General features: G+C 37.9%; 1 protein-coding gene across 1 annotated transcript; it reads right to left on the bottom strand.

Annotated features, from left to right (window-relative positions):
- Window positions 1-15,780: 15,780 nt before the first annotated feature.
- On the bottom strand, window positions 15,781-70,850 carry LOC311295275 (NACHT, LRR and PYD domains-containing protein 3-like). The gene is made up of 8 exons (XM_084416572.1): window positions 70,729-70,850; window positions 69,441-70,155; window positions 57,871-59,913; window positions 54,199-54,369; window positions 48,298-48,471; window positions 17,466-17,512; window positions 17,152-17,390; window positions 15,781-16,548 (listed from the first exon to the last, which is right to left on the bottom strand). The coding sequence occupies exons 2-8, from the start codon at window positions 70,097-70,099 to the stop codon at window positions 16,132-16,134; spliced, it is 3,750 nt and encodes a 1,249-aa protein (XP_084272698.1). The 5' UTR covers window positions 70,100-70,155; window positions 70,729-70,850; the 3' UTR covers window positions 15,781-16,131.
- Between the last annotated feature and the right edge of the window lie 1,239 nt (window positions 70,851-72,089).

The following is a 72,089-nucleotide window of genomic DNA, read 5'->3' as shown; positions in this document are numbered from 1 at the left end:
TTACGGATGTTAAGTGTCTAAACTAATGACTTTTGATATAACACTTAAATAGTAATAGCAAATAATTACAAAACTCTAAATTATCCATGATCCACAGGAATACTCCAGACAGTCTTTTAAAATATACAACTTATATACATAAACACGCAATACAGCCAAATTGCTCCACGTCATTTATTTTTGTGGAAAGCCAGTGCAGGCCTGAGCGGCGGTCATATTTTGTAAAAAGTATACTAGTTGGTAATAAATATATGCTTAGTTTTAAGAAATATGCTAAATACAAGTATACTTTTAGTGAAGTTTTAGTGTATTTACAGAAAACATACTTTGATGTCTGTGTGTCTAAATAGAAAAAAAAAATGTCAAAGTTTTTGTATCAGAACAACTTTTAATAAATCCTATGGCTTACATTGAAAATCCTAAAAATATTATGCTGTAGAAGGACAGTGTTGCTGTAATCAATAAAGTAATCCTAACTCAGAAACTAGGCTCTAAATGAGTTCAGTGATTCAGGTTAAAAAGTTATTATGTTAAAACACAACCAACACCATCAGATCACCTTTTCTCTTTGTTCATCTGGCTGCTATAATTAAGTTACAGCAGCCAAATTTTAAAGTTGAAAATGTAAGAGTCAAGAGCCCAACTAAAGCAAACACTAATCACCATAATGGTGACTTAAGCCCTATTCGCATGGGATAATTACTACCTGGTGACCTCTAGTCATTTGTAATAATTGTGGAGGTTGTCTGTGATCTTAATCCCGTGTGAATCGGCCATGTCTGCAATTTGTAAGGTAAAAATTCCCCCGCAAATGACCTACCATGTTTCGCAGAACACCGAGGTCCTGTGATAATATTAGTCCCGCAACTAATCGGCATCTCTGTGATTTGGCAACGTCGGATATAATTTTTTAAAGGTTTTTGTTTCCTGTTCACTTTTTTATCCATCTTCCGTGAAGAATTGGAGTGTTTTGATAGTATTTTGGGTGCTGGGTCTGGGTTGTATGTCACCACGTAGGCTCTCTATTGGCCGGGCTGGTCATGTGTGTGACGTACAACACAGAAGCGCTGCGTTGTTACACTACGTGAATTCATTCAGGCCCACACAGACGTAAATAAATAGTTGAATAAAGTCATTATTTTTGTTGTTTTTTTGCGCATTAAAAGTATTTTTCGTCACTTGATAAACTTATGGTTGAGCCACCGTAGTCACTTGGACTATTTTCATGATGTCTTTACTAACTTTCTGTGTTTGCAAGTTTCGATCCCATTGAAGCCTATGAAGGAGTGAGACAGCTCTCAGATTTAATCAAAAATATCTTAATTTGTGTTCCGAAGATGAATGAAAGTCTTACGGGGTTGGAACAACATGAAGGATGAGTGATTACAGACAGAATTTTTGGGTGAGCTAACCCTTTAAATACCCAGACCAGAACAAAAGGCTTGTACAAATATATTTTTTTTAGAGTTGTTTTGGGTCTATTCATGTACCCCAGGGGTAACACCTGGTTTAGGGGGAGAGGAGAGAGTTATCAGATATCTTGAAGAGACATCACCCAAGAAGGAGAACAGAATTCCCCCTAAGTTTTCAATCTTTCTCATAATACCAATGACCGCAATGAAATTAATACCATTTTACCAATCGCACTGAGACATTTACAATAATACCAAACATGAAAGGGAATAAACAATAGATTAACAATATTTATCATTTGTGGTATATAGACATTCTCAGTGAACATTTAGTGACTTGAATCAGGGGGAAAGGAAGGGTTAATCAAATACACGTTTCAACTCATCAGCTCATTAGTAGAGACTCCAAGACCAGAAATATATGTGTCAGATAATGCAGTAGACATTGAACATTTGTAGTGTTGTTGGTGTGCCTCCAGGAGCAGGGTTGGGAAAAGCTGATCTAGATTAACAAGTCTTGTAAAAATGTTGTTAATTGTTTTCATTTGTGATGATGCCTAAAGCATTACCTAATGTTAACATGAGCCTTATTGTAAAGTGTAAAGTTATCATTAAACAATATTTACTTACCCAACGAGAACAGAAAAACTATTAGCCAGTGTAGGTTCATGTTCAATAGTGGAAAAGATCCTGTGTCTGAGATCCTTCTGCTGTAGGATATTGGTCATATTTATACATGGTGAGTGAGCAACACAATCTCACTCCCAACCAGTGGCGGAGCCTCGATATTTTCATTTTTTCCTCATGTCACAAGACTTTGCATTAAGCAGTTTTCTTCAACAATTTTGTTTGTTTTGTTTTTTCCACCAGATTTTTGTAGTGAGGAGAAAGTTGGGATTTATAAAGGCAAAATGTTCTTATATGTATGCCAACTGAAGAGCATATGAACTTTTTGAGATCATATAAACGTGTAATTAAATAATCCAAAATTATTTATTAAAATATAAAGATAAATAGACAATCACAATATGCATTAATATTATTATATGCACAACATTTTAAAACTTTAAGTTAATTGCGTCATTATTCATTAATTATATTAAGGATATCCTTGTGTTTGTGGCCATTCTGTAGTTGAAACTTATGCGCTTGTTCACAATGCTTTAGAATTTAGGATGAACTGTGATTTATTAAGTGGGATGCATTGTGCAAAATGTTTTGATTAAATTCAGTATATATAGCCTACGTCTGCCATATGTTGCCACCCCTCATAAATTCCTGCCCCCCTCTCGACACCCCATAAATATTTTTCTAGATCCGCCCCTGATTGGGGGACGTACTCAGCCAGACGCAAAGGGGGACGGAGCGTGGCATATGAAAGCAGAGGTTTGAGGAGAAAATGCTGGTATCGTCACATTTTAAAAAATTCGGTACAGAACTCGGTACTTTTGACAACACTATTTGAAACAATGTTAGCAGGATTGTGTAATATTTGCTAGTTTGCTATTTGCTGTAGTAATTTTCTACTGATAAGGTGTATGGTGAGAATCTTTTGAGATAAAAAATTTAAAACACACCATGAACATACTAGAAGAGGTCTGCCGTATGAACTTAACAACAATATCTTTCATACACAAGAGCTCAAGCAAGTTTTAATCATGCATGATTGTTAGAGGAGGCTGACAGCATAAAGGCTTCTCTCATTACTAAACTGACCAACCAGAAAGGATATTAAAATTATGCAACATCTTGTTCTCAACATAGACAAAACAAAGGAACTCTTTCTGGACTTTAGGAAGAGAGCTTCCCCCCTACAGCCTCTAACCATCAAGAGGATTGATGTGTATGTGTATCTATGTATATATGTGTATATACATGGTGTGCGTGTGTGTATGTATATATATGTGTACATATATATATGTGAGTATGTGTACGTATATGTATGTATGTAGGCTATGTGTGGGTGTATGCATATATATTACTTTTTATACATTATTTTTATTTAGAACCTGACTTTGAGAAACGCATAAGAATTCTAATGTACCTGTACTGAAACATACCTGTGCAAATGGCAATAAACTTTGAACTTGAACTTGATTGTGATTTTTTTAAATACAGAAAGTTTTGTGTGATGGGTAGGTTTTGGGGTCGGGTTAGTGTAATGTGAGAGATATACAGTTTGTACAGTATAAAAATCGTTATGTCTATAAAGTCCCCATAAATCATGTAAACGTGTGTGTGTGTGTGTGTGTGATAAAGCCAGGTAATAAGTCATGCAGACACATGATTTCCAACAAAAAATAGTTTTTATTGTGACCAACCAATCAAAAAATGTCACTAATAAAGAATACAAACTTAATCCAATAATAATGTAACAAATAATAGCTAGACTTAAAATGAACTTCAACCTTCACCTCAGTGCAAAAACCTGAACAGAACAAAAACTGACCCCCTAACTGAGACTTTAACAAGACATTTTATACTTACAATTTATCTAAAGTAAATATAATAACATCCCAAACTGAATTATAATACAAAACAACAAATGTTGATAATATAGATAAAAACAAATCAAAATCGATTTTTTTTTTCCTTTCAACAAACAGTATATTATATGAATCGACCATTTATAGACACAACATTGTCAAAATTAACTCATTTTGTTACATTTTGCCTATGAAAATAGTTTCAAACAAAGCAGAATAGTCGTTCTTGAATGATTCAGCGTTTTTGAACAAATTGGGCGAGTCAATGATTGAATGACCCATTCATAAAGTCAGTGGACTCATGATCTTTCATGTTTGTGTTTTGCCCATGAATTCTTGTGTATTGAACTCTATATAAACTGTATATTAACTCTAAATAAAAGTTAGTATTGTGTGATATCTCAAGTATAAGGTATCACTAAGGAATCCAAAGCTTTCCAAGCACAGACAGAAACACAATAATGGTGATTATGTAAAGAACCAAGAAGGTCTTATCTATGATTCTTGCCACTCTGGTCAGGGACAGACATGTCTTCTGTTGTTGGTTTTGTTGAGTTGCAGCCCAGCACTCGGTGAGGATCTGCTTCAGGGTATAAGACTGCTCTTCATTCTCATATATAACTGAGTCTGGAGGGTTCTGCTGGTCTTTTACACCACCTGTGAGAGGAAAACAGCTAACACTGTTATGTGTGGTCTATAATCTCAGTTATATGTATGATTTTTCTATGGAGAAATTAATTTCAAATGGCTTTAGGTTTGTTTAATACACATTTACATGGTTTTACATGTGCTATTTTCATCCATCCATCCATTATCCAAACCGCTTGTCCTCTTTTAGGGGCACATGGATGCTTGAACACATTCACTTTTTTATTTTTTTTTATTTACTCAAAGATTAAATTTATTTGTTTTTTTTTTTGCATATTTACCTAAATGACAAAGCAAACCAATCTTGACCTTAATTTGTGAAGTAAAATAATAAAATACAGGAAAATGTTCCTCATAATCAGATGCTGTGTCGACTCTTACCATCTTGGCCACTAACAGTAGATGTTGTTTCCACTGAACTCTTCTTAGCTCCTTTAGCTTTCAGATAATTCACAAGGATGGTCTCCAAAATGCTGATGCCAATGAGACAGAAAACCGCACTGCAGTAAATCCCTGTGAAAAACAGCAAACTATGACCATTATAGAGATTCATACACTGATTCTTGATGTCTGTGTGTGTCAAAGTAGTACTCCATATGAAAACCTTATCTTTAAAAACATTAAATGGATTATCACAACCCTGTTGGATCTCATGCTGTAGAATCATGTAGCTACTATTATGTATATTTTACAGTGAGATTTAAAGCTACAATATGTAATGTTTTTTGCCGCTAGGGGTCGCTAACCTCTTACAATAACAGGCATAGGTTGATGACGCATAAGCGGAATTATGGAACTTGTCGTCATGCCGATGGATCTAATAATGTTTATGGATGAGTGAATACATTCATGTTTTTTAACATGACTGTGGTGTGAAGCAGGGCGCGATTGCTAATGAGAGACAGATATCAGCGGCACACGCGAGTCCTGCGGATATAAAGGAATAAGGACATTTCATTCTACCGAACTACAATCAAGTGCTGAATTACTACTCACACAGGTCAGTTAATTAGACGAATGAAACTTGTGAGGTAACGCAGCGCTGTTTCACTTGCTCTACACTATCACACTAAACTGCATTTGAGTGTGTTTAAAGTTATAATGTTATTCTATGTGCTAGTTTGTTGGCTGTATGAGACTAGCAGTAAGTTATATCAACATTAGAATAACATACTGATCATATTCTAACATTTCATGTTGAGCTATAACATTGATTAGCTTTATGTACATTTGCTCACCTGTCTAATAAATTACATGCAAGTCAGAGCTTTTCTGTTAAAAGAACACGTTTACTACCCGGTCTAAGTAAGCTGGAGTTCAGCGATCTTCATTTGAGATTTTCTACTTAAATTAAAGTGTCATTCAGTCTGTCTGTGTTCTGCCACGAGCTGCTTGCGCTGTCTGTGCGACTAAATCTGCAATCAAAATGCAGGCTGATGTGGCTCCAGCAGTGTTTTTAATGTTGATCATATTATACAAGCAAAAATGCAATGTTTCCTGAATATCCACACGATTTCAAATGTGACATTGATTTTATACAACAGTTCAACAAACAGAAGGGTAACATTAAGTGATGTACTACATTTAAAACAGTATTGTCAGTAGGTTTATTGCTCTATTTTGCAACGAAAGCCATAGCAGAACTGCAGCACACAGTGGTGATTCGTGAACGAATCTGTGGCTTTGAACGAATCGTGAGATTCAATGACCCGTTCATAAATACAGCAACTTGCTTCGTTACTGAATGAATAATGACTCCATGACTCGCTCATAAAGACAGTGACTTATCGCCAACTACTGGCGATTTTAAATTTCCGTCAACTTTTCGTCAACTGAAACTAGACTAAAACTATGAAAGACAAAATGACTAAAATGTGACTAAGACCAATAAGCATTTTCGTCTGAAGATGAAGACTAAGACAATAAAAAATGGCTGCCAAAATGAACATTCCATTGAAAATGAAATGGTTCCAAATCACACCCTATACCCTCATTCACTATTCCCTATATTAGTTGACTAATACAGTCCACTTAACAGAGGGAATGAAACACTGATGAACACATGATAAGCAGGATCACTGAAGGACAAGAACAGAAAAAAGAGAAGAGATGAGCAAAAACATAAGAACTACAAATGACTTTTAGCCACACTGAGTGTGAAACCAGTTTACAACCCAGTTTAACATTATTTATTTATTGTGTGTTTTGCACTAACACAGTTAAAGAAGCCAGACAAAAAACTAAACTAAAAAGTCAAGGGTCAAGAACTCAACTAAAGCAAACACCGATCTCCATAATGGTCATCAAACCAAACATTTTCAATAAAACATCAACATCTAAACCTCTGTTAATTCTCAATAAGAGCTTCTGTAGACATATGACAGAAATAAAGTCATACTGGGTAATAATGTGTAATGGCTGGAAATCAGTTGTAGTTCTTGTGTTTCTGCTTGTCTCTTCTCTTTTTCTGTTCCTGTAGTTCCTCTTTCCTTCAGTGATTCTGCTTGTTAACAGCAGGTGTTCATCACAAATGTTCAACAATCACTTACATATTCCCTTAATTATCTCACTGCAACACTGTCTCAATTAGGGCTGGGCAATATATCGCACGATATTGTTATGCGCATCTCATCAGTAAAGCTGGTTCCTTGATTAGTAGTAAATTGCCATCACCTGCTTTCAGATGGAGCGGCATTTACTACAAAGAGCCTTAGTTAACTGACAAGCTGAGCCATATCGCATTAATATCGCGGACGTATCGCCAGCGATAATTAATGCGATATGGCTCAGCTTGTCAGTTAACTACGGCTCTTTGTACACAGCAAAAACTCCAGTGTTAAATTAACACTCCTGGGAGTGTATGAGTCCACCCTCAAGAGTGTTTAAGTTAATGAGATAATTAAGTGATTAATTTAGTGATGATTGAGCATTATTGAAGACACCTGATGTTAACAAGTAGAATCACTGAAGGAGAAAATCTCAAATTGTAAGCCACCGTTATAGCGATCAATGTTTGCTTTAGTTGGGCTCTTGACCCTTATATTATTAACTTTAGATTTTGTTTGGCTGCTGTATCTGAGTTATAACTGCCAGATGAACAAAGAATAAAGTAATCTGATGGTGTTGGTTATATTATGACATTCATCATTTGAACTTGATCACTGAACTCATTAAGATCCTTCTTTCTGACTTCGATTTACTTTGTTGGTTACAGCATAACTGAGATTCTGCATAAATGCCCGGAATTTTTGATATAATATAAAGGATTTCTTAAAGAGTTGTTTTAAAAAAATCCTTTTTTAGGCACACACAGAGGTCAAGATTCAGTCTATGCATCTCAACAATGGTGACGAGCAGAATATTCAATTAGGAAAAGTAAATTACATAGACAATTCAGATCATAATTTATTCATACCGCAATGCATGATGGGAGCCATTAATGAGTTGTGATTGGTGGCAGCCACTGCAACATGCTTTATTACTGTCACCATTGTTGAGATTCACAGGCTGATTATTGATGTCTGTGTTTTAAATGAATTGTTTTAAATTTATTTGAAAGTCTTTTGATCAGAACAATGTTTATTAAATATTTTGGATTATAAGTAAGTACTGATAATCATTGGCTGAAGAATCACAAAGCTGCTACTAACAAGTTAAACCAAACTATCTCAATTAGTTTCATTTTTCAGATCACAGCATGATTATGTCAAAACATAACCAACACTTGATGACACTTTTCTTTGCTCTTTTGACTGTTATAAATCAATAACAGCAGACAAACAAAATTTAAAGTGAAGGGATAAGGGTCAAGCACCCAACTAAAGCAAACACTGATCACCATAATGGTAACTTACAATTTGAGATTTTCTCCTTCAGTGATTCTGCTTGTTAACATCAGGAGTCTTCAATAATGCTCAATAATCACTTAATTAATCACACTCTTGAGTGTGGACCCATATACACTCCCAGGAGTGTTAATTTAACACCGCTCCATCTGAAAGCAGGTGATGGCGATTTACTACTAATCAAGGAACCGGCTTTACTGACGAGATGCGCCTAACAATATCGTGCGATATATCGCCCAGCCCTACTTCCAAGCTTTATAATGGGAGTCAATGGATATATTTTTTTGGAAGTCCATCAAAGCGCATCCATCCATGATAAAAATGCTTGAAACAGCTCTGGGGGGTTAATAAAGGTCTTCTGAAGTGAAGCGATGCGTTTGTGTAAGAAAAATATACATATTTAAAACTTTATCGACTAAAATAACTAGCTTCCGGCAGACGGTCGTACGCAAGTCGACTTACACCAAAAGAGTAACACTTGAGGCGATGTATGACGTAGGAGTAGCGTAAGCTTTGACGCCTCTCGCGGTTCAAACAAACAGGGCTGGATAACCGCGTTTGTCATTGTGTTGTGCGTCAAGTTCAAGGGTTACTCACCGATCAGAGGGAGTTGTTCAGCCGTAGAGGGCAGTGTGTTACTAAGAATCAGCAGCATCACAGAAATAGACAGCAGTAAAGTCACTTTAAAGCTCAACTTGTCTTCTCCATGTGTGTCAATGAAGAAGGAGGCCACATCCAGCACAAGGAAGAAAAATACAGGTACTATGATGTTTATGACATACAGTAGAGGTCTCCTTTTTAAATTGATCTGTCATAGAGAGAGAGAGAGGGAGAGAGAGAGAGAGAGTAACATTAGCATCAAAATGAACATTGGGAACACAGAGAATGCATACATTAAATAGGGGTGGGCCAGTCAACGATTTGATCTCACAGTGATCTCACCATGTGGTCACAACGTCAGCAATGTGAGTTTACAGTGAGCTAAAAGTGTAACCTCACAGCGCACTCAGTGTTCTCATACTATGGCCACAACATGAGCTCACCCCGGCTAGAAATGTTATTGTTCTATGAATGTTCTGAGGAGCATTATGTTATGTTCTTGTAATGTTTTCTGTAGTTAATTTTATTTTTGTTACCAGGATGTTCTCCTAAAAGGTAGGATAACACTCTCTATAAACATTTGAAACATGCTTAGTGATAACATTGATAGAACATTATCCCATAACAATTTTAGTGGGAAGTTTCCCAGCAGACACAGGACTGAACCTCTTAAAAGAGGTTTAGATGTCGAAGTTTGTTTGAAAGTAATAGTTTGGTTTGGTCACCATTGTGGAGGTCAGTGTTTGCTCTTTGGCCTTGACTGTTTGATGTTAGTTTTCTCTGGCTACTGTAAGTGTTTGTTATAGTAAGAGAAAATGTGATCAAATATGTTGACTACATATTAATAATAAAGGTTTAATCATGATGTAAGCAGACTGATTTCATCCAGGGACTAGTCTCTGTATCAATTTTACATGATCATATCAATCCACGGTTTCTACAGCATGATATCCTGCAGCATTTAATCAGAAAGGCTGGAGTATTTCATATAACAAACAAAAACTGTGCACAATAAGTTTTAATTCCCTTTATCGAGACAAACACAAACCTCAAGAATCAGTGTGTGAATCTCAATAACACTAGCCGCGTTTTCATTATCCTACAAATTGCGCAAATTGAAATTGCGAATTGAAAATACGCCCAATGGATACACGTCAATTTCAAAAACTCCCATTTATCGCAAAAAAGTTTTTACGCTCGCATGAGGTGCTTTTTCAGGCAATTCGAAAAATAAATATTTCGCAAAACTGTAATGGAAACAGTTTTTGCGCATTTACAGTCACCTGATGGAGATGACGCGGTGTGTTTGGACAGAATACGAGACAGAGTTCTTTATTAAACTCATAAAAGACAAAATAATTACTGGAATAACGGATTCTAAACCTCAAATAAATGCCACAATCAAGACCTCAAAGCAGATCTGAGGGAGAAACACCCAGAAACACCTCATATGTGCCGCTCACAAGTATAATAAGGGTCGTTCCTCACCATTAATGCTTGGATAACACACATTCGTCTCCTTCCATTAATAATAATGGCCAGTGCAGTGGCTGGGATATAGTACACAAACCTACCAATGTCCGTCGCCATGATTTTTGGAATGATTTTACAGATCGTGCGAGAAAAAAATTAAGTTTTAGTCGCATAACATCAGTTAATGGAAACTCTGTAATTTCGCAATAGTTTTTTGTCGACATTTATAAAAAAAAAACGCAAAAGTTTTGCGCAAATCTGTACTGGACACGGGCCTAGTGACATGCTTCATACCGCAATGCTGATTCTTGATTTAAATGTGTCTTAGAGAAGAAGTAGTAATCAATTAAATGAAATTAATAACACATGTAAAGGTAAAGAAGAGATTTTTAAAGCTTATCAGAGACCTATATGATGATTATATCATTATCTTCATGATCAAGTAGCATTTATACTTGTAGCAAATATCATTTACACTTACTGTACTTGCGATTACTAACAGTAACAGCAGCCAGAGAAAAATGAGCATTAAAACATTAAGGGCCCTATCTTGCACCCAGCGCAATTGACTTTGTACACCGACGCATGTATCATTCCTATTTTGCACCCGCGCACAGCGGACTTTTCCCTCCACAGACGCACATCGGTAAACTAGGAAATACACTTGCGCTCCCGGGGGTGGTTCAGCGCAAAGAGGAGGCGTGTTCCGGCGCAAACGTTCCCTCATGCTATTTTGCAGGTTTAAAAAACAATTCCGCCACTGACCAGAAAAAACCTAGTCTAAAGTCAGTGGCGCGTTATTCAGATGCTATTTTAAGGGCGCATGCTTGGCCATAATCAATGTAGCGTGTGCACAACGCGCATACACTTTGATTCTCTCATCTACACAGAAGCAGCAGTTTTAATTTTTGCAAATCATACATTATTACGATAGATAGATAGATAGATAGATAGATAGATAGATAGATAGATAGATAGATAGATAGATAGTATATTATAAAATCATAAATCTAGCTTACACATTTACCCAAAAATGTGTAAAAAAATGGGTTTCTCCATCCTAGGGTTGGGCGGTATTACGGTAATATCGGATACCGCGGGATCTTAAAATAGCACCGGTATCAGTTTCAATACCGTCATTACCGGCACTTATATAGCCTATAATATATATAATTTATTTATTGCCTAAAAAATGCTTATGTGTGGTTGCAGTTTGGCAATATTTCTGGTTCCAACCGAATGAGAAGGGAGAGGCGGTAAATTAAATACTGACGAGGCAATTTGTAAACTGTGCAATAAAAAGGTGACCGCGAGAGATGTAAACACCTCTAACCTAATGTCGCATCTCCGAAACAACCCCCACTCACTGCTGCCAGGATGCATTTTGTTCTCGAGTTCATTAAATAAGCGCATTAAGTTTCGTATTTGTTAAAATATTATAATGTTATTTTTTCCATCTTTGTTGATTATGAAAAGTGAACGGCACAAATAAGATGGGATGCATCGGGAGTCAGACGATTTGACCACTTCAATAAATTTCGTTTTGTAAAAGGCCTTTTTAAAACGAATTTTGTTTTGTATAAATTGTTTCTTAATTTTAATAAATTTTTCATCAACCAATTTCCTGGATAATCATGACATGATGGGCATGCCGCGGTCACTTGCATTGAAATCTCATAAATTAACCGAAACTCAGTGTACGCTATGCCTCACAGACATGACAACTATATATAAATAAAGCTTGACATTTCTTTAAACGAAACAATTAAAAACGAAAGAAATAGGCTACTCACTGATTAGGCTAAGTAATCCATGATGTGCATTTCTCTCTAGGCGCGTTTATACGGAGATGCGATCGTCAATTTCATTAAACGAAACAATTCAAAACGAAAAGAAATATAGTCTGATTAATCAATGGTGTGCATTTCTCTCTATAGCGTTCACTACGGAGATGCCGATCGTCAATTTCATTAAACGAAACAATTCAAAACGAAAAGAAATATAGTCTGATTAATCAATGGTGTGCATTTCTCTCTATAGCGTTCACTACAGAGATGGCGATCGTCAATTTCTTTAAACGAAACAATTCAAAACGAAAAGAAAAAGGCCACTCTCTGATTGTGTAATGATGTGCATTTCTCTCTATAAGCGCGTTCACTACAGAGATGGCGATCGTCAACTTCCATCTTTGCAGAAAAGTTTTATTAATAAAAATCAATGGACACGCGTCACCGGATTACAAAGGCACTTCTTGCTTGTTGCACGCACACATATATTATGTTGAATAATGCGGGCTCGGGCTCATAATAACAGTTAATGCCGTCGGCCGGACTCAGACACAACGTGCACGGGTTGGGCTTGATTTTTTTGTTGTTGTTTTTTTTTTGCCGATCTGGCATTCAGTTTCTGAACGGTGTAGGCACAAGCCAACAGTTTGGTGACGCCGTCTGAGCCCATTATGTCATAATTTTTAATTAGTCACGGTAATACCGTATACCCCGGTAAAATAGGGAGGAGGTTTGACGGTATCAAAATTCAAATACCGCCCAAGCCTACTCCATCCCCACTGTCACTTCTCTGTGTTTTACAGCCCTGACGAGAACGTCGGTCTCCTCGGCTGTGAACCGCTCCTGGCAAATCCGCCGTTATAATAGCAATCCGCCATAGAACAAGCGCGCCTGCTCTTAAAGGGAATGTAAGATGTCGCTCTGATTGGTTTATTTCACGTTACGCCCAAACCACACCTATGAATAATGAAGCTACTTCAGACCAACCCCTTTTAGATTTGCGTCGGGCGCAAGAGTCATTTATCCCGCCGGTATAATAGCAACAGCGCCCGAGATCCGCCCACAAAGTTACTTGCATTTCGCGCTTGATACTTGCGCTTCAGACTGTTAAAATAGGGCCCCAAGAGTCAAATTGCCCAACTAAACCAAACACTGATCACCATAATGGTAACACAAAATCACACTATTATTTTCAATAAATCGTCAACATCTAAACTTCTGTTAATCTTAATAAGGATTTTTTTTTACACATATGACTAAAGTAAATCTGGTATGTAATAAGTGAAGCTGGTAATGCTTTTTGAGCCTGACGTCAAACAAATGTTTGGACATCAACACAATTTTCATTTTCAACCAAAAATTTATGTCTGAGCGATGTTGGAGTCCATGTTCAATAACATTTCTAGCTGGGGTGACCTCACATTATGGCCATAATATGAGCAAACGGTGAGTGCACTGTGATCTCTCATTGTGATCATATGGAGAGATCACAGTGAGATCAAAGTGTTGACTGGGATGGCATTTTGGCGCATATTTTTCAATTGTTTTTAACAACAAAATATTTGTTTGTTTACTGTTTGTATACTTCAGTTTGTAAACGGTTTATCATTTTATTTGCACTCCATACCCTGTGCTCTGTACCTGATATATCAGCTGATCGAATTCAATCTCCTTAAAGAGTGTAGCTTTAGAGTAACTTATACTGACGAGCTCCCACTCTCCCTGGGCCTGAAAGAGCTCCTGTGACGAATCGGTGATCCAAGATTGATTAGTTAATGTTTTAATTGCAATCTCCTGGATCTATTTCACAAGAACTGACCACAGAAACATCAGTAGATGAGTCATCAGAAGCGTCCTCCGAACTATTACCTTCCCCATCTTTTATTGACTCTTGGCTGTTCTTTAATTGTTTCTTTAATTTTGACCCCCCTTCCTTTTGTCTGGATTTCCTTTTCACTACAGGGATTTTAAATACTAATTCTTCCTCCTCCATCATTATACTTTCCTCATCTATTATAGCTTCTATCACATCTTTTATCATTTCACCATCCAGTACCTTTGGATCAATCTCATTTCCCTTTTCCTTACCCTCAGTACTTTTTCCTTTATCAGTGTTTGCACTTTCACCAGACACTTGTGCACCTAAGGTTGGCTCTGCTTCTTTTTCAGCCTGAATCACATTTTGTTTATTTACATCCCTTTGACACAACACTTCATCGTCTCAGTTGTGGCAAAAACCACATAGTCAAATCCCTCTACTTTAAACTTCAGCACTATATTTAATTCTTCTGCATCCCCCTTTAGAATCATGAAAAGTTGTCTACGAAAAGACACGACATGTTTCAAAAGAGGGGATTTGCACCCCAGTGGAATCTTTCTTACTGCCGAAACTATTTGCCCGTGTCTTGCCAACTCACGTTCTAAAATCTCGTCACTAATAAACGGCGGTGCGTTTGAAATCACAACTCTTTTAGCCGGATTAACAAGCGGGAAAATTCCAATATGTTCGTCTTTAATTGCAATCCCTTGTTCAACAACTTGATTAACTTTGTCAACTGACTCCAAAAACAATACAACTGCACTGTTCATTCTTGACGCCGATTTAATGCAACTATGCCCAACAATCTCTCCAACTGCGAGGCTACATTCCTCAACGGAGCATTCCACCCCGACCGGTATCTTAATGCCATGCCGGCGCGTCAACTGACTGAACGTCATTTTCGTCTAAACGCCACACCGGCCAGAAATGGAAACACAAATCCGGCCGCTGTAAACTTCCACCACCCCACTAACTGTGCTTTCCTAAAATTACCAACTATAAACTATATAAACATCAAAATAAGAAAAGATAGAGCGAAAGATCGCAAACACTCTCAGACACGCGCTCACTCAATCACCCGCACCAGTCGCGCATGCGCACAGAGAGAGAGAGAGAGAGAGAGAGAGAGAGAGAGGGAGGGAGAGAGGGAGGGAGAGAGGGAGGGAGGGAGAGAGAGATTCATCATATATTCATGTTGTTTCAATCCTGATGTAATAACTGTCGTAAAAAAATAAAAATAATGAGCATTTATTTAAAATTTTTCTGATTTAAAATTATAATTGCAATATTTTTAACATAATTCAGATGTAGTCTCACATATAAAGGTGTTTAAGGACTATATGTACTATATTCTTTTTACATAAACCACATTACAGTTTTTAAACTTGTAGAAAATAATATAAAAGTTTTCTAAAACGATAGGAAACACACGAATACTGCGTACATTTATAAACACTTGATACATGTTTTGTTTTTACAGGTTTTGTTGGTAACACTATTTTACAGTGACTATTTTACTCGTTTACTTTCCTGTTCAACAGTTCTTCTGTATTAGATTCAGTCCAAACTCTCTTTTGATGAAGATTCATAAAGTGATTCAGTCAAAACTGGACATTAAAAAGCAAACGTGTAAAAACAGTGAAACTCAGGGTGACAAACGTTTATCATGAATGAAAATAACAGTCAAAGATCAACAACTGAAGAAACATGTTCAGACTGAAACAGGAACAAGCGTTTATTGACCATAAACTACAATAACATGATTAAACTGTAATAAAACATGTGAATTAACAGTGAAATACTGGAGGTGACAGTAGATTAATGTTCATTTTACAGTTATCTCTATGATTATATAGATGATGTGTTATTCATTTCACATTATTGATTATAATAATCCTGTGAGATCCAGCAGTTTTAATCAGATCATCTGAAGGATTTTAATAACACATTGTGCACAAATAAAGTGTGTGAATATCAATAACGGTGATAATGCAGTAACACACAATCAGTTACACAACTGGAAACATGTCAGTTTAGTGTGTGTGTGTGTGTGTGTGTCAGTCAGAGTGTTTGTTGTTTAATGTGACACAGAGACACTGAAGAGTTAACACCATAAAGTCCAAATCCAGCACAGAGGGGTTCAGTGAATGTGTGTGTGAATGTGTGTAAGTGTGTGAGTGTGTGTGTGTCAGAGACGCTGTAGAAGGACAGAGTGCCGGCCGACACGTCTACAAACACTCCTACTCTCTTACAGGATCCTGAACCAGCAGAAACAGCAGTGGAGTTATTATTGTGCCAGACAGAGAGTGTGTGATTATAGTGTCTCAGACTCCAGGACTTCTGATTACATCCAAACACACAGTCAGGACTCCCTCCTTTCCTCTTGATTCCTTTATATGACACTGAGATATCAGGAGCTTCTCCACTGCATTCAGCCTCCCAGTAACAGCGTCCAGTCAGACTCTCTCCACACAGAACCTGATGATTAAACCCATCAAATCTCTCTGGATGATCAGGATACGACTGACTCTCAGACACACTCATCTCACATTATTGATTATAATAATCCGAGATCCAGCAGTTTTAATCAGATCATCTGAAGGATTTTAATAACAATAAATAAAGTGTGTGAATATCAATAACGGTAATAATACAGTAACACACATAATCAGTTACACAACTGGAGAAATGGCAATTTAGTGTGTGTGTGTGTGTGTGTGTGTGTGTGTGTGTGTGTGTGTGTGTGTGTGTGTGTGTGTGTGTCAGTCAGGGTGTTTGTTGTTTAATGTGACACAGAGACACTGAAGAGTTAACACTATAATAATAAAATCCAAATCCAGCACAGAGTGGTTCAGTGAATGTGTGTGTGAATGTGTGTAAGTGTGTGAGTGTGTGTGTGTCAGAGACGCTGTAGAAGGACAGAGTGCCGGCCGACACGTCCACAAACACTCCTGCTCTCTTACAGGATCCTGGATCAGCAGAAACATCAGTGGAGTTATTATTGTGCCAGACAGAGAATCTGTGATTATAGCGGCTCAGACTCCAGGACTTCTCATTCCATCCAAACCAACAGTCACTCACTCCTTTCCTCTCGATTCCTTTATATGACACTGATATTTCAGCATCTCCAGTCCATTCAGCCTCCCAGTAACAGCGTCCAGTCAGACTCTCTCCACACAGAACCTGAGGAGGATAATCAAATCTCTCTGGATGATCAGGATACGACTGACTCTCAGACACAAGCGTCACCTTTCTGTTCTCCTCAGACAGAGCGAGACGAGTGTGTGCTGTGTTTGGATCCAGTGTGAGATCAACGGCATCTGAACACAAGAACACACACATTACAACAGCAACATTTACAACAACACACACTAAAACTGTGTTTGAGGACTTACATCTGTGTAGTCTTGATGTCATCATGAACTCTCCTCCGTGATCCACACTAGAAACACACACACACACACACACACACACACACACACACACACACACACACACACACACACACACACACACACACACACACACACACACACACACACACACACACAACAAATATAAAATAACCTTAAATAATGAATAATTAAAACACACACTCTCTCTCTCACACACACACACTCTCTCTTTCTCTCACACTCTCTCTCTCTCCCTCACACACACACTCTCTCTTTCTCTCTCACAGACACGCACACTCTCACACTCACTCTCTCTGACACACTCACTCTCACTCACTCTCTCTCTCTCTCTCTCACACACACGCACACTCTCACACTCACTCTCTCTCTCTCTCTCTCTCTCTCACACACACACACACACACACACACACTCTCTCTCTCTCTCATACACACACACACACTCTCTCTCTCTCTCTCACACACACACACACACACACACACACACTCACTCACTCTCTCTCTCTTTCTCAGACACACACACTCTCTCTTTCTCTCTCTCACACACATACACACTCACTCACTCAGACACACACACACACACACACACACACACACACACACTCTCTCTCTCTCTCACTCACACACACACACACTCTCTCTCTCACTCACTCTCTCTGACACACACTCTCTCTCTCTCTCTCTCTCTCTCTCTCTCACACACACACACACACTCACTCTCTCTCACAGACAGACACACTCTCTCACTCTCTCTCACACACACACACTCTCTCTCTCACACACACACACACACACACACACACACACACACACACACACACACACACACACACACACACACACACACACACACACACACACACACACACACACACACACACACACACACACACACACACGCACACGTCTATATTACTAACAGGGGACTATCGCTCTACACTGGCCAAGAGGGGACTAGTGTTTCTGGTCATTTTGAAGAAACAAAAATGACATACAAAATTTTCTTTTAAGCTCCTTTTTCATAATATAACTTCAAATATGCATTTTTTTATTTTTAAAAAAACATGCCAAGTGGGGACCTGAAACTCTGAACGATCTCTACCTATACAAGTGGGGACTCTGCAATGGAGCTGTGTGTGTGTGATCAGTGAAGTGAACTGGCAGTGAAGTCTACCTTCATTATGTAACTATATATATATATATATATATATATATATATATATATATATATATATATATATATATATATATATATATATATATATACATAACCCATCAGTTATCAAAAAAATAAAAAAATGATTTTTTTTAGGAAAGACCATTTAAATCTACAACGGGGTAAAAAATACAGACGGCCCGACGGCAACATTTCAAAAGCAGAGGCGAGAATATCCTCTTATCATTCATAATATTAATTTTCTTATTTAACGCTCTCTCTTCAGAGATACTTTCTAAGCTTGATTATGCAGTCCCTAACAATTTACTTGTTACTACTTTTCTTAATAATTTCTTCTGTACCTCAGTAGCAGTTCCATACCAACAAATACAACAAGAATATCATAACACTTTCAATGAAAGCACTATAAAACATCAGAAGCTTTATGTTGTGGACATTACAGCAAAGTTATTGCTTTATTTGGCCTATTAATTAAAACTTAATTTCTACTCTAATAAAATCAATAGACATGTCATTTTTTTCTATTTCCTTTGTTTCTAGGATGTTGATGTACAGAGATATTAAGTGTTTGAAATATTGCTCAATTTAAATGCAACCAAACATGTGTCGCTCGTTACCATCCAACAGTGGACCTTTCTTGAAGATCAAATTCAAAACTTTTAAGTTGACTTGCTGCATCTGGTCATTTTGAAGAAACAAAAATGAAATACACAATTTTCTTTTAAGGTCTTTTTTCATAATATAACTTCAAATACGCAAAAAAAAAAAAAAAACTTAAACATGCCAAGATGGAATCTCAACTCTGAACGATCTCTACCTATACAAGTGGGGACTTTCTGAACGATCTCTACCTATACAAGTGGGGACTTTCTGAACGATCTCTACCTATACAAGTGGGGACTTTCTGAACGATCTCTACCTATACAAGTGGGGACTTTCTGAACGATCTCTACCTATACAAGTGGGGACTTTCTGAACGATCTCTACCTATACAAGTGGGGACTTTCTGAACGATCTCTACCTATACAAGTGGGGACTTTCTGAACGATCTCTACCTATACAAGTGGGGACTCACAATAGCCTGCAATGGAACTGTGTGTGTATGTATGTGTGTGAACAGTTAAGTCTGTCTTTATTTTGTAACTATAATTTATTGCTACAATGGGGTAAAAAATACAGACGGCCCGGCTGTAATAAGGATCCACTGAAGGCAAGTGTAAATGAGAACCCAAGTGCAGTTTATTACAAACAAAAGCAAAGATAAAACAAAAACATGGCGTGACATGACATGAAAAAAAAAACCCTTTAAAAACCAGAACATGAACAAAGACTTACAAACAGTGGTCTACAGGAAACAATACTTTACAAAGACACATGGAAAACATGAGGGCTAAATACAAAGACTAATGACAAGACAAGGGACACCTGTGAACAGTGATCACACAATTAACCAATGACAAGACACATGGCAGGATCACATGACAAACAGGGAATCACATGACAGACATGGAAACATGACATGACACAAAAACATGACAAGAACAAACCCAAAATCGTGACACCGGCAGCAACAGTTCAAAATCAGAGGCGAGAATATCCTCTTATCATTCATAATATTATTTTTCTTATTTAACGCTCTCTCTTCAGAGATACTTTCTAAGCTTGGTTATGCAGTCCCTAACAATTTACTTGTCATTGTTATGTGCCATTGCACACACACACACAAGAGGGGATCTGCAACTCAATGTTATAATTATAATGTAATTATTATTATATTATTAAGATATTGCAACTGATAGTATTGGCTGCATATTAATTAAAACATAATTTCTACTGTAATAAATTCAGTAGACATGTCCGTTTTTTTTTTGTTTCCTTTGTTTCTAGGATGTTGATGTACAGAGATATTAAGTGTTTGAAATATTGCTCAATTTAAATGCAACCAAACATGTGTCGCTCGTTACCATCCAACAGTGGACCTTTCTTGAAGATCAAATTCAAAACTTTTAAGTTGACTTGCTGCATCTGGTCATTTTGAAGAAACAAAAATGAAATACACAATTTTCTTGTAAGGTCTTTTTTCATAATATAACTTCTAATATGCAAAAAAAAATTTTTTTAAACATGCCAAGATAGAATCTCAACTCTGAACGATCTCTACCTATACAAGTGGGGACTTTCTGAACGATCTCTACCTATACAAGTGGGGACTCACAATAGCCTGCAATGGAGCTGTGTGTGTGTGTGTGAACAGTGAAGTGAACTGGCAGTGAAGTCTGTCTTCATTATGTAACTATATATATATATATATATATATATATATAGTATATGATATATTATGCCTTTTATCATTCATAATATTATTTCTCTTATTTAAAGCTTATTTTCTCTCTTCATAGATACTTTCTATGCTTGGTTATGCAGTCCCTTTAGGGTTTATGGGATTAATCAAACAGAAATAGCTCTTTAAGGTAATAATTTCAGGTGACTTATATTTAGTGTAGTGTAAAGCATACTTTATACAGTGAATAATGATTTTATTAATCAAAATGAACTTCGCGTCCCCAGTTGGATGGTAAAGAACGATACGTGTTTGGCTGCTTTGTACATTTCTTGCCATCACAAACACACTGTAAAGATTTTGGAGGTCAATCTCAAAATGTTATGTAGACTTGCTGCACTGAAGATTTTTAGTTGGTTCAGTTGAAATATATGAAGTAGGGATGTTCATTTAACATTTTGTTTTCTGACTGACAGCTGATGCTTGTTAACCAGTCAGATCAGTTAACTGACATGATTTGAAGGTTAGATTAGAATTAAATGGAATTAGAATAGATAATAGTCTGTGACCGATTCAAATACCTCAAACATGTAGATTTACATGTGCAAATAGCAGCATAAACAACAGAACATGAGGATTCACACACCGTCACATCAAGCACCCGCAGTGCTTCTGTGAACACAGAAAACCAGAATAAAACTGTATATATAACTGTATAATAAATAGGCCAACTTAAATGAACAATTAACAAAACTAAAGTGCAATAAATAATAAACGCTTTAGGGTCTGTTTACACAACATCATTTTCAACTGAAAACTGAAAACGTTTTGGCCGTTCATTTCAACGAAAATGCCATTTTGGGGGCCTGACAATGCAAGCTTTTGAAAACGAGTTTTAAAGTGCAAGGTTTTGAAAATTATGCCTTTACCATCTGCATGTAAACAACATAAACGGGAATTTGTGAAATTGGTACGTCATTCCAACCCGGTCACACTAAATGCTTCTCTATAGCACACAATGGGCCCTATCTCGCACCCAGCGCAATTGACTTTGTACAGCGACGCATGTATCATTCCTATTTTGCACCCGCGTAAAGCGGACTTTTCCCTCCACAGACGCACGTCGGTTAACTAAGAAATACACTTGCGCTCCCCGGGGCGGTTCAGCGCAAAGAGGAGGCGTGTTCCGGTGCAAACGTTCCCTCATGCTATTTTACAGGTTTAGAAAACAATTGCGCCACTGACCGAAAAAAAACAGTTTAAAGTCAGTGGCGCGTTGCGCATGTTATTCATATGCTATTTTAAGGGCACATGCTTGGCCATAATCAATGTAGCGTGTGCACAACATACACTTTTATTCTCTCATCTACACAGAAGCAGCAGTTCTCATTTTTGCAAATCATACATTATTACGATAGATAGATAGATAGATAGATAGATAGATAGATAGATAGATAGATAGATAGTTTATTATAAAAGCATACATCTAGCTTACACATTTACCCAAATTATCATACGCCTGTTTAATGTTTAACCGAAGTTAATTTGGGTGTGTTTCTCCATCCCCAACGTCCCTGACGAGAGCGTTGCTCTCCTTGGCTGTGAACCGCTCCTCGCGTGCGCCTGGCAAATCCGCCGTTATAATAGGACTCCGCTATAGAACAAGCGCGCCTGCTCTTAAAGGGAATGTGAGATGACGCTCTGATTGGTTTATTTCACGTTACGCCCAAACCACACCTATGAATAATGAAGCTACTTCAGACCAACCCCTTTTAGATTTATCCCACCGGGAAAATAGCAACAGCGCCGAGATCCGCCCACAAAGTTACTTGCGCTTTGCGCTTTGACACTTGCGTTTCAGATCGTTAAAATAGGGCCCATTGTGTTTATTGTGCAATTTATACGCGGAAATGAGTTTTTACGTGTATGTGATACGCATGGGTGGGTTTAGGGTAGGTTTAGTAGTGGTGTGTAATATGTAATATGTATTATATGTTTGGTTAGGATTAGTGCTGTAGGGTGTGTGTACACGCAATAAAGTGCGTATCATATGCATGTAAAAAACTAATTTTCGCATAAAACATTGCACGATAAACTATGCGTGCTATAGAGATGCATGTTCATGAGATCAGGCTGGTCATGCACAAGTATATAACATGTTCACATGTGTACTTATCATCAGGTGTTCACATGGTCATGAGTATTACGTGTTTGCCGTTTTTTTTTTGTTTTTTTTTACAAAGTGAACTACTGGCCTGGCTTGCATAATACAGCCCTTTTAGTGTTTATAGGGTTTGTTTGTAAACAATGTTATAGTTGTATTTAACAATATTTTACATTTTGCACGCAGTTGTGTAGTGTATTACTTTAGTTTGAAAATTACTTGCATTATGTTTTTAACTGTTAAATTCTCATTAATTTCTCTTTCATTATGCTTAGATGAGGTTAAATCTTGGCTTGCTCAAAACTTTTTGTCTTTAAATGAAGACAAAACTGAGGTGATCGTTTTTGGCCGGGGGTGAATAGAGCATAAATATTGCTTTAAGGTAACAATTGCAGGTCACCACACAAGTTAAACTGTACATGATCTAGACTCTAGATAAATATAATGCGACCGCAGCAGTAAGTCAGGGTAATGCTTATATTTATTCCTTTGGTTTCAATTTTGAACATGTTGCCGTTCTTTTTAAAAAGGTACACATTTTAATACAATTATAAAATGATATAACATGATTTGATACTGTATATTAGCAGCAATTACGGTACACATTTTTCACTTTAGCAACAAAGTGGAGACCCTCTTTTCTGCAATCTTATGGGTTGTGGTCTCTCAGACATTGGCAGTAATAAAAATAAAATAAATACATTGTTTCCCTTTGGACTTAAATTACACTTGATACTGGGCATCATTACATTTTTCCCCTGACTGAAAGGGGATGCTTGTAACCCGATCATAATCTGTTATCCGACAAGATTAGAATGTTATATTCTAATTAAATTAAATTAGAATGTATGTGTTTCTCAATACTTATCACTTCTTCCAAAGCTCTTCACTCCCATTGTCTTAACCAACTTTCAGCTTCACTGCAGTTAATTTCACATTTAAACACATTGAAACTACCAGAACACATCATTCATGTCTCAAATTAAGTCATTCTTTCAGAACTGTGAAGGTTTCAGCCAACAAACATAAATTAAATATACAAAACAAAACACACACAAACAACAGGCAGCAATATGCACTATTTTCTGCTGTTCAGAATTCAATGCAGTTTATGTTACATGGTTCATGTTTACATTAATGTACAAAATTATTTCCTTTTGTATAGATGGTGATGAAATTGAAAGACTAAGACCTGTGTATGTGTTTAGTTACATCTTCATTTTTCAGATTTTTTTCAAAAAAGAATATTCAGAATATATATCAATGTGGTATACGGTAGAAATATTGCACATTTCAGTCTAGCTTAGGTTTTTAAATTAAATAACACAGTCTTGGAAAAATATGTAAGCATGTGCAAATAAGCCTGATGTGGCGTTTAGACGAAAATGACGTTCAGTCAGTTGACGCGCCGGCATGGCATTAAGATACCGGTCGGGGTGGAATGCTCCGTTGAGGAATGTAGCCTCGCAGTTGGAGAGATTGTTGGGCATAGTTGCATTAAATCGGCGTCGAGAATGAACAGTGCAGTTGTATTGTTTTTGGAGTCAGTTGACAAAGTTAATCAAGTTGTTGAACAAGGGATTGCAATTAAAGACGAACATATTGGAATTTTCCCGCTTGTTAATCCGGCTAAAAGAGTTGTGATTTCAAACGCACCGCCGTTTATTAGTGACGAGATTTTAGAACGTGAGTTGGCAAGACACGGGCAAATAGTTTCGGCAGTAAGAAAGATTCCACTGGGGTGCAAATCCCCTCTTTTGAAACATGTCGTGTCTTTTCGTAGACAACTTTTCATGATTCTAAAGGGGGATGCAGAAGAATTAAATATAGTGCTGAAGTTTAAAGTAGAGGGATTTGACTATGTGGTTTTTGCCACAACTGAGACGATGAAGTGTTGTGTCAAAGGGATGTAAATAAACAAAATGTGATTCAGGCTGAAAAAGAAGCAGAGCCAACCTTAGGTGCACAAGTGTCTGGTGAAAGTGCAAACACTGATAAAGGAAAAAGTACTGAGGGTAAGGAAAAGGGAAATGAGATTGATCCAAAGGTACTGGATGGTGAAATGATAAAAGATGTGATAGAAGCTATAATAGATGAGGAAAGTATAATGATGGAGGAGGAAGAATTAGTATTTAAAATCCCTGTAGTGAAAAGGAAATCCAGACAAAAGGAAGGGGGGTCAAAATTAAAGAAACAATTAAAGAACAGCCAAGAGTCAATAAAAGATGGGGAAGGTAATAGTTCGGAGGACGCTTCTGATGACTCATCTACTGATGTTTCTGTGGTCAGTTCTTGTGAAATAGATCCTTCACTGCAAAAATTGACTGTCTAAATATAAGAAATAAATGCATGATTTAAGAAGATACAGACTTAAAACAAGTTAAATTATCTGCCAGTGCAGTAAGATAATTACACTTGGTAAGATTTCTTGAAATAAGAAAGAATATCTAGGCTTCAGAAAAGTGTAAAATCTCTTGAAAGAAGTAGTATAATACTTATTTTAAGCAGTGCATTTAGTCAAAAATATATTATACCATATAATTATACCATGGGCTGTTTAAATACTCGATTCTGATTGGCTGGAAGGTGTGCAGTAAAACCGTTTAATGCACAGGTAGTTCCAGTCAGTTTGATTACAGTTCGAAATTAATCCGCTACATTGGTAACCATAGTAACACAGATACACTTGCAAGCAGAGTGAGAGACGCATATGGAAACGTTTAGGTAGGCTAAATGGATGATTTTTGAATATCGTTTAATTTGTATCAGTGTTGCCTGTCATTCATAAATAATTGTAATAAATCCATTAAAGAATCATTAAGTTAGCTATATGCTTAAGCAACGAGGGGACTGTAGCTGCTAGACTTTAAAGAAGAGATCGAGCACACAGGTAACTCGCGCACGCATCTCTCTCTCTCTCTCTGTTCCTTCTCCTTCAGTTCTCTGTCTCTCTCTTTTAATAATGAATTTAAATAAATGTGAATTCATTCAAATAAAAGCAATCCGATGGCTCTACTTTATTTAAAGCGGACGGAGTGCAAGAACTGACGAGCCTTAACTTAAGAAATAACCGTCATTTTGACACGTCTGTTAAAAATTACTTCGTAGAGGCAACCACCCTCCGCTTCGCGTCGGGTGGTTCTTCGCCTCTACGTCGTGCATTAAAATCCTTTAATGCATGGCTAGCCGTGGATTATCCCTTACTGAATCGATTCAGCCCACCGGCCAGTGGCGGCGCTGTGGGCAACATTCTAGTGAGAGCGTTCAGCGTAGTACAAGACGCGCTTTACCAAAACAGCAAGATGACGGACAGCAGCTGCACCACCAACGTTAAAAGCCGACGTTTGGGCTCATTTTGGATTCCACTGTAAGCCGGGAACAAATGAAGAGGTGGATAAAACCAAAGTGGTCTGTAAGCATTGCCACACCGTTCTTAAATATTGTAACAACACAACTAACTTGCGCAACCACCTAGCTCGACACCATGCAGATCTACTGCAACAAAAACAATCCAGCGTGGCTAAGCCGGATGAGTCTAAACAGACACAACTCGACAAAGCCTTTCACTGCAAATGTCCTTCAGGCTCCGTTCGTGCACAGAAGATAACGGGATCCGTGGCCGTCTACATCTGTAAAGACTTACGCCCATATAGTGTTGTTGAAAACGTGGGCTTTAAATACATGGTCAACACACTTGAGCCACGGTACGCCATTCCTACGCGTAAACACATCACAGAAGTGGCCATGCCAAAGCTTTACATGGAGGTTAAGACAGAGGTTTTGGAGTCCTTAATGTCGGCGGAAAAAGTGGCGCTTACCTGCGATGGCTGGACCTCCAGAGCGACCGACCCGTACGTAACCATCACGTCTCATTTTATTTCAACTGATTGGGTCCTTGTGTCAAACATCCTGCAGACCGGAGCGCTCTTTGAAAGCCACACAGGGAACAATTTTGCTAAATAGCTCACCGAGGCAATGAATGAATGGGGCTTGAATGACAAAGTGTCAGCAATTGTAACCAGGGTTCCCACACCTTGGTTAACTTCAAATTCAAGGACCTTTCAAGGACTTTTCAGGTCCAATACCCTCAAATTCAAGGACTTAACGTGGGGACAAAGGGCTCGCAAAATTTCTAAATCGCTGGTGGCCCTTCGGGCAGGCACTCTTCAGATTTTGGTAGCCAAATATCAACAATTGGATATAAAATAATCAAATTAGAATCATCAATACAAACATGCATCTGGTACTAACTGAACTGAAATGTGTGTGACCAGTGTGAACATGAATCAGTGTGTGTCAGTGGCTCAGCCCCCAATGAGGGCATGATCAAAAAAATAATAAAAAAGTAACACTTTAGTTTAGGGTCTAATTCCCACTATTAACTAGTTTCATTAACAAGCAGATGGCAGGGTTTTATAATCACTGAGGTCCCGAATGTGAGGTAGGCTAGTCAGGAGGGTTCGGGAGCACCTCTGAGAAAAATGTTTATTTCTCTGATCTACATGTGTGCATTTTAAGATGTTTTGAAGGCCAAAAACATTGGTTCACAACAGCTTTAAAACGATGTCACGCAGCTGATTATTTTTCTCTCCTCATCAGCATCACACTCTTTTTCTCTTTGTTTTTCTCTTGCTCTGTCTCTTCCCCTCCTAAAGCTGAGCTCTGACTGATATAGGCTTTTCATTTTTGCCTGTCAGTGAAGAAAGTAAACATAGGGTCGACCGGTCAACTAATAGGTTGATTTATGAATCATTTTCTCAGAAGAGTTCACTTACTGAAAGCTGCTAGGAGAGCTAGGTAGCCTAACTAAGTTTATTAAATTCATTCACAATATGTACACATTCATTATTAATCTTGTGCCTAACATGATGAAAACGGCTTTGTTAATGTTCCTTGTCCCCTCACAATGACAGTAAACTTATTACATTACATGAGTCACGTTACATAGGCCTATTTTCAGTTCAAAATGGCGAAATTCGAAAAAAGTATATTCGTTTGCCTGATTATTTTTGTCATTCGTTTCACATTTATGACCTAAAAAAAAAAACTGTAAAATGTGAAATGTTTAGTTTAGCTACTTACATCTTATCTCGCACTCGATAAACTGAAGCGTCAGTCGCTCTGCTCAAATTCACGCTCAGCAGCTTCTGTGAACATAAGTCCCGCCTACTTTGATTTGATTGGTCATCTCAAATATTCTGACATTGACAAGCAGTGACAGACCAATGAGGCTTAGATGAACACACACACACAAACCCAAACCCTGTCCTCTGTTTCTGACGTGCGCTCCGCTCTGCTCGGCGCCACTGCGGATTAAAGATGAAGAATGCGCTGAATCTGATTATATAACCAGACTGAAGCGAACACTATTTCAGAAAACACAACAGCCCTGGGACGTCTGGCTAGCGATTTTGCGAGCCCTGGGACACATTTGTTGTGTCCAACAACAAATGTTGAGGTACCATCGTAGATTCTTGCGCGTGTGAACGTCATGGCAATGTACAACACAAAGTACCTCATTCAGGAAACACTTAACGTAACACGTAAATGCGCATAACTAACGTAAATCAAGCAAGCTAGTATGCACAGGCTAAGAAAGTTTTGGCGAAATAACACATTAGCGGACCGTAGTGAATGTGGAATTTTTTCCAGAAAACTTCTTGCACAAAATAAATTCAAGCACTTTGAAGGACCCGTCTCTATGTATGTTTAATTTCAAAAACTTTCCAGGGCCTTTTTTTTTTGCAGATTCACAAACTTTCAAGGATTTCAAGGACCCGTGGGAACCCTGTGTAACAGATAACGCAGCTAGCATGCTACGAGCAGTTGGACTGACAGAGACATTGCACATTGGCTGTTTTGCACATGTCCTAAACTTGGCATCACAGGCGGCTCTCAAGATGCCTGCAGTATCAAGGCTTCTAGGCAGACTGAGGCGGATCTCCGCATTTTCCCACCGGAGCACCATAGCCAGCCACGAACTAAAAAAAAAACAGAAACTGCTGGACCTGCCACAGCACAAGTTAGTGACCGATGTACCAACGCGTTGGAATAGTGCATTTGAAATGGTGGAAAGATGTCTAGAACAGCAAGCTGCTATCTCTGCTGCACTACTTGCCCCTGAGATACGAAAACAAGAGAAAGATCTGAGCTCCCTTACAGAGGCAGACATAACAGCAGCAGAGGCTGTTGCACTGGCTCTGAAGCCAATGAAGAAAGCCACCTTAGTCATATCTCAAGAAGGAACCCCAACTCTCTCTGTCATCGCCCCTCTGAGAGCAAGACTTCTGGAAGAGATGCATCCGGCCCCGACTGATCCAGTGATGGTGAAGGAGATGAAATCTGCTGTGCATCAGGATCTCCAGAAAAGGTATTTATTATCATTATGACACTTTATTCTAAGACAGTTGTTTTGCATTATACTAATTTCATAATGATAATTTTTATATTTTGTTGTAATAGAAATGTATTATATTTATTTTAAGGTACACAGGCATAAAGGAACAACTCTACTTGGCTTCTGCCCTGGACCCACGCTTTAAGGCCCTGCCTTTATCGACTGATGATGAGCGTGAGGAAGTCTTCACCCAACTCACTGATAACACTAAGACAATGGCAACTGGAAAAAGCTCAGTAAGTACTGTATAGTGTGAATAAAAACATTATGTATTTTTATTATTAATGATACACTGCAGTTATGAATTTAAACCTAACTATATTGTTATATACACTATTTCGAAAAGGGTGATAATTATTTACAATACAATTCCTTTGCTTTCTCAACAGAGTGGACCAATAAATGCAGAGGCCAATGAAGCAGAACCAGCTGAGGACTCTGGACCCCCATCCAAGAAGAAAAGAGACTCTTGTGCATTGGCAGATCTCCTTGGGCAGACATATACTCCAGAAGCAGACTCCATAAAAACAAGAGATGATGCAGTAGATGAGGTGATGAAGTACAAAGAGGTAAAACCAGTACCACTCAGCACTAATCCACTCAGCTGGTGGAAGGAACATGAGGTGGAATTCCCTCTTTTGTCATGCCAAGCTAAGCGATACCTCTGTATTCCTGTAGTCGTGTACCAGCTGAGAGAGTCTTCTCAACAGCTGGTGACATTGTCACAGCCCAGAGAAGTGCACTGACGCCTGAGCATGTAGACCAGCTGCTTTTCTTGAACAAAAACCTGCATGTGCACTAGTTTGATAACAAATGCTTCAGAGTTAACATGTTATTGTACTAAAATGTTATGAGTTATATGATGGAAATGTCTGTAATGTCCTACATATAGGCACAGTAAATAAGCCAAAGGTTCTCTGATCAGCTGTTCAGTGTTATTTATTGTGTTGGCAAAATAGCACTTTGTAATGTTATAATATCTATGGTTGCACTTTTTTTATGAGTATGCACATTTTGTGCTTCTGTTTACATTTCTTTTATAACTTGAATGTATAGGAAGAAAGAAATATACTTTCTACTACTTACAGTTACATGCACTTTAGAGGTGTTAATAAAACACACACACACACACACACACACACACACACACACACACACACACACACACACACACACACACACACACACACACACACACACACTCTCTCTCTCTCTCTCTCTCTTCAGAAGCTTGAGTTCTGCGAGTGAACATCATCTCAGAGACACAGAATCACACACACACACACACACACACACACACACACACACACACACACACACACACACACACACACACGCACACACACACACACACGCACACACACACATACACACACACACACACAAACACACACACACACACACATCCGGACAGTATAGAGAGTGAATCTTACTTGACAACAACTGGTCCTATATCAATATTTTATAAAATATAAATATAAAATAATAACCTTAAATAATGTATAATTACAACACGTAAAGTTTTAAATGTACTCCTTACACACGAGAAGTGTGTTCAACATGGACGCTCAAGTGTTTGCCATGGTAACGAACAACACCTGCTTGTAAAGGCGAATGAATATATCCTGTATCTGAGACTAATACTGATACTTTAAATCACTAAATATTGAGAATGACTGAGAATGTTGATGATGCAAAAGACGAGCGCGCTCACGCTGTGAGATATGAATATGAAAGGCTGCGGCATCTCAGTAAAATAATAAAGCTCTTCTTCTCTCTCTCTTCATTAAAGCTCCACTGAAGGGTTGCCAGATATATATACAGTACAGGCAAAAAAATTGAAAAATTACTATTTTGTAATGGTTTTGAAAGAAGTTTCTTCTGCTCATCAAGCCTGCATTTATTTGATCAAAAATACAGAAGAAAAATGTAATATTGTGATATATTATTACAATTTAAAATAATTGTTTTTCAATTTATTATACTTTAAATTATCATTTATTTCTGTGATCAAAGCTGAATTTGCAGCATCATTACTCCAGTCTATCACATGATCCTTTAGAAATCACTCTAATATGATGATATTGATGAGCAGTCCTTAAAAAAAAAAAAAAATACATGGAGTAGTGTGGCATAATTTTTGAGAGATTACTCGGAACGCGTTTTAGTTAAGATCCTGGTTTCAATGCCCTTAATGTATATAGGCTAGGCTACTGCTTTAAAAAAATGTCACAACGCGTTTTGAGATTGTTTTGAATTAAACATTGAAGTTTAAAATGTAGTGTTTTGGCACACCAGGCCGAGTGGCGTTACGCATTGTTCAAAAATCAGGTTTTATTCTGGCATGTTGAATTGGCGTTAGATTTTTTTTTTAGATTTATTAGATTTAGATTTTAGATTTCGTTAGATTTATTTTTCTCATAACAGCTAAAATAACTAATATATGCCTTGTCTTAATATGACCTACTTAATATAGGCAATAGGCATATAATAGCCTATATAATAAATTAGCAAAACTTGGCCACTAAATATTTAATTTTCAATTATTTTAATTATCACAATTAAAGTTTTAATTTTATTAAATTGAACAAGCGCAACAATCAGCATTTAATCAAATATTCTAAAAGATGTATTATTAATAATAATGTTATTTCAACATAATATTTCGTTTTTTCGACATAATGTGTGCGTGCAACAAGCAAGATGTGTATTTGTAAATCCGGTGATGCGTGCATTGATTTTTATCAATAAACTAGTGTTTTTCTGACAGTGTCGACTGCAAAGATGAAGTTGACGATCGCCATATTTGTAGTGAACGCACCTAAAGAGAAATGCACATAAAGACATAATCAGAGAGTAGCCTTTTTCTTTTCGTTTTGAATTATTTCGTTTGAAGACATTTCAAGCTTTGTGTATTTGATGTATTTATCATGTCTGTGTGAGGCATACGCTGAGTTTCGTTAAGTTAGGAGGATGAGATGCGCTCCAGCTGACGTGCAATGCAAGTGACCGCGCGGGCGCCTCCATGATTAGTGTCTGTTATATTTGCTTCTCTTACTTATTTAAATCCAGGCAATTGGTTGATGAAAAATTGATTAAAACGAAATTCACTTTAAAGAAAGGTTTTCTACTAAACAAAACTTAATGAAGTGGTCAAAATCATGTCTGACCCACTCCATATCCATCTCTCGATATAATGCATCCTATCTTACTCGTGCTGTTCACTTTTCATATTCAACATAGATGGAATAAAATAACATTATAATATTTTAACAAATATGATACTAAATGAGATTATTTAATGGCTACAACAGTATAGTAGGCCTATAGACTTTTTTTTTTAGAATAGATTTTTGCTGTGCACTTGCATATTAGTGTCAGCTGGGAAGGAAATATAGAGACCAGACCTCTTGGAACTTTAATTGAATACATAGCGTTGGTAAAGCATACTGAAATTACATCCCTACAAATTTATTAGGCCCTACTGAAAATAAATGTATCGAATTTAAGCAAAGTAGCCTAAATGTTAAGACTGTAAGCCCTTTGCTTTTTTACGTAGCCTATAAAGGACTCTTATAGCCGACTTTGTGTTAATTTAATTTGTAGAGGATTTTTTTAACTCAAACATTAACACTGAAATAAATGAAACTAAATTATTGTCAATTTTTTTGGCACACCACGACGAGTGGCGCTATGCATTGTTCTAAAGCCAGGTTTTATTCTGGCATGTTGAATTAGTGTTCGACAAACGCGGCGGCGCGTTCATTTGAATGAAGAGCGTTTGAGCGAACACACACTGGAACGTTAGGCCATGTCGCAACGAGTGAATAGTGGTCGAGTGGTTGAACTTACGTTACGATCATTTAGATGACACGGGTTCGAATCCCGAACTAACTTGGACTACTGATATTTTTATATTAGCCTATTAATGCATTTTATAGTCTATTGTTGATGCAGAGAGATTTGTCTAGTTCTAAAACATTGTTTTTTGCTTATAGCCTATTTACAAAATAAAATCACCATGCATTTCCATTTTACACTAAGGAACAAATATTATACAATGACTTTACTTCTGTAGCCTATAATAATTCCAATCGTAATTTCAAAAGCAGTTCTGTAAAAAAAAAAAAAATAAATAAATAAAATAAAATATATATATATATATATATATATATATATAATAATAATAATAATAATAATAATAATAATAATAATAATATATATATATATATATATATGTATATATATATATATATATATATATATATATATATGACGTTTAAACGACAAACAATAAAATCAGAACCAGTATTCTGTTGCGTTCATGGTTCCAGTGGCAGTAATGCATCCACGGCTTTTCAAAATGTCACAAAGCGTTTTGAGATTGTTTTGAATGAAATATTGAAGTTTATAATTAAGTGTTTTGGCACACCGTGGCAAACTCTTTGTTTTGTTTTGCAAACTCAGCTAGCCTGTGGGGGGTTTGGAGAAGGCAATAGTTGCTTTATCGTGGGGGTGCAGGACAGAGGTGTTAATGTTCCGTCTTTCATATGGAGAGTGTCGGAGCCAGCCTGATGAGCAGGCAAAGGCTAAATTCTTTTAAGGATTAATCTCAAAATCTCCAAAAGTCCATAGCCTATGTACAGTAGGCCCTATATCTTATTAAATTATATATTGTAGTTTTATTGATTGTATTTAAAGGTTTTCCACACACAATTTCAATTTAGCAGATACAGAGCTCTTTAATTCGCGACCCACCTCGTTTTATTGTAAGGTGAATTCAGCAAGGCATGTTGTATCTTTGAAGGAACAAAAGCTATTTGTTACAGTTTTTTCTTTCGTGATTTGTGTGGATGACACACAGCGACATGTACAGTATTATCAGCTGTATGGTGTTTTTTACGCTGAAATGCTTAATTTCGAGAAAGACTTGCCGCGCGCAGTGAGGGAGACCAAACTTACTAAAAAAATATCCAGCGCGAGAGAGGCAAAGAAAAACGCCTGTTCTTAATTTATGTTGCTTTGAACTTTTTTCGTTTTGTACCGTTTTCATTTTTTTATTTAGCTGCAATTTCTTTGACAATAGAAATTTAAAATGTTGCAAGAATAAGATTCTGTGTTTCTTATTTTGCATCACAAAGGGAATAAACTCTATCGATGCAACCCTGTTTAAATAAATAAACTGTCCCGACACTTCATTCATACCTTGAAATGTGCGATGGGTTTTCAAACTTAATTAATTTTCTTTTTCTTTTACATTTTCATTGTTTATTTTTTAATTGAAAGTAATACTGTATTGAAAGTATTTTTCTGATTTGTTCGATCTGTTTTGAAAAATGTCTTCCGTTGCTATGGCCGGGTATCACTGTCAGTCATCTCAATCTCGTGAATGATTCACACACAAAAAAAAAAATAATTTAGCAGATTAAAGACGAGCTTCATCATCTTAATTTTCTGGTGCAATCGGCTGACAGTCTTCCTTCAACAGATGTGTCATCTTTGCAGCGGCTCAACTGGAATGTAGCAAATTTATGTTGTAATGTACAATTGATAACTAAACAAGACGATTGACTTTAATAAACAGATGCATATTTAAGCATCAAGAACGGAAAAACATAAACACTGTCGGCTACACTGAGATTCGACCTAAGATCGTTTGAAGCTCCGAGAGGCTATTGTTAGTGCATTGACCACAGAGCTATCGTCTGAATAGCCTTGGTCTACTACTGTTTGTTCGGGATTTGAACCGATTTGAATTCGGCCACGAATTTGTTTTGTTTTATTTTGTTTTAAATGTATTTTTACATATTTTGCTTTCGTTAATGTTAACCAATTCTGTTGTAGCATAATAGGCCTATATTTTTTCCCTAAAAGTTTGTTTTATTCTCTGCTTTGTTTGTTTATATTTTTACATATTCAATGAGTCTCATTTTTGTTCAAATAATGAAAAAAGTTTTCAAAAGATCTTGCGCCATGTTTCTTTTAAAAAAAATGTTTTTTTTTTAAAATAAACAGATAGGAAACTTACCTTTTAAAATGCCGCAGTTGCTGCTGTTTTGCCCTGTCACTTGCGCCACCCGGTATAGCCTAGTCATTTCGCGAACGACTTTGAAATTCGACTGGTTTATTTTTGCTGCGGCAGTAGCCTAATAGGCATTGTGGTTGATTATTTATTAAATAATTCAATTGATAATCATAACAACATGTAAGCCTATTTAATTCTGAATATAACAAAGAATGCTTAAACCGACTAACATCGGTTAGTAACTGCAAGTCCTGAAAATGTTTTAATTTTACGTAAGTAAATGACAAGTAACCTATTGACATAGCCTTTCTAAATTATAGAAAAACTGGGCACACAATTTTAACGTGTCTACTTTGTTTAAATTTAATGAATTTGAATTCGTTTAACCACAATATTTATCTTGAATTTATCTGTGACCTCAGCTCAGATTACTGCCGCGGCAGATTACGTCATAAAGAGAATAAACGGACACTTTTCAAAGTCTGTGATTACAGCGCCACTCAGCGGTAAAAGGCAGCAAATACACATCCCAATTTTGCCGCCGCGGGAACGGCGGCGGTAAAAGTCTCATTCTGGTTGTCCACCATCTGTATATTATCAATTTGCATGAAATAAGACTTTGTTCAAAAGTAAATAATAATAATTAAGCAATTGTGTTTTGCCTATGATAACATCGAAATAAAATAAAATAAGTAAGTGTGGACTAGTTGTGCTTTGCTTCATTTTGTCACTTTGCAAACTGCATGCAAAAAGAACAAACAAAATTGACAAAAAAAAAGGAATAATCTTAATCACTATTTTTTCAAAGCGACCGTTATTTAGAACATATCACTTTATTGTTTCCATGGTGACGCATCATTGCTAGTCACGCGACACACCGCAACCACAATACAGCTGAATTACTGATGATCTGCTTTTGTTTCCTTTTCCCTTTTTTTTTATTCAAAATATTCACAAATGTGTTAGCTATAGCATGACATACCTGATATTCCGATAGTCAAATATGTGCAAGTGGATGTGTTTTGTTGTTTAAACACCTTTACAACAATCGCGTTAGTTTGAGCTATAGCGTTATATGCAGTGGTGGAAAGAGTACTGAAAAAATATACTCAAGTAAAAGTACCATTACATTCCAAAAAATGTAGTGTGAGTGGAGTAAAAAGTACCTGTCCAAAAAACTACTTGAGTATGAGTAAAAAAGTAGCTTATTTAAAAGTACTCATGAGCAGTGAGTAGTGAGTACTGAGCTACGGATTCTACCCCCTTATAAGAAATACTGTGCGCTACAATTTATAAATTAAAAAAAACATTGTACATAGTGTAATTCACATTATATTTAGTTTTTTGTTCAAAAGATTGAAGAATATCTATCATCCATCTTTTAAAAATGCATCAAATCAGTACACTCATCACCATTTAAATCATATTGTTAAAAAAAAAAAAAAGCATTTAAAATTAGGCGAAAGGCCACTGAGCCTGAGCATGCTTGCTGCACATATAATATCAATGTTCATAACTGTGCAAAGAATTCAAAAATCTTTAGAAACTCATAGGCTATGATAGATCAGCATCACACACCATGAGATGGGTTAAATAGAGAGATTAAAAAATACCCAATTTTTCTCTCCAAAATGGTACAAATTTTTGTTTTTGATAAATGAGAATCACTAATATTATCAGATTACCTCACCTAATGCACTAAAAAAGGCTAAGATAGTAGGCTAACACTAATTACACTGTAATTCCATGTTATTAAATATGTTACAATCTAAACGTAAATGCACATTGTTCTAGAAGGGTGACATCATCCCTTACATTTTACACGGCTACATTTACTCACATTGTAATGCTGATAATCAGCCTGGGTGCCAGCCCGAACCCCGCCCACAACATTTTATGGTCGGGAAGTTCGGTCTGGACTCGATCCGCTGAGGAGTAATTATGCTTGGCTCCCAGAAGGCCGAGCCAATCAAATTGCCAGGGCGGGCTTTAATCGATGATGGACAGGTATCTGCGGTTACGTAATCATCCACGTCACCAATGAGCGCTTGGGTTGAATTCGTTTACAACAAAGATGACTGCAGCTGGAGAATTGAGATTTCACGAGTTCACACTTACAAATAAGTCAGATAGAAAAAATGCGTATATGACGCTGTCCGAGGAGAGGGCTTCAAGCCAAGACAAGAGTGAGGATTCGGGGTGGTGGAGGGATGCTGAAAAACTGTCAAGGAGTGTTAGGTAAGTTGACAGAGTGAATATGCTTCCTCATGCTGATATAGGGTAACGTTACACATGGTATTGTTTGATGACAAGTTGATATTGGATTGATTATTTGTATAAATATACTTTGTTTATGAAACATCATGTGTAGATTCCACCATCGCGTCTGTTATAGAAAATATCCACAGCGCATTCATTTTAAAAGAGGAACAGAGAGCCGTGACATTTTGTTGGTTGAAAATATGAATGAAGAATATGCGTCATTTACTCCGTTGCTCTGATTGGTTGTAGGTCTATCCAATTAAGTGCAGAGTTTTTTTTCCTGGTTCGGTTGAGAAACGCCCCATAATCACAGTCCTATGGAGCAGTATCAGACTCACATTCTGACTAGAATATGAGTGTGACGAAGACAGGCTAGCTGATAATATAATTTGTAAGGAAAATAGTGCACTAAATAGGGAAGTTATATCCGGGAAACTTTTTCAAAAGAAACAAACACACACACACACACACACACACACACAAATGCATGTCTCTTTGTAGTCTCACCGAAGCTGTTTTATCAGCAGCATCCACACACACACACACAAAAAAAAGTTGAACATGAAAAATGTTCTTGCGCAAGTGCACTTGCCAAATGAAGACGGATTGTATGAAATGGATCAATCAAAAAAATTTTGTTTATTAAGGAGCTGTAGTCACGCACTGACGGAAATGCAGCAGTTAACGCCATGGTTCATAAGGTGCACTGATACTGAATCTGGCGGCATGGCGAGCGTGAGATGCGTGTCTCTCTATGTGATAGATTGTGAAGTAAATGGGAGCGGGAATTCACCGCATTATGAACTCGTCATGCAATATCCCCAACCTCACACCAAATGTCAGGCCCTGTAGACAGGCCAGTCTATATAAATATCATAGTAAGCAGAAATGTGAAATGTACCTTAGCATATTAGAGGAAGACGCTGATATCTGGATTGAATTGATGCTTGAAGAATACACTTCCACAGCAGTCACGAGTAACAGCAGGAATAGGCGGTTAATAGGCGGTTACGAGACCGATTACTCGATCCAATCACGTTGATGGATAAAAATAAAATTAAAACAAGCATGTAATGAGAATTTAAACACTATACAACTTTATACACTTTATATATTTTCTTATTTTTTTTAAAATGTAATGTATACATTTAATATACCTTGCATTATTCTGCCCTGACATAAAATGACTAAATAAATAAATAAGACGTTTCTCTATTCTGGCTGCCTTAATCCATTTATCTATTTTTATTTTATATTGAAAAAATCGTGGGAATTCAATAGTGGATTTGTTCTTTCACTATTGACAACCCCAAACAAGTTTTGAATGAATGAATGAATGAATGAATGAATAAATGAATAAATGAATAAATGAATAAATGAATAAATGAATAAATAAATAAATAAATAAATAAATGAATGAATGAATGAATGAATGAATGAATGAATGAATGCAGTATCTGGCTGTATGTTGTTAAAGTCATGCTCCGGATGTTCGGGGCCTTTTTTGACCCCATATATGATCCATAATGCCCCACTAGACCATAAGACCGATAACTTGTCATGAAAATCATAGAAATTATGAAGCAACACTATACTACAAGCACAATGTTAAATGTGCGCACACACACACACACACACACACACACACACACACACACACACACACACACACACACACACACACACACACACACACACACCACCATCCCCCAACATCTGCAATATGGAGCATCTGCTGGACATTGTACACAAGGAAAGCTTCTCCACAGTTCTCTGCACTGTAGCACAAAGAGTCTCAAGAGATCCCTCGCATATTGCCAGTGTTTCCTTGTTAGGCTGGGTTGGACCAGAATGCACATTGCTGTGGAGAAACAGTTGTCGTGCTGCTCTTGTTTAAGAACTTAAAAAACAAAAAACATTTTTACTAATACAAATATATAATTGTTTTGTTTACTTCTCATGTATACATTAATGCTGTGCTTTGGGAGATTTGAAGTACTTTTGTAGCCTATCTATTTACTGCATAACTCCTCAGCTACACCATGAGCATGCATATGAAATATTATATTTAAAAAAAAACAAAAAAAAACCATTCATTAATAATGATCCAAATTAAATATGAGTTGTTTTTGGATATTGATCTGTTTATTAGATGCATAATTCTGCCATCTGGTCAGAATTTGTTTTGCAGATAATATAGTTTTAGCCAGAAAGTGTAATTGCCATATACTTCCAGCAGAGGCCCTATAGAGATCCATTCATTTTTCTTTTTGTGACTAACTGCTCTTTTAACAGCTTTTGTTATGAATATATTTAATCATTTTAAAATACATTAAATCAGTATTTTTGTCAAAGTTTAGATTTTTTTGTTTTTGTTTGAGGTCTTTTGAAGTGTCTTCTTATTGCAATTAGGCATGACGATATTTTAATTGCGGATGGATTGGGGGGGGGGGGGGGGGGGGGGGGTGTATAGAAAAAAACAACAACTTGACAACTAAACAGAATTTTACACAATTTTCCCGATTTCAATTCTTGGGATTTGATTTCAATCTTGATTCAATATTGACTCTTTGGATAAATATTAGGTAGGCTACAGTAGATGGATTTCTCAAGAAAAAATATATCTCACATAATGCTGTAAACATACAGAGAGAGAGCCCTGTTAGCTGGTATTATTAAAGGTTAAAAATGAACATTTATAGGCTATATAATATCATATAATTTGGTTTTCATTATAATAACAATTATGACACAAGTAAAAATATAATACACATATGTAATATAGTGCACATATTTAGCAAAATACTCCTCTCTATAGCTATTTTGTCTAGTCAACTAACGTGCTGGTCAGTTAATGGCTTTCCGGAGGTAAATGTAACGTTCTGTGCCATAACTGTTCACCTGCAGTTTTATTGACCTCTTTCCATGGCTGAAAAACTCTGATTGATCGATATAATGTATGAGGCATATTTCGGTAAGTTGAATCTTTAAATAAAAAGTAACAGATGATCGGTTTACTTGAACTGAGGCGCTATAGCGATCTGTCACGTCACATTTACAAGTGCCAAAACAGTATTTATTGTCTTAATTTCGTAATAAAATGTACAGAACCTGAGAAACTAACCTGCTCTGTCTAGTCTGTCGGTGTCAGTGTCTTTGCTCCGTGATTTTTTGCTGCGTGAGAAAATGAATGTGTGGCGCGAGAGCGTTTGAAAAGTGTAAATTGCTTGAGTCTCACGCTGAATGCATAGAGTTGACAGCCCTGCTTTTAGAAGGGGGATAAATCGACGGCAGCGTTCCTCTTTCCGACATGCTTCTTCTCCATGTGAGGATTGTTTACATTAGACTAGTGCGCGCACTGCGCCGCATGCACAGTGCTTCATGTGGGGATTGTTTACCTCAGAGTGCACACGTGTTTCGCGCAGCATATACGCAGTGTTTGTTTAAGCGGTTGATGGAAAATAAGCTAATGCGCGTTCTATAAATATAAATTCTGATCTATTATTTTTCACGGTATTTTGAAGTGCTCGCGATAACAATATCGTGCATATTCATTACCGCGATTTATCGCATTACCGAATACCGGCACATGTCTAATTGCAATAATGCCACATACATTTGCAATAATGCCACATAAGTTGCCACTAAAAGAAATACTTGATTGCAATTACTTATGGATTTTCTGAATCTCTGTGGGCTTTAAGAGATTTCAGCCCTGTTGCTCAGAGGTCTTTAAAGGTCCCCTATTATGCAAAATTCACTTTTGCATGCTGTTTGGACATAAATGTGTGTTGGCAGTGTGTGTACACAACCACCCAATAGTGATAAAAATCCACTCACTCCTTTTTTATTAATCCCCATAAATCATCAGCAGTGTCTCCCAACGACCTGTTTTCAGAATGCTGTTTTAGTGACGTCACTAAGCACAGGCCCCGCCCACGAGTGTTGACAGACACAGCCGTTTCAATATAGACCCGCCCTGATCGAGTTCACAGCGAGTTGGACACATCCGCCATTGCTGCACTGACGAGAATGTCTCCCAAGCGTTGTAGGTGTTGTGTGGCTGGATGTATTAATCCACATAGCTCTCTCTATTTACTCCCGAAATCTAAGGCAGCCGCTGAAGACGAGGTGGAATTATTTTGTTTTTAAAGAAAATGCTCCCTCAACTCTACCGAAATTCGTTTATGTACTTGCGCACTTCTTATAACTTACTGTGTTTACTCAGTTCTTACGGTGATTTTCTGGAGTAAAACTGACGCTTCATCTTTTGTGTTATGTACAATAAACTTTATTAAACTCATCAGTATATGTTTGATCATCATTCGGACCTGGTCCGAAACAGCAGACTTGTAGGCTATTAATAATGGATACATACAAGCAAATGACAAATACGTTATAACCGTAATTAAACTACTAAACTATACCTGTTCCATCTCTATACAGCACTCTGACTTTGTAGGCATTATTGTCCGACTCCGGGTCGAAATGAACACCGTTACTGAGTGTTTCTGATATAATCATCATTCCGTGAGATGAAATTGTCCTGAGAGACTGTGCGCGAGCTCATGAAGCTCCGCCCCCTGGGCCGTGCAGCAGCAGCTTATTTGCATTTAAAGGGCACACACTAAAACAGCCCGTTTTTCTGAGCCCCAAAAAATGACAATTTAAACATACTGTAAAAAATGATCTGTTGGGTATTTTGAGCTAAAACTTCACATACACACTCTGGGGACATCAGAGACTTATTTTACGTCTTGTGAAAAGGGGCATAATAGGGGACCTTTAAGAAGAGGAAGGTCTCTTTTAAGTCTCTGTTGTGTGATCAAACATCCTCTGGTGTTATCATTGTGGTTTTCCTTGTATGAATGAATCACGATGTCTCGTACTTTTTTTTTTTTTTTCACTCTTCAGTGTATGAACCTGGACACAATTCATCTTCACACTCCGGCTCTAAAATGCAGATCTTCTCTCATCGCCTCTGCAGATTTCCCCCTCTTAATGGTCCTGCTTTAAAACTATTTACCTAGTTATTTCTTTTTTTTAATGCTGTAACAAAACTATGTGTTGTTCCACTTGATCATTTCTAAATACAACTTTTAAAGCCTGTTTTGTAATTGTATTGTCAGTCATTGTATTTAGTCTTGAACAGAAGATTACAACTCAAAAATGTGTAATGGTAAAAACTAGTGTCTTATCTGACTGCCATGCACTTGTAATGACACATCAAGGATGTTAAGAGGCTAAAAGCAGGTTTAAAACATGCCCCATTGAAGTCAACAGGGTGCAAATTTTAAAAAGAGGATAACACGGTGTAGGCAACACCGATTTTTGTCGTTGTTCTCTGTATTGACAGCACTCCAAATGTACAAAAAAATGAGCTCAATGTTAAAATTGACCAGAGTTCTCCTTTAAGTTACCGGCCATTCAGAACTTCTACAGTGTTATCGCTAGTGTTGTCAAAGTACCGGTACTTCGGTACCAAGTCGGTGCTGAAAATGTGACGATACCAGCATTTCTGTAGTACCGGGTATATTCGGTACCCACTAATAGGAGCTGCTTTAAGTCGCTTCCGTGTTTTTATTTAAACGCGGCTCCAGACTAACTTTTTTACTTGGAGCACTGTCTGTAGCTGATATATACCACGATATAGTGTCTGTGTATATTAAACTGAAAAAAGACTATTTAAATATTAACCCTGCATGGTCTGCTTGTCTCTGTGTAAATGAATGGTGCAGACGCGCGGTTTCATTTACCTTACACACACACACACATACACACACAGAAGCACGAGTGACGCTCTCTGCTGCCTCACGATATGATGACATGATGAAATTCATCTCCAGAGCCACTCTGAGAGTCACTTCATGAGCATTTTACCGTTTAATTTGAGAAAAAACTATCGTAATATCTCACACACACACAGAAACTCAAAGCGGCAACCCGTCAAAATAAAAGTTCGGTTTAACTTGAAGAAATTGACAGAAATAATTATATTAGGCTACTGTCCAGTAGATTTAGCTACGTCTCCATGGGATTTTTTTTTATAAGCAATATTTACGTTTAAACAGCATGTAGCCTTTAATGCTTATGTATTACTTACTTATGATTACCGTCATAAATAAAGTAATTGAATTGAATTTCATATTTTTTTCAAATAGTTAAATAAAATAGAAAATTAGTTCCAACAGATTTTGCTGTGGTACCGAAATTGGTACCGGGAACCGTAAAATTTTAATGGTATCGGTGCCACTCGACCTGTCAGTCAACTCGTCACTGTTATATGCGCCTGCCACTCGACCAGTCACCGTTATATGCGCCTGCCATTCAACCCGTCACCGTTATATGCGACTGCCACTCGACCAGTCACCATTACAGTCACCGTTATATGCGCCTGCCACTCATGCCCGTAATTGAGCGCGTCTAGTGGCTCTTACTAAGCGTCGCGCCAGCCACAAGATCTCTCACAGTTTAGATCAACCAGACACTCCTATTGATGCACATGTGCAAACAGACAGTAAAATACTGCTCTTATTTGCCATCTTATCTTACATTTTATTCGCTCTTTTTGACTCCGATTGACACGCTGAAGCGAAAAGCAGACGAAGAGTCTTCACTACATCGATTTGTTTGTTTTATAGGCTATTTTATTTCATTTTATTTACAGAATATTGCAGAATATCAATTTAAGGATGAGGTCTTTGAATTTGCATCAGCGAGAACTGCAAAACAAACAAAAAAACTTGTTCAGGCAAAGAACAAAATTTTATTTTAAAGGAGTCATAACCTGCAAATTTCACTTTTCCACGAGAATCGATGTATGTTATGATTGCATAATGCAGGGGTGCAAACACATGTATGGTCAAAAAAGAGAGAGGTAATCGAAGCCCTCGTCCCGCGGCAAATATCCAGATACTACATTGCCACCATCCCCAACCCACCCCTATAGGCACATAGAGTCAAATGAAATTTAGAAAAACTATCTTGCACTTCTTCTTCTTGCTTTACTGCTACTTCATGAAAACAATTTCACCTGATGATTTGAATAGCTCTTTTTGTAAAGAATTAATAATTCTAGGATGATTGGGGTAATTGTGTAGGGTAGGCCTAGTGCATCTGCATAGAAACTAATAAACAAAATACAAATATAAATACAATAAAACACAAATACACGAGAAATAAAGCAGTACTTTATGTTTTTCAGGTAAATTAACTGTATTAAGTATTAATACAGTTTATCTTTTGACAAAACGTGATTAAGCTCTTTCTCTTTTGTTGTTTGATTAACTTTGGTGACACAAACAGCTGCAGGTATATTGGGTGCTGTCCCTTTAAGACGAATGCACGTATCTAATACCGGTAATGACACGCATCCGTTTTATTTTGACTGCGTTTACGGGGAAACTCGTTGAGACGGACACTGGCTTATTTTTTCGTGCACATGTCTGTTCAAACACAAATAGATAAGAAAGAAAAGGGAATTCGGTGTTCACGAACTTCACGTGCTGTCTGCGACTGAGTGGCTCTGTGCGCCGACAGACCATCTACATTTGGATGTTAAACATAATATATATAGCCTGATACAGCAAAGACAACGTCGGCAGTATTGACGGCAAAATAGGCTACAGAATATTTCGTTCTGTAGGCCTACTGACAGGGGCAATATTTGAAAATAGATAATTAGGCCTATTTTTTAAATTACAATTATATATGCATTTGTCAAAACCGAGAGACTTTCAAGCATCAAAATGTAATTCATTAATATGTATTTGCGCCTTCTATTTTGTCTGAAAACTTCCAACACTCTTGCGTGTCGCGTGAAAAATAGGCGTCGGTTGCGGTTCTATTTCTAGCACGCGGTTTCGGCGCGGCTCGAGAAGTGTGTGTGTCACGCAGGCATTGTGCTCTAACACAAGCTCTAACCAGTTAACATGAGAGCCGACATAACGGACACGCCACGCAGAGAGAAATGTGATGCAGTGGCAGATCCAGAGTGAGACAGAAACACTAGTGGTTCACGCTTGCGCACATACTGCTGGTTTGGCGCGCAGTGTTCTGATTCGCTTATTTCCTATTTACTTGTTGGTGGACGCAATCCAGAATTACTGTTGGTTAAATTATAATCAGACCCCCCTCCCCCCCCCCCCCCCTCCCCCCTTAAAAAAAAACTCTTCGGATCTGCACGATTCACACAAGTCACCCAAACTGACGTGAAAAAAGCGGGAGGCGCCGAAAAGCGCGCTGTTTGCACCCCTGATAATGATTATACACTGGCCGGGAAGCCGATATTTAAAAGTGAAGCATTTGTTTACCTCGGGGTTTGTAAAATAGCCCACGTGCACGCGCACTAAAAAACGAGATTTTGATTTCAGCCCCGTCTTGACGTCAAGATGGGGCAGGATATACCATGTATGGACACCGCAGCAGGAAGCCCGCCCTTCCCCTCTCCCCCTCATATTCAGTTCAGTCGCGAAAGATGGTCACTGAGTTGCTCAGTGGTTGAAACTGCCAGAAACAACATGCAAATGTGTTTTCTATACCAAAAACGGAGCAAACTATCAGGGACCAGTGGATAAAATTCATTTTTAATGACGCTGTCCCAGCAACACTTTCAATTGGCTTATTGTTCGGTGTCTGCGCTAAACATTTTACGCCGGAATCATTCACAAATTTGGGCCAATATCAGGCGAAGTTGGCCACGAAGCTCCGTTTGAAAAAAGGTGCCATTCCACCCATCCGGGACTTGCCTGAAATTGAAACGGTAAGACTGTTTTTATTGCTCTACTGTGTGTAACAAACAGCAGCTAACTACTAATGCGGCTATTGTATGTAACGTTAGCTTCGAGGTAAACACGGGGAATGGACTCTACAAATGCTAGCCATATCTTTCCACTTTGTTTTACACTACAGTAGTGACGGTACAGGAGTCCATGCTCAGTGTCTAAAACTGTTTGCTAAATGCAATTATGAAAACAATACCCCAAAACATTATTAGCCAAAGGTAAACCTATTTGGGAGAAATTAGCAACAAATGTTTTAGCTCGTTAGTCAAAATGATTGTCTTTACCATTCAGAGACATCTTGATGTAGACGTCCTTCCATCGACTCCACATCTTCCCTTTCCAGCTCTGGTTCAGAGTCTGGCTCAAACATATACGGTTGAATTCCGTAGGTCGCGGCCAGGTCGGGTTCATTGACAACTTGCGCCATGATGTCAGTTTGTAATGATGCTGATGAAGTTACCTGCGGTGTCAACCCCCCTCCTTCCTGCCACCAATCAACGCGCCCCTCATTTGCATTATTAAAATGACCGTACACGACAGCCAAAACATCGCATCAGATCTCGCGAGATAATAATGCCTTCAGAAATAAAGGTTTTAGGAGCTCTGTTTTTATTTTTTTTTCACTTTTATTTTTTAGAAGGGCATGAAAGACTATAATACAGCAGTAGGTATCCAAATTAAGACTAGGTTATGACTCCTTTAATAATTCAAATAAATAGAAATTAGTGCATGGGTTTTTACCAATCGGTGACTCTACCAGTGGCCGTTAACAAATCAACACCGGTACGGCAAATCCAACACAAATGGACTCATTTACTGAATTTAGAGCGTGAAATTGACAGCATTTTAATGATTAATCTAAAATGTTAAAATAAAAGAGAGGACACGGCAACGTTTTGCACTTCGTTGTTATTTTGCCAGTTTTTCGCACAAACATCTAATGCGAAAGATGGGAGCTATAAGACATTAATAACTTGGTTGACACAATTTCTACATAGACCTTTATCAGAATATCGATCACAAGTAGCCTAATAATTATGATCTACCATAACAACAATTTGCAACAAAAAAAAAGTAAATAAAATAAATTCAAATAGATAGGTCTAGGCTATAAAACAAACAAACTGATGTAGTGAGGAATCTTCGTCTGCTTTTCCCTTCAGTAAAGTATCAGGCAGTAAAAGTGAGAGATTTTGAGGCAGGCGCGACACTAAGGTGACGTGACACGCTCCATTATGGACAAAAAGAGCGAATAAAATATAAGATAAGATGGAGCAGTATTTTACTGTCTCTTTGCACATGTGCACCAATCGGAGTGTCTGGTAGATTTAAACAGTGAGAGATCTTGAGGCAGGTGTGACGCTAAGTTGTGGCTGGCGCGACGCTGATAGGTAACGTGACGCGCGTTGGTTCACAGACATGTTCGAGAAGGTTATCTGTTTGGGTGATCGGTGTAAGATGGGGGTCTCTTAAAGAGAGTTGGGAAATGAAGGAGGAAGTTCTAGTACTATGTCTTTGTGAGGTTTCTACAGCTTCTATAGTATCAGAGTCTATACATTATTTTCTCAACACATTCTCACTAACAACTCGTCTGAACGCTTTGTCAGGACTGCTTGGTGTCACTTTGTAACACACTGGGACCCCTTCAGTGTTCAAAAACTATTACAAACTCTCAGTCTCTCTCACATGCACACCAGCCAGGATGATTCTTACTGGTCCACTTACTTGAGTTTGTCCAGTGTGCAGTCTGGATGGTTCATTGTATCAGAGAGCAGCTTCACTCCTGATTCTCCTGGGTGATTGTAGCTCAGGTCCAGCTCTCTCAGGTGTGAAGGGTTTGAACTCAGAGCTGAAGCCAGAGCAGCACAACCTTCTTCTGTCACCAAACACTGAGATAATCTACAACAACAGTAAGTGTTCATGTCAGTGTGCTTCATTTTTACGGTACGTTCACACGGGGCGTCAGCGTCAACGCTTGACGGAAGGCGTGGCTGAAGTTTGGCACTGACGCCATGGTCATAGCAGCGTCAGCCAATGAAATTTAAAATGTATCCTCAGTTTGCTGCTCTTGAACAGGATGAACGTGATTGGCTGCCGCCTGGCTACTGTATTTGCATAGAGCGATCCTATTGGCTGACGCTTCCGTCTGCGGCGCTTCACTGGCGTTGCTCGCGGCAGAAGTTGAAAAATTCTCAACTTCTGCCGCGAGCAACGCCAGTGAAGCGCCGCCGACGGATCCACAATTCTTTTCGGCAACGCTTGACGTCACCCATTCAAAGTCAATGGGAAGCGTTGACGCTCACGCCCCGTGTGAACGTACCGTTAGAGAATATACACTACAATAAACAACACGGCTCTTCAACCCATCGATTATCTTTACAAGGACCTCTGATTGATTACAATTAGTGATGTTGAGATTACCCAATTTCAAAATTGACCGTGATTACAATGGTCACGTTATTAAACAATAAGAATTTTATTTAAAATAAATAAATAAATAATTAGTCTTTCAAACTTGTGTGTGGCGTGCCCTCTGTCTGGATACTCTGTGAGGTTGTTACTATAGTAGCTGAGTTTACTAGGTGATTGTCTAGGTAAGGCAGGGTGCGTGCAAATCAACTTTCAGCACATGTGAAACTCTCAAATTTAAAACATGGTGGAACAATGCAATCTCTTGTACTTGCCGAAGCAGCTATTTTAATAAGCTATTGTGGAATTCTGGCTATCTAAACATGATTCAGGAGTAGTTGAAGACAGGTATGCAATATGCAAAACATTTAGATGAAAAGTGTCAGCAAAAGCGGAGAACACATCTAATATGTACAGCACCTGAGGGATCATCACCATCCACGCCCAGATGAAGGTAATCATTTTACAAACATAATAAATAGCCTGTTACTTACTCCTATCAAATAATCGCTATGAGCTTTGTTATTTTGATAAGAAACTTAACTTTCAAATGAAACATTTTGACACTCTTTAATGCATATGACAGATCTCTATAGCCGCATATCTGTTTAAGGCGAGACACGGCAGGCAAAAACATCGTTTTTTTTTCACTGGTCAATTTTGAGATTTTGGGCTATTTGTCTTCAATAACATGTATTCTTTCAGACTTGTGCTGAAAAAAAGTCCAAAATACACATTTAGGTCTTTATTTTACTACACTTTGTCTGTTTGAGTGTGCAGATTTCGCCTAAATTCATCAAAAGTTGGCGTTCTAAATCATCCCGCTGCTCCGCAATCGCTCTCTGTACCCCTTCATCTCGTATACCGTTGGAAAGCTCTCTCTCTTTTGTACAATGCTGTCGGATCCAAATATGGTCATTTCCTGTATATCAGCAACCAATCATGAAAGTAAAACAGGTGGTTTAACTCGAAATGCGCAATCTCATTGGCTGATGCCAATTTCTGACAACGTGATTCGTCCAGAATCGTCACGTGACGCGCTTTGACATTTCCGCGGTAGTTCAAAATGTCGAAAGATATGCGTGTAAAATTCTCTCAGAGAAGTCGAAATCAGTTGTCATTAGCTAGAAGACACAAGGGATTACCAACAAAGACAAAAGATGATGAAATGCCATATGGGTCTTCACATTTGTTTTCATGAGAGCCGCACTGATATGGACAAGTCAGTAGGAGAGCCATACGTCCTCCTTTCAGTTTCGGTTCTCAATCGAAGTGTTTACATGTTCTCTCGATAAACCACCTCTTTCAATCCGATCGAAATTATTTGTAATATAGCTGACACTTTGAGTTTATAATGGGTTATGTTATTATAGCCCTACTTATTTTTTATGTTTTTAAGAAATATCTGTAGTGAGTGGCTGCATGATATCGCCGTATTTTTTACAGCCATGCGAGCAACAAATTAAAGCTTGGCGGGCCGCACGAGGCTCGCGAGCCGCTCAATGAGTAACCATAGTGCGTCGATGCGTTACAAACAAGCTGTAACATTTTGAACACATCTAAATGTAAGTCAAAAAGACACATTACATTTCAAAGCACTTAAAACCCACAAGCCAAATCCTGAAAACAGTCCCCTCAGTCAGCTGATGGTGAACCAACCAGGGCCTTCAGCACTGGTTCAAAACAACTCAACAGAACAAAACTAATTATGAATCATTCAAATATCAATATTTAGAACATTGGAGAAAGCAAACAAAGTAGACTAAATTGTTATTTGACAGAGTATCTGCACACTGTCAGAGAAGAAGAGACAGACCCTGACTAAATACAGGCTCAGTGACCACCAACTGGGTCAGACAGAGATGCACTTCCTCCTCCACTGGGAAAAAGTATCTTCACTAAGTGATTTACACCTTGGACAAATAGCCAAAAGAATAAAACTTCCCAAAGTTAGCACCAGAAAAGAAGCTGGAAGTTCTCCTAGGAGAGGGTACAGCAGCTCCACTGAAAGCTAAATATGTATCTGCCTGAGGGACTGTGATATACCGGTATTTAGTTTTCCCATTCTACCTGTGTGTTGTGTTGTTTTGGATGTTATGATCAGTGATGGATGAAGCAATAATGAGTTTTGGATGTTAAACAGTGTAATAGATGGATTTTACTTGGACCTAAAGCATATTTTGTCTGTAATTCATGGCTTTCAATAGAAATTAGTGGAATTTTGCCATAAAAATCTTTAAAGGCCGTTTTCTCAAAATGAGTTTTTTCTTGCACTCCTAGTGACGATTTTCTGCTTCTGTAGCACCTACATACACCAAACTTTACAGTCGTATTCCTAACTATATTGTGAAGGTTTGTTCAGAGGGATTTGTTGATATATCATTCTTGGCCTGATTTAAATGACACTTTATGCCTAAAAATAGGGCGGAAATAAAAATTAAGGCTATTGGCAGTATTTTCTGATTTACAGGATAACAAAAGGGGATATTCATAATCCCCTCTGAACAAGTCTTTTCATTGAATATATCAACAAAATGCAAAAATAATTTTGAACCTTGTTTTATTCAATGGTCAGATTTGTCACTTCAAAATATATGCAAATTAGTGCATATTTAATTAGATATAGCCTCATTAGCATATTTAAAAATAAAATTACAAAAAACTTGCAATGCAATTTTTTCTCCTATTCATGTGAGTAATCAACTGGTAAAGTTTGATGGTGATATCTGCAAGTTAACAATTTTACCCTATTCACCTGTAGTGTCTCGCCTTAAGCAGAAACATGGAGCGCACCTGAACTGATCATCTCTGTATCTGTGCATCTCTGCACCTGAACTGATCATTGTACTACTAGTTTGTCATGAACGCTACCTCTGAAAATCCTCCCGTCTGCCACCAGTGGTCTCCCTCATCGGAGTATTAGCACTTGGACTACAAATCTCAGAACTCGCATACCTGGACTGATTGCACAAACATTTGTTCTCTATTTTATGGACTAGGCTATTTAAGCACTGAGCACGCTAAGCAAAGTGTGAAGTCTTGTTTTGCCATGGGTAACATTTCTGAGCTTTTTCACCAAAATTGACCAATTCATCAATTTAGAGATCCATATTGAAAATCTCATTTACTCTCAGAAACCAAACAGATTCTCTAATCCACTTAACCAAGCAAACTTCCCTATGGATGACACTGAACCCATGCAGATAGGATGAACACATCTGTCCACAAAGGAACGAGAACACAAGAACATCTAGGCACAGGAACAGTTTCTTCCCACAGGCCATTTCCCTTCTGAACAGTTAACATACCTCCCAAGGAATATTCATACTAATCAAAATACTGTAAATATGTTCATAATCTGTAAATGTTTATTCTGACTAAACCCAACTGTGGCCTTATACTTTTTTCATTTATATTTTTATTCCTAGAATTTGTATTACTATGTTTCTTGTTGTATTTGTATATGTGCACTGGAAGCTTCAGTACAAAGAAAAAATCATTGTGTATGCAAGCACACTTGGCAATAAAGCTCTTTCTGATTCTGAACATGTCCACATAAGATGATACCGAATATACATATTTGGTTTAAAACGCTTATGTTTACATGAACATTCGCTTGTGCAGAGCCGCGGGTCTTCATCGCATCCATTTATCTTACATCTAACAACTCAGCGACTAATTGTAATCAGCAGCAACTGCAATATAAACAAGATTAATAAACGCTTGCTTTTAGTCATTGACAAACTCTGGCAGGACAAACACAAACATCAAACACAACTCTGGCAGGAATTAGGAAAAACAACACACAAACCATCTGTCTATGATAGAGCAAAAACTAAACTAAAAAGTTCTGCGCATGGTCACCTGACCAAAGCTGCGATTTGATTGGCTGTCTGTTGCGTGATTGGAGCATGATCACTATGTCGGCTTGTTCTGTATATTTGTTGGATGTATAATACTGGTATCCAGCAGATGGCGCTGCTGACCTTCTCTTCTACAGTCATACTTGCACACAGCAAAGTCTTCTAGACATCCCCTTTCTACAGCCACAATCCATTCTTCAACAACCTTGGTCACACATTGCTATGGATTTTGTCACTGATCTCCTGGCCTCCCAGGGTAACACCAATATACTACAGTCATGAATGTTTTTCTAAGGCATGTCAATTAACACATCTACGTAAGCTCCCAACAGCTTTCGAAACAGTAGAACATTTCATCCACTACATGTTTCACTATCATGTACTACCTGAAGATATTGTCTCAGACCGGGGTTCCCAGTTCACATCTCGGGTCTGGACGGCCTTCCACCAATTCAATTTAAATATAAGCCTCACCTCAGGATGTCACTCACAATCAAACGTCAAAGCGAAAACCTAAACCCAGAACTCACAAGGTTTCTTAGATTATACTGTCAACAGAATCGGTCGGACTGGAGCAGCTTCTTACGCTGGGCTGAATATGCTCAAAATTCCCTTCAGAAACCCTCCACTGGCATTACCCCTTTCCAATGTGTCCTGGGATTTCAAACACCTCTATTTCCCTGGTCAAGGGAACCCTCTGAGTTACTGGCCATTAATGACTGGCTCTGACAGAGCAAGACAGTGTGGAACCAAACACACGTCCAGCGTCAACGTGCAGCAAAAAGATAGAAGAAACAAGCTTATCATCACCATCGTTCCAACCCCAATTATGTATTTTTTTGTGTATTTGTGTAATTATGCATCTTGATTTTTCACTTGATTCTGTGAGTCGGGGTGAACACCTGTGAACAACCCAATTAGGCAGCACTTATCGAGTCTCATGAATGTAGTCACACTTTTGTTAAGTAAAAAATTACATTGTGGTTTGTTTTTCAACAAATACTGTCAAATGCCCCCCAGAACACTTGGAATATATGACACGTGTTTCATGTGACCATTGATACTTTTGCCTCTTTTCTTAGCTTGATGCTGTTCGCTATTCACTCCCATTATGTGAATGGGTGTGAGCTGGAATTATTTTTTTTAATTATCCTTCTATAGTCCAAAAAAAAAAAGAAGGGCACACGGCATTAGAACAGCAGCAGGGTGAGTAAATGATCACTTAATTTTTGGGTGAACTATCCTTTTAAGTGAGTTGCATAGAATATTAGAATATAACACAATGACATATATATATACATATATGACAGCTTACTATTATTTTGCACAAACCTGTTGAAATCCCCTTAAATACCTCAATTTGTTGAGTTGACAGTTTGGACTCTTAAGTCCAATAGAGAGCAGCCTCACTCCTGAATCCTGCAGGCCATTGTTACTCAGGTCCAGCTCTCTCAGGGAGTTTGATGATTGTAGAACTGAAGACACAACTTCACAGTGCTGATCACTGAGATTACAGTCTGTTAATCTGAAAAAAAATAGAGGACTCTGATTAATGCTGGTGTCCCCAACAGATCGCACGACTTTCTTGGTTAACCAAGTTCAACATAAAAGATCACTGATTGTCACATTGATCACATTGATTGTATGTGTATAATGTTTTATTTCCTTGTTTATACAATCCTTTATAGTGGAAAAAATAGTCTTGTTAGTTGAATAGTTGAATTTTTATTTTTGTTGGACTTTTTGCCTTATTGATTGATAGTAGGGGTGTAACGGTACGCAAAAAATCAAGGTTCGGTACGTACCTCGGTTTTAAAGTCACGGTTTGGTTTATTTTCGGTACAGTAAGGGAAAGAAATGCAAACATTAAACTGCAGGTTGTTTATTACTATAAACTTTTTTTAACAATTTGTTTACACTTTTTTGAACACTTTTTAATAAAATATATATAAAATTAAAAAAAGAATAAGAAATAAAATACTGCTGCAAAGTTCTCCACTAAATAAAATACTCTCAGTCTCAAACCAATATCACATAATACATTTAATTAAATAACTATGATTACAGTGCAGCATTACCAATCCCAGCTTGTAGGCCTGCTCATATTTAAAAATGAAGGCTGGGAATCGATTAAAAAAATGAACTAATTAATTGCACAATTTGCTGTAATTAATTGCAATTCCTCCAAGCTTGTAATCATCAATAATTAAACTTAGAATCACCTAATTAAATGAAACACCGGGGAAAAAAAGGAACAGAAAATAGCCCTATATTAAAATAATATTAAACATAAATATATCAATGTATTATTATTTTTCAGTAATCAATCAACATAATCAATTTAAGATTTTTTTTTTTATATATATATATTTTTCTAATTATCAAAATAAAATATAGTCCTACAAAGCTATTATTACCAGAGCATGTGATCAGAGCCTAAGTGTACCATTGTTGCCAGCATGACTATACCAGCTCAGCAAACAGAAGTCTACTACTGAGAAATTTCACGTTATTTGAGCGGACTTTGCTTTTCCAGTGCGTGATCGGTACATGATTGGAGTGTTTGGGCCGTTAACGACAGAGCAGAACGCGCAGCGCAAACACGGAGTCGAACATTGAACATTGAGCAGAGAGCGCAGACACACACACACACACACACACACACACACACACACACACACGCAGAACGGAGAGTGCGGCGGCGCACACGGAGTGGAAAAGCTTTTTTTCGCCCTGCAGTCGATTTCATTGGTTTAGGTTACAGTGACCATAGATATGACAGTGACGACGGGTAAAACTTTAGAATCAGCTGCAGGGCGGGATTTGCGCTGAACGCGGACACTTCCGCCACTTAATATGTTCGTGTGGAAACACGAAAATGTACCTATGTTCCGCAAACAAAATATTGCATTCGGTCATTCGGTACACACGTGCACCGAACCGAAAGCCCTGTACCGAAACGGTCCGGTACGAATACACGTACCGTTACACCCCTAATTGATATTGTGACACAAAGATGGGAGAGAAAGGAACATGATCAGGAAGGGACCTTGAATCAGACCGAATCGCTGTCATGTATTTTTCAATTTTATTTGTATTCCAATTTTCACAATACACATTGTTTTAATGCTGCAATTAACCTCTGATTATAGTGGTTCTAAACCTTGCTTTTAACCCTGGGTAAAGGAACGTTTCACATTTGTAAGTTAGAAGTGGGATTAGCACCACTTCTTTAATGAAACCCTGGGGTCCAGAGCAGGATTAGAGTCGCTTTTGTGCTGTTAATCCCACATTGCAGTGCAAAACTTGCACAGTGTGAAACGATACAGTGTTAGAGTGTTATGGCTAGAGCCTAGATGCTTAGCAACGGACAGCCAATCAAGTGCCTCATGTTCACGTGTTGGACAGTCACAGAAATTGTATAAACAGTTGTTTCAGCGTTTTCAAATGGCAACAGAAAACTCACCAATTCACCTTTGGCTAAGCCCCGCCCCCCTTAGTTACTGTTGCTACGTCCAACAACTTCATCTGGGCAACACGGTGGTGGTAATGTTAGTCACCTTCAAAACTACCACAATAGCGTGTCTGTAACATTAACGTTAGGTGTTTGTATCTTGAATAACAAAGTTAGCTAACATCCAGCCGCTAGTCAAAACATACAATTCTGATTTACGTGATAACTAAACCATCGCTAAGCGCTTGCTAGCACCTTGATTCTTCATTAATTATGGTAGAGAACCGAAATCATAACCTAAAACAGCATAAAACTGTCTAACTAGTATAACTTCACAGTAAGGTTAAAAGCTAAATTTACCACAAAAGTGTGCTTGTTGATCCATGAGGGGTTTAGCTGACTGTGAGGACGTCCACAAAGTTTAATCCAAAGACGACACTTGTCAGGATTTGACTTCGGTTTTGGGAAGGGAAAAAAAACGAACACCCCCCCTCCAACCTCTCTGGGAAACGCGTATCTGTGTTACAAATGCCCCAGGCACAACGTTTAACCATATTTTTGATAAAACTATGACGGTAATAGCCTGCCGAGACCAAAAATATGAGACGCCTGTGTTAAAGTCAATGGAGCGCTGTGAAAAAGTGTCGGACCTCTGTGGGAGCTCGTTCTTGGCTGCGCTGTGATTGGTCAATCTACATTCTAGGGTGTGGCTTAACCAAAGGCGAATTGGAGTGAAGAAGATACCTTTTCATTCTTTCCTTTACAGTCCAAAAAAACCATATAAAAAAACTTTATAGCATTCGGCAATATGAGGACGGGCAATGCAAGAGCCTTGATGTAAACACGTGGCGTTCGTCCAATCAATGACAATAATAACACAAATATGCAAATAAGAACATTAATCCAGGGTTTAGGAACGTACAGCATGAAACATCGGTTTATAAATACCCAGGATAAATTGTTAACTCTCTTATCACAGTTACAGTACCATAGCATTAAGGCAAGGACTAGTAGGCTCAGAGACCGTTTCTGCTCGATCCTGGTCCTGGAGTACCCACAGCACTGCACATTTTCAAATTCAACTCATCAGCTCGTTAGTAAAGACTCCAAGACCTCTAATATGTGTGTTAGATAAGAAAGACATTAAAATGTACAGTGCTGGGATTGAAATGACCTAAGTCAAGATATTTCTTATTTTAATACATCCTCACTGCAACTAGATATATGAGGTAGCCTAATTTTAAAAGTGTGATTTCTAGACCAAGAAAATTAATATATTTTTCTAAAAATGCTTTATCCTTATCCAGCATATTATGAACAATGGAAAAGTCATGTAAATTAATTGGTTGAAAAGATATTCAGCTTTTAAAACTTCAGAAATGTAATTACTTGGATTTCAATTATAATTACAAATTAAAATAATTATTTTAAACATTTTATTCTGTAGACACTTCAAATTTATGTAAATGAAAAAGCCATTACAGCACATTTAGCTAAACTATTAGCCTACATGAGAGGTATTATGTTCATATTTCAAATCAGTTGATATTATGTTCATATTTTCACACTCACAGAGCTTTTCTGCAGTTCCTCAGAGCAGGTAACAGTCTCCTTCGACCCTCTTGTGATGATATGATGTTTTTAAGGTCAAACTCATCCATCACCTTTTCTGACATCAAGATCAAGTTTGCCAAAGTTGAACATTGTGCAAGAGAAAGACGTTTGTTTTTTGTTCCAGATTGTAAAAATGCCTGCATTTCGTCAACAAGAGAACTATCCTTCATCTCAATCAAGCAGTGACACAGATTCATCCATCTTTCAGGGCTGACATTGTCTTCTGGACTTTCTGTGTTTTCGTGTTTTTTAAGGTTTTGGATTATTTTCTCTCTGCTCTCTGGGTTGTTCTCTGTGTGAATCAGCAGATCCTGTAAGAGTCTCTGATTGGACTCCAGTGAGATGCCATGAAGGAATCGAAGGAAAAGATCCAGGTGTCCATTTTTACTCTTCAAGGCTTTATTCATTGCTCCCTTCAGAAACACATCCAAAGGAACAATCTCACACTCAGATCTGGACTTTCCTGTCAGGACAGTCTTACTTGAGAGCAACTTGAAAGTTCTGGAAACATTCTTACACCAACTTCTGACCTTTCCAGATCGAGTTCTGGACTTTCCTGTCAGGAACATTTTCAGAGCTTCACTGTTCTTGTGTAAATAACAGAAAAACACATACAGAGCTGCAAAAAACTCCTGAAAGCTCAGATGTACAAAGCTGTAAACCTTCCTGTGATAAATCACAGATTCCTCCCTAAAGATCTCAGTGCAAATCCCAGAATACACTGAGGCGTCAGTGACATCTATGCCGCTCTCAATCAGGTCCTCCTTATAGAACATCACATTGCCCTTCATCAGCTGATTGAAAGCCAGTTCAGCAAGTTTCACAATCACTTCTCTGTTGGACTGCAGGAGTTTCTCTGGATCTCTCTCTTCATACTTCTGGTTCCTCATGCTAGTCTGAATGAGGAGGAAGTGTATGTACATTTCAGTCAGAGTTTGAGGGATTTCTGCACTGAGATCTTGTTTCAGGATGTTTTGAAGCACAGTGGCTGAGATCCAGCAGAAGACTGGTATGTGGCACATGATGTGGAGGCTTCTTGCTCTTCTGATGTGTGAGATGATTCTGCTGGCTTGATCCTCATCACTGATTCTCTTCCTGAAATATTCCTCCTTCTGAGGGTCATTGAATCCCTGAATTTCGGTCACACGGTTGATGTATTCTGAGGGGATCTGATTGGCTGCTGCTGGTCTGGTGGTGATCCAGATGAGAGCAGAGGGAAGGAGATCTCCTTTCATGAGGTTTGACATCAACACACCCACTGATGAAGACTCCGTCACATCAGAAACTTTCTCACTGTCTGAAAACATCAGTGTAATTCTGCTCTCATCCAGACCATCAAAGATCAACACAACTGTGCATTCATCATAAATCTTTGAGTCCAGATCTTGAAGTTCAGGATGAAAGTCCAGCAGAAGTCTGTGAAGACTGTACTGATGATCTTTAATCAAGTTCAGCTCTCTAAATGGAAGCACAAACATGAAATCTACACCCTGATTGGCTTTTCCCTCGGCCCAGTCCAGAATGAACTTCTGCACAGAGACGGTTTTTCCAATTCCAGCGATGCCTTTAGTAAGAACAGTCTTGATTTTGTCCTTCTTCTCTCTTCTCTTCTCCTCATATCCTAGTTCAGGTGAAGGATCAAAGATGTCATTGCAGTTGATTGGAGTGTCTTGGAGTGTCTTGTAACTTTTCTCCATCTGTAGCACCTCATGTTCTTCATTCACCCCTTCACTCTCTCCCTCTATGATGTACAGCTGTGTGTAAATCCTGTTCAGGAGAGTCTGATTCTCTTGTAGTTTGATTCCCTCAAATAAGCTCTCATACTTGTCCTTCATGCTGGTTGTGTGCTGGTCTTTGACTCTCTGCAGATCATCATGCACTGGCTGGTGAGAGTCGAGCTGCAGGGCTGCTTCTGTGTCATGATGACTGATGTGTTTCTGACAGGAGGAGGATGAGCTGGTCTGACAGGACACATCTCTGATCTGGTCAGCTCTGCCACCACTGAAAACACATTAAGATGAACAGAGACACAATAACTTCTGTTAATAAATATATAAAATCATACTACATGTAGAAACTGTCTTCCTAATATCACACATGGAGATCCTCGCAAGTTCTTGCACAGATTTTATTTACCGATGTTGCCAACAAACTGTTAATTAACCCTCTGGGGTCTAAGGTCTTTTTGGGGTCCTTGAGATGTTCTGACATGCCCTGACATTTGTGCTTTTTTCAGTTGCTTATAAACATATTAATGGCAAAAAAAAATTACACACTATTTAGCACAAACAGGGCTACCATAATATGTGAGCAACAAGAATGTACATGTCTGCATTTTTGAGAGAATAATGTTTATGCATGGTTATTGAAAAAACTAAAAACTAAAGTTTCTGAAATAAGGCCATAAAACACATTCTAAATATGTGCCAATAAGACTTTTGTCTAATGGATGTCATCACCTAGTGTTTTTTCTTCAAAATGATGTGAAAATCTCCCTGCCTTATCATTCACATAACACAATACATTGATTTGAATTTTGCAAAGCACTTTCTGTTTGGAAAGGCAATATGCGGAGTGGGCGTACGTGAGCAACGATCATGCATATTTAGTGGTTCACACCTTAGGAGACAATGGGGCCTGCATACTTAATTAGCCATTCATTCAGGTGAGTCACTGAGCCACAAGAATGCAAGAGCAACAGTTGGAAGCATCTCAATTCTTTTTTTATTTTTCCACATATTGGCCCTCATTTATCAAAAGTGCGTACACCAAATTTCCAGCGTACACCTGGCGTACACCCAAAACCACGGTGACTTTGAGATTTATCAATATGGACGTTGGCGTACAGCACGCTCAAATCCTACGCCAGCTCAGGAGGTGGTGTACGCACGTTTTGAGTGCGGGAATGCGCAGAAAAACAATTCCTAACACCACAAAACGCACTGACAAACTAAAAGATATGATATATTATGACCCACTGTAAAAAAACAACAACATAGTAATTATAAACTTCAGTGTTTATTTTTGTGCAACATGGACTTCAATGTTTAATTTGTGTGATTTTACTAAAGCATTTGATTTGTAGGCATATGTATTCCTTAAGTTGCGAGCCTGTGCGCTTTACCTGAGTTTTAAGCCTTGTTTATACTTTCGCCTGGCTCCGCAGCGCGAGTCTCCGCAGACTGCGCGCGCACCTCCCCAAACGGACGAGGCGTTTATACTTGACGCGCTCGCCATTGTACTATTCTTTGAAACGATGGTTAGGCCAGGGTTAGGCCCGGCAGGTGTGCACGGACTGGGTTTAGTAATGAAAGGCTTTCAATGACCAAAAAAATTATTCAGACTGACAAAATAATAAAAATGACACTCTTCTTCTTTTAAATAATAATACAAATAATAATAATAACGACATTCTTCTCCTAAATAACAATAAGCGTCATTAATAATAAAAATCTAGAAATCAATTTTGTTTCTTTCCACTTCCCTGGTTTCGCTTTCTCTTTCTCAAAGAAGTTTCTCTTCTTTGCCGTCTTCCGTGTGTCCATGGCGTAAAATGAGGGCGTGGGGGGAGCGGAGACATGAATATATAGGGGCGTGTTATTCTAATGACGCTCGTTTTCAGCCGCGGCATTTATCAAGGGCAGGTATTGCGTACACCTGGATTTCAAAGGTACGCACAGCTTCATAAATCAGGCGATGAGAGGAGTGTAAGCATAATCTTACGCCAATATATACGCCCGTTTCTACGCAAGAATGATAAATGAGGGCCATTGTGCTTGCAATTTGGCCTATAATATCCAAGGAAAACATGTCTAGTAATTCTCATACTGTATTTTCAGTTTTGGAATATTTACCCTCTCCCCAAATTTGTTACTAATAAAACACAATAAAAATTATTTAAAGAAAAAAATTGTTTACCTTTTAATAGTTTGTTTACATCTACCTTTTGAGGGACATTTTCCATTATTATTATTCCTCACAGCGCTGCGAGACGGTGTAAACAAGTAATGATCTGAATAAACTTGTGTTTTCTCGAGCTGATATGGGGCTCGAGAAAACACAGCCCCCTCACAGGTTTGCGCCGTGGATTCCCGCGAGTCAGACGTGGATGCTGTGTTTGTTTTAGGCTCGCGCAGTCTTCACTCGGACGCGCGCTTCAATCCGTTGTGGAGACTCTCTATTCGTTCCAGTGAAATTACAAAACAAAATACACACAAACATGTCTCTGCCTGATATACAACCACTGATAAACATAATCTGATTTGATAAAAAAAAAAATATATATATATATATATGAGTGCAGATTCGAACTCAGAACCTCTGACACGCTTGGCAAATGTTCTACCACTAGACCACTTGAGTACACGAATATACTCACGTGAAAACTCGGTGTTTACTCGGCGTGATCAATTCGCTCTTTAAAAAGCTGCCGTTCATGTCTGAGTTACAATCTTCCTCTGAGGAAAAGGTGAGTTCTTCCTCGCTGTCCAGAATCATCTGAAGGGCATCTTTACCGGAGAAACGAGCCATCCTCTCTAAACGCGATGAACTATCAGTGAATCTGATGAAGAAACTTTTTGTTTTTATGGCATTGATCGGGGGCGGGTGCGAAGCATCTAGATCACCTAAACTATTTACCATGTGAATAGTGCCGGGGGCGGGGCGGCCTCAGCTCATTATAGAGATAATGAGACAGAAAGAAAAAACGGCACCTCTCCTTGCTTTCAAACGGATTACATGAGTTGAAAACATTTGTTTTTTATATTAATTACTTCACTTAAAAGAAGAGAATTCAAGCTTCATAAAGACATATCTCACGTGCCTGTGTGAGAAGTATTCGCTGAGTTACAGTTCATTTTCGGACGCGTTTCAGAATGGACTTCACTGACGGAGAGGAGGCAGAACTCGCAAATGTTTATTTTTCTTTATTTGGCGAAAAGCACAACACTTTGTTTTTATTATGAGTATACACAAAAAAAAATACACACTTAACAGGATCGATTGATGTATAACACAAGCATATAAAATAAAAATTTATATTAGAATTTTGATTCTTTTTTGCACTGATAAGGAAAAAAACGAGCCTATCACGCCGGCGCGATAGCCGACCCCAGGGGGTTAATTATGCACATCAGGCATTTGGGGGCAGATAATGACCTGCATATTAAAAGTAATGAGACATCAATATTTCAGTAGTCAAAATGTTTGAATAAAAGAGAAAGGCGGCTAAAATTCTTGACCAGATTTAACAGAAACCATTATTTTAAAATATCACAGAAACACTGACATGAAGTAAAAGCAGTGTTCATGTGAAATGATTACATGCAATTGATTTACTTGTAAATGGCGACGGATGATACTTAAATCAACAGTTATTCTGAAGAATATGTAAAGTTTGCTGTTGGAGCTAAAGGCAAAATAATTAACATGATAATCAACCGCTGGCTTACTTTTCCATTTGTTGACATGACATGGTTTGATTCAGATGGTAAATATCGTATTAGGTTTTGTGTCCAACTTAAAGATAATCACCATATTTATAATGAAACCAATATATTTAAAAAAATATATATTAATCATATAATAAAATATCATTAAATAGTATTGTTACTACTGTAAAGCCAATATCATTTTTTATGGGATCTCATTCAAAGCTTCCAGAATCTTTAGTTTTTAAATATTTTTTCTGTGTTTTTATATAATGAACAGTTTAATTTTAATGACAGTATATTATTAAACAAAAATGCATTTATTTTAATTATTAAAATAAACAGAACTAAAGTGATTGTTTTGAACAAGTACTAACTTAGATTATGCAAAACACATTACTTCATTGCTAAAGTGTTTGTATCAATACTGGGGGCCTTTTGCCCCATCCTGATGAGTCTTTTAAATCTTATAAATGTATAATGTGGCAATAAAGTTGATAGATTGGATAACTCTGGATAGATTTTACGCAGACTATAGTCTAGTGGTTCTCAATCCTGGTCCTGGGGACCCACAGCTCTGCACAGTTTGTATGTCTCCCTCATTTAACACACCTGATTCAGATCATCATCTCGTTAGGAAAGAGCTCTGAACTGAACTGTCAGACATATAAAATGTGCAGAGTTGTGGGTCCCCAGGACCAGGATTGAGAACCACTGGTCTATAGGATAGTCGGGGGTAAAAGACTTAAAGGTTATTGCCGCCTCATACATGTATACGATTTTTTACCAAAACAAACCACTTTAATGATTTATTTTCCCACAAAATGTCCATCCATCAATATTCATTAAAAACATGTATTTATTCTGCAATCATACTCTATGCATAAAGAGCAAATGGCTCTGAATAGAGAGTGAGATTCCAGAGGCAGCCAGAAAAACATACTCCAGTTAATATTAGATCAATACTATTATTAAATCTACAACTGCAGACCTGAGTTCACCTTCACTGCACCACAGTTTGACAGTGTTCAGACCCTCAACATAACAATAATCTCAGACAGCAGCGTTTGATCAATATCATCAGCTCTGTCGGCCTAGAGAAGTTTTAGATGCTGCTCTGATCAGACTCTTCACTGATAGCAACATCATTCCTCTGAACCTCAAATAATATTGGCATTAATCAAAATAATTATGCTGTTTTGTGCATATATGATACATACATCTTCTGTTAAGCTGCTTTTAAACAGTTTATATTTTCATAAAAGTCTTAAACAAATAAACTGTGGTAACTATTTCGATGGTTCACTTTAGACATTCTACTAACCAGAAGTTACTTTGCAACTACATGTGAACTACAAGTCATTAGAGTATGAGTAGACTGTTTAATATCTGCTAAGACTTTATTTTGATGATCCTCAACAGACATTTTACTGACTATAAGCAATGTTACAATTACTCTACTAACCCGAACCCTAACACATTACCCTTACCTAACAGTCTACTTACAGTCTACTAATACTCTAATGAGAGTTAGTTGACATGTAGTTGCGATTTACTTATAGTTTACTTATAGGCACTTTTCCACTGCGTGGTTCGACTAGGCACGACTGGGCTCAGCTCGGCTCTCTTTATTTGTGGCTCGGTTTGCTTTTCCACTGCAGTTTAGCACCGCTTCTAAGTGATCATAGGCGGCGATCTCATGGTCAAGCACCCACAGAAAAATACGAGATATATTGTATTGATTTTAACCAATAAAAAAATCTATTGCCGTTTTCAGACACGATTATCTTCACCTTTTTATAGTTTATTTGAGGCAGTTTCTATGGCGTCATTTTAATTACAAATGTTGAGAGCGCATCCAAGTAATGCGCGAGCACAAATCTCTCAACTTGGGGGGGTTGGGGGGTGTAATTGTGATTGTCAAAACATTTGGTAACTAAACAGAATTTTACACAATTTTCACGATTTCAATTCAATTCTTGGGATTTGATTTCAAACTTGATTCAATATTGACTCTTTGGATAAATATTAGGTAGGCTACAGTAGAGAGCCTACATGTTAATTTTTCTCAAGAAAAAATATATTTCACATAATTTTGTAAACATACAGAGAGCCCTGTCAGCTGGTATTATTAAAGGTTAAAAATAACAAATTAAATTAAATATAATTTGGTTTTCATTATAATAACAATTATGACACAAGTAAAAATATAATACAAATGTAATATAGTGCACATATTTAGCAAAATACTCTATAGCTATTTTTTCTAGTCAACTAACTTATCTAGGTCCTTAAATGGCTTTCCTGAGGTAAATATAACATTCTGTGACATAATTGTTGTCCTGCAGTTTTATTGACCTCTTTCCGTGGCTGAAAAACACTGATTGATCGATATTATTTATGAGGCATAAGTACATTTTGGTAAGTTGTACTGTATCTTTAAATAAAAAGTAACAGATGATCGGTTTACTTGAACTGAGGCGCTACAGCGATCTGTCACGTCACATTTACAAGCCAAAACAGAATTTTTTGTCTGAATTTCATAATAAAATGGACAGAACTTGAGAGCTGAGAATTTTTTTCATATCAAAAGTAACCTGCTCTGTCTAGTCTGTCGGTCTCAGTGTCTTTGCTCCGGGATTTTTGCTCCGTGAGAGCGTGTGGAAAGTGTAAAGTCTCACGCTGAATGCGTAGAGTTGGCAGCCCAGCTTTTAGAAGGGGGATAAATCGTCGGCAGCGTTCCTCCTTCCGCCATGCTTCTTCTCCATGTGAGGATTCATTACATTAGACTAGAGTGCGCACTGCGCCGCATGCACACAGTGCTTCTGATGTGAGGATTGTTTACATTAGACTAGAGTGCGCACTGCACCGCATGCACACAGTGCTTCTACGTGTGGGGATTGTTTACATCAGTGCGCGCACGTGTTTCGCACAGCATATACGCAGTGTTTGTTTAAACGGTTGATGGAAAATAAGCTAATGCGCATTCTATAAATATAAATTCTGATCTATTATTTTTCACGGTATTTTGAAGTGTCCACGCTAACAATATCGTGCATATTCATTACCGCGATTTATCGCATTACCGAATACCGGCACATGTCTAGTAATTACTGACAGAATTTTCATTTTTGGGTGAACTAACCCTTTAATGTTAATCAAAGAACAAAGGTAAGAGAGTAAATTAGGATTTATTACATACGAATTTTTGGTAGATTTACAATGCTAATAACCATGGAAATGCATCATTACAGTCTGAAAATATCTCTTAACACAATGCAATCACTAGTAAGACTTCCTGTTAATAAAGTATCTGGTAAGAATCTATTCCATATTAACAATGCATTAAATCACATTACACGTTAATATAAATAAAATAAAACAAATTAAGTGATGTCTCATGTCTGAAGTCAAGGAGGCTTCCAATCTATGAAGGTAAATCAGTAGCAAAACTCGAGAGCACGTAAATGTGAATTTGAGAACTTGTACAATAAATATTTGTACTTGTACATGAACATTTACACTCACGGCTCCAATGTGAAAACCTGTAAAATAAAAATCTGAAGTTGAATGTTGAAATTTGCACTCTCATACAATAGTCACAAACCTGTATTCTGAATTTGAAGCTGCAGACAAGTAGACACAAATGTGTAAAATGCCATTCACAGAAATACAACGACAGACACAAACTTGTAATATATATTTTGCGTTTAATCTTACATTCACATTCGCAGTACTACCTCAATTAGGCACTTGCAACTTCTCAAATCTGTCACTGCAATTTCAAATTTCGCGCCTTGACTTTTGCTACTCTTTTCGCGATATATCAGGTGCAAAACTAACTTGTGCACTTGAAACTGAGAGGCGGCGAGAGAGAAAGGGGGGCGGGAGCGGGGGTGTTCAAAGGAGCCGTTTTATTGGTTGGCAGCTAGCCAATGAAATGGGACTTCGATGATGTCACGAAACTCGTGTGCACTGAAACGTTAACATGGCTTAATGCATTAGACTGATATTAAAGAAATAAACGATATTATCAAACTCAGTAAACACAATGCTTATAATGCCTACTACAGAAAAGCAGATGAGCACAGAATATGACGAAAGAAAGCAAATGTGTGTTCAGTGCAAATAAACTTGCTGCCTGTGTTTTATTAATAATTTAACGAATTATGTGGGGGGGGGGGGTTATTTATTTTTTTATAACTGTTGGTCCATTAAGCCTTATTACGCGTTTTCTTGGTTTTCTGTGGGAGGAAAACGTACAATTAAACTCGTTGCATCCATATTCAGAGCTCAATTGCTTTGCTTTATTTGTATGGTGTTTCCTGAGTTTGGTCTTTTAATACCACTGTCTCAATTAAACACGTTGTGTTCATATTCTGTGCTCATCTGCTTTTCTGTAGTATGAAAACCAAGAAAACGCTTAAGGCTTAATGGACCAACAGTTATAAAATAAATAAAATAAAATAAAATAAAAAAAACACATAATTCGTTAAATTATTAATAAAACACAGGCAGCAAGTTTATTTACACTGAACACACATTTGCTTTCTTTCGTCATATTCTGTTCTCATCTGCTTTTCTGTAGTAGGCATTATAAGCATTGTGTTTACTGAGTTTGATAATATTGTTTATTTCTTTAATATCAGTCTAATGCATTAAGCCATGTTAGCGTTTCAGTGCACACGAGTTTCGTGACATCATCGAAGTCCCATTTCATTGGCTAGCTGCCAACCAATAAAACGGCTCCTTTGAACACCCCCGCTCCCGCCCCCCTTTCTCTCTCGCCGCCTCTCAGTTTCAAGTGCACAAGTTAGTTTTGCACCTGATATATCGCGAAAAGAGTAGCAAAAGTCAAGGCGCGAAATTTGAAATTGCAGTGACAGATTTGAGAAGTTGTAAGTGCCTAATTGAGGAAGTACCGCGAATGTGAACGTAAGATTAAACGCAAAATATATATTACAAGTTTGTGTCTGTCGTTGTATTTCTGTGAATGGCATTTTACACATTTGTGTCTACTTGTCTGCAGCTTCAAATGCAGAATACAGGTTTGTGACTATTGTATGCGAGTGCAAATTTCAACATTCAACTTCAGATTTTTATTTTACAGGTTTTCACATTGGAGCTGTGAGTGTAAATGTTCATGTACAAGTACAAATATTTATTGTACAAGTTCTCAAATTCACATTTACGTGCTCTCGAGTTTTGCTACTGATTTACCTTCATACCAATCACATTGTAACCAATGACATTTGAGGTTATTAAAACAGTAAGTCCCGCCCCTCGACTGCCAAAAAATAAAAGTGTTCGAGCGAGCAAAAGCAGCAGGCGAGTGGAGATCAAGTGCCAGAGAGTGGGGAATGATCATGCTCATGGGTATGAATGAGCTTGCGAGTTCCCGTTTCCTCGTGTGTAGATCTGTTATCCTCTCGCGAATGTCATTTACTGCGCATGTCAGTTGTGCGCTCCGTTAATTTTGTCATTGATTTGCCACCATACAACGGGCATAGTTCAAATGACTCTGTACGCAATTGGATAGTTCTTCAACCAATCAGCGACACGAAAACTCCAGGCAGGAAACGTGTTAACAAACTTGCTGGTTTGTAGCATTGATCAGCGGTTTGCAAAAGCAACAAGTGCATCGAGCAATTTTTGCAGGTTGTGCAATAAAACATGAAAGTGATTGGAATTTACAGCCACTCGAGCGATTTGTTTGCTAAACTAAATAAGCCATTGAGCATCGTTGAGAGGTTAAACGGAATTGGATTGACGGTTGCGCGAGAGACGGGTAAATCAGAGTGTGCTTGCTGTCGCTTCTCTATCGTCATTGGGTTAAACCCGCGCGCCATGTGGATAAGCCAGTTTGTGATTGGTTCCCGCAAATTTGTAACCGAAGCAGCAGAGATAAATGTACAGGTTTCCAGCCTGAGCTGCAGGGCGAAATCAAAACGCCCCAGATAAGGCTGGGTTTACCCAGTACCCAGCAACCATACACACACTTGTTTTTGTCTGTATGGGTGTTATTAACAGTTTTTTAGAGGCGATGAACCAATATAATATCTTGACTGCCCAGACAGCCCTGAACTTCATGATACTCACACAGGGTCAGAGGTCACAGCAGGTCCATCACTGAGATCAGGGGGCTCATGCTTGGAGATGTTACTCTTCATGGACACACAGCTGAATCCTGGAGATGGTCCATCACTGAGTCTAGGGGGATCCATCATGGAGTTGTTACTCTTCATGGACACACAGCTGAATCCTGAAGATGGTCCATCACTGAGTCTAGGGGGATCCATCATGGAGTTGTTACTCTTCATGGACACACAGCTGAATCCTGAAGATGGTCCATCACTGAGTCTAGGGGGATCCATCATGGAGTTGTTACTCTTCATGGACACACAGCTGAATCCTGAAGATGGTCCATCACTGAGTCTAGGGGGATCCATCATTGAGTTGTTACTCTTCATGGACACACAGCTGAAACCTGAAGATGGTCCATCACTGAGTCTAGGGGGATCCATCATGGAGTTGTTACTCTTCATGGACACACAGCTGGATACTGGAGATGGTGCTCTCTGGGTGTGAACAGACGCCTCCTCCTCTCTATCCTCACACACACTCATTTTACATGTACGGTTATCCTCCTCTCTCTCCTCACACACACTCATTTTACAGGTACGGTCCTCCTCTCTCTCCTCACACACACTCATTTTACAGGTACGGTTCTCCTCCCCTCTCTCCTCAAACACACTCATTTTACAGGAAGTTTCTCCTCTTCCTCCTTGACATGACAGGCCTTGATCTTAAAGGCCTGTATGTGAACACAGAAAACATGCACAAAACACAATTGAATTTTGACACATTTTATTTAAATGGCATTTAATTCATTTTAACTTAACGTCAACAGTTTTTCTGCAGTTAATAGTAGGCTATGTCCGACATGTCGGCGTTTAAACACTGGATTCACCTTCACTTTAATGACACTGCTGAACTCTAGCAGGTGTTTTTCACAATCTGTTTAGTCGTCTCGCATTAAGCAAATATGATGTTACTTTTAATGTTTATCCTACGGCCACACTTTCTTTCCCCAGTATTACTGCGTCACTCAACATACATTACAATATTATAAAAAATAATTAAATACGTATTTAAAGTCAACCGAAGATTTCAACATTAAACTAATATTCTCCTGTTAAAGAAAAAAGTAAGTGTAAGTTTTTTTCTGCCATTTTATGAGTGTTACAGTTGACGTGTCGTGAAGTAGGACTAGATAACGAAAGTAACCTTAAACACTTATCATGTATTTGAGTTTGAGTTCGTCAAGGTGTGTTGAGACACAAATACTCTATCGATATTACAGCTATGAAAAGTTTAACGAACTTACTGTCACATGTGAAGAGATTGCTGATTTTCTATCTTCCGAAATGGCGTTTTTACAGTCATCGACTGCTTTCGATTTCACCGTGAGACAGGTAAATGTCGCAGGTAAACATCCAGCAGCTCCTCCTCGAATGGATTCTTTTCAAACTTCCGGGTTTGAAACGAGGAAATAAATTACAGCTGTGCCAAATGGCAAAAAAAAAAAAAAAAAAAGTAAAAAAAAAAAGGATTAATTTGTTTGGACATGTTAAATGAAAATATTGGACATTAAAAAAAAAAAAAAAAAAACTACAGTTTAGAATTTTGCTAATTACCAAACTACTACTTTTGAACATTCTGTTGATTAACTTTGCAACTCCATATCAGTCATTAGATTAGATATAAGTAGACAGTCTGCTTAATATCTTCTAACACTTTATTGTGATGGTTCCTCCAACAGACATTCTACTGAATATAGGCTTTGTAAAAATAAAAGGGAATAAATAAAAACAGTCAAAAAGAGTCTCTTATTCTCTAGCGTCTTCTGTCAACAAAACCATAAAGTTTGGTATTAGTAAACATCCATTTGAAATCGTTCATGTTAAAATTGTAAACCTTCATGTATGGATGTAATAGCCTTGAAATACAGACCTAAATCTAAAAGATTAATGGTCTGGCGTCGACTAATGAAAATCGCCCAGCTCGAGGAGCGGCACCAAGCATGCGTTTGAAAATCTCACTGCACGCAATTGGATAACACTACGACCAATCACAACAAGTTATCGCTTAGCTAATCGCTACCAGCGGAGCTAACTGGTAGATTAGACCCTTGCCATATCCAGTCGGCAAAACAGCAAAAACGTCCTTCTTGCAAAGGAACGATTTGAGTGCCGTCTTCAGTTCCTCTTTTAGAGAAAAAGTCTAAATCTTTCATTGTAGCGGCCAAAGCCGTTTCAAACAAATGGTGTTCATCCATAGCCATCTTGCAGTGTTTACTAATGACTTCGACATTGTAGTGCTGTCTCATCTCGCCTCTGGCCCGCCTATATCAGATAACCCGATGTGATTGGTGCAGCTCAGATAGAGGGACATATTTAATGAGCATCATTACTCGACACCAGAGTAACTCGCTGAGCAAATTCAACTTGTGCTCTTGTGAGAACTCTGGATTACCAGGGTATGGATGTAATACCCTGCCTCTCAATGTCCATACTATCCATCCTAAACAGTAGGCCTATGTGAGATTAAAATAAATGTGTCCCAAAGCATAGTATGTTGAAAAGAGTATGCCAGAATTGTGGATCCGTGCACATTCTGAAGGCTAATATTACCCACAACCCCACTGTGCACTATTGTGGCTGGAGAAGCAAAGATCTCCACAGTGGG

The sequence above is a fragment of the Rutilus rutilus genome, assembly GCF_951802725.1.
Source record: "Rutilus rutilus genome assembly, chromosome: 1".
Classification (NCBI taxonomy): Eukaryota; Metazoa; Chordata; class Actinopteri; order Cypriniformes; family Leuciscidae; genus Rutilus; species Rutilus rutilus.
This window is presented reverse-complemented; position numbering and strand designations above follow the sequence as displayed.

Coding starts and splice junctions, on each gene's coding strand:
- LOC311295275 (XM_084416572.1), bottom strand. CDS start 70,099: ATGAGTGTGTTTGAGGAGAGAGGGGAGGAGAACCGTACCTGTAAAATG. Junction 17,513..48,297: donor TGCACACTGGACAAACTCAA/GTAAGTGGACCA, acceptor GTGTGTTTCTAG/TGTGGATCACGGAGGAGAGT. Junction 17,391..17,465: donor GACATCAAGACTACACAGAT/GTAAGTCCTCAA, acceptor TCTTGTGTTCAG/ATGCCGTTGATCTCACACTG.